This window comes from Rhinopithecus bieti, unplaced genomic scaffold, assembly GCF_001698545.2.
Source record: "Rhinopithecus bieti isolate Rb0 unplaced genomic scaffold, ASM169854v2 scaffold_35859, whole genome shotgun sequence".
NCBI classification, from domain to species: Eukaryota; Metazoa; Chordata; class Mammalia; order Primates; family Cercopithecidae; genus Rhinopithecus; species Rhinopithecus bieti.
This window is the reverse complement of record NW_016814962.1, coordinates 681,977-737,656: the sequence shown is the minus strand read 5'-3', so window position 1 is coordinate 737,656 and position 55,680 is coordinate 681,977. Positions and strand designations below refer to the sequence as shown.

At 53.3% G+C, this 55,680-nt stretch overlaps 1 protein-coding gene, 1 long non-coding RNA gene and 2 pseudogenes across 3 annotated transcripts; 2 read left to right on the top strand and 2 right to left on the bottom strand.

Annotated features, from left to right (window-relative positions):
* Nucleotides 1-17,060: 17,060 nt before the first annotated feature.
* On the bottom strand, nt 17,061-22,303 carry LOC108515706 (uncharacterized). Its single transcript, XR_001881596.1, has 4 exons — nt 21,770-22,303; nt 19,855-20,082; nt 18,117-18,282; nt 17,061-17,318 (listed from the first exon to the last, which is right to left on the bottom strand). It is a non-coding gene; the product is annotated as an uncharacterized LOC108515706 (long non-coding RNA).
* Nucleotides 22,304-23,018: 715 nt separating this feature from the next.
* LOC108515705 (ETS domain-containing protein Elk-1 pseudogene) lies at nt 23,019-25,378 on the top strand (annotated as a pseudogene).
* Nucleotides 25,379-36,479: 11,101 nt separating this feature from the next.
* On the top strand, nt 36,480-36,888 carry LOC108515711 (ATP synthase F(0) complex subunit C1, mitochondrial pseudogene; annotated as a pseudogene).
* A 6,956-nt stretch (nt 36,889-43,844) lies between these two features.
* On the bottom strand, nt 43,845-46,982 carry TMEM121 (transmembrane protein 121). 2 transcript variants are annotated; one of them, XM_017852810.1, is made up of 2 exons: nt 46,930-46,982; nt 43,845-45,310 (listed from the first exon to the last, which is right to left on the bottom strand). In XM_017852810.1, the coding sequence occupies exon 2, from the start codon at nt 45,195-45,197 to the stop codon at nt 44,241-44,243; it is 957 nt and encodes a 318-aa protein (XP_017708299.1). In that variant the 5' UTR covers nt 45,198-45,310; nt 46,930-46,982; the 3' UTR covers nt 43,845-44,240. The 2 variants fall into 2 exon arrangements, with proteins under 2 accessions (XP_017708299.1, XP_017708298.1); XM_017852809.1 differs by lacking the exon at nt 46,930-46,982 and adding an exon at nt 46,564-46,892.
* Nucleotides 46,983-55,680: the final 8,698 nt, after the last annotated feature.

The following is a 55,680-nucleotide window of genomic DNA, read 5'->3' as shown; positions in this document are numbered from 1 at the left end:
CGCATGCCTTGGCCTCTCTGGCTGCATACCCGGGTCTGTGGGGCAGAGGTCACAGTTGCTGCCCCATGACACCACATGTGCCGCTGCAGGGCCTGGGAAAGGCTCCCCGCAGAGCCTGCGCTCAGGGCCAGCTCATGTCAGCACCATGTGGACCACGTCCCAAGGACACCTGGGCCAGCCAGTGCTAGGGGCTGCCACGAGTGTGTGCACACGCACACCCATATGTGTTGTGTGTGTTTGCGTGCATGGGAGGGGGTCCCTGGGTGGGCCAGGGTCTGCCTCGAGAGCTGGAGTGGGAGGCCTGGGCCCCTCAGCTTTCCTCCAACCCAGCCTCACTTTCCCGCACCTCTCGGCTCTGCGTGGTCACCAGCCAGTCGTGGGCTTGGCCCTGGCATGAGGCCTGAGGCAGGGTCCTGGGTCACGCTCAGGATGGGCACCTGGGCCTCCTGGGCCTCCTTGCCAAGTACCAGACTCGGCCTCAGGACCGCACACTCACCGGGGGTCATGCCCTGGGGCCCAGCCAGGACCCTCACTACCCCACTCAGGAGGCTGGACACAGCAGCAGGTGCGGGGGGCCGCAGCTCCCCTCCCCTCCCCACCCCGTCCAGTCTGAAAACAAGACCTCGTGGGTACCGGGCCGCAGCTCCCACCCCACCCCACCACACAGGCACAAACACATTCTTGCAAATATTTCTAAAATGCTGAAAATGGGAACCACAGAACAGGTGGGACAGTGGTGTGGAAACCCCCACTCACCCCCGAGACGGCGATTTGCATTGGGGGGATGGGGGGAAGGCTGGCACCCAGGTGGCTGGTTTGGAGGATTCCTGACTATTCACAGTCCCCAGCCACACCCCATGTCCAGGCCAGTGCTGTGGCCAGGCCCAGAGTGACCAGGCCCCAGGGCACTTCCCAGAGGACTGCCTGGTGGAGGGGGCAACAAGTCGGGCCTTGCCCCAGGGGAGCTGGGCCAGGGAGGAGGCCCCTAAGTGGAGACCCCAGGCATGGCCCCCAGGAACTCGACCCCCAGCACCCTTGGAAGAGGACTTTGTGGGTCACCTGGGGACAGAGCCTCCTCAGTGCACCTGCGGAGCCCCTCACAGCCCACCTGTCACCAAACCTTTGTCACCTCTGTGCCCAGGCCTGGCCAACCCAGGCACCTTCAGCCTGTAGACCCTAGGTGAGGTCGCCCAACCCTATCCCAGCCTCAGGACCCTCTGGGGTTGCCCCCACGAAACCGCCCCAGTGCAGACCTGCCCAACCCCAGCCCTGCATCCTCAGTGGGCCACAGAGGGCCCCACAGGACCCCACCCCACACCCAGGGGCTGTCTGGGGCCCATCACACCCACAGCTGAGACCCTGGGAGACGACACCCTGTACCTAGAACAGGGTGGACCGTGTGGGAGGACATTCTGACCCATGTCCCAGCTAGGCAGGCCAGCCCCACCCCAGCCTCCTAGAGAAGGGGTCTGTGCCCGCGCCCACCTCCCCAGTGGAACCTAAGCCCTCCAGGGAGGACTCAAGTTTGAGGGAGGCATCCCTGGGAAGACCCCCAGGGTGCAGCCTGGGTGACAGGGCTCAGGGGCCCGTCCTGCACATACAACCTCCCACAAATATAGTCATGCACACCCCACAGAGACACACAGAACACACAAACACACAGAGACACACAGACACACAAACACACAGAGCACACAGACACGTAGACACACAGAGACAGAAATACACACAATACACACAGACACAGTAACACACACACAGACACATAGACACACATACAGAGACAGACACACACAAACACACAGACACACAAGCACAGACACACTACCACACACGAGACACACAGATACACATAGACACACACAGAGAGAGAGACAACACAGACACAGAGACACACAAGCACAGATACACTACCACACACACACACAGATCCACACAGACACATAGACACACATATAGAGACACAGACACACAGAGACACACAGAGACACACAACACAGATATACTTCACACACACACACACACGGACACACATACAAAGACAGAGACACACACAAACAGACACACTACCACAGACACATAGACAAACATACAGAGACAGAAACACACACAGACACACAGAAACACAAGAACAGACACACTACCACACACACACACAGGCACACACAGAGTCAGAAACACAGAGTCAGAGACACACAGACACACCGAAACATAAGCACACACACTACACTGCCACACACACACAGACATGCAGAGGCACACACACAGAGACAGAGACACATACAGACATAGATACACAAGCACAGACACGCTACCACACACACACAGACACACAGAGATACAGACACACATAAAGTCAGAGACGCACACAGACACATAGACACACAGAGATACACAGCACAGATGCGCACACTCAGAGGCTCACACTCAGCCACAGCCGTGTGCACACAGCTCACACGGCCACACTCAGGCCCACACGGGCTCACAGCCTCACAGAAGCCCCAGCCCCACAGCCAGACAAGCACAGGCCATGCTCACGCTCATGCACTAACGCACACATTCTCCCACCTGTTGCCAAGTTCACGCTCACACGTGCACACGTGGCGTTGCTGGGGCAAGCTTTGGCACATGGGGTCACGGAAGGCTCAGAGAGTGAGCATCACAGACACGGGGTGGGACTGGTGTGCCAGGGGGTCCATGAGGAGCTGAGGGGCAGCCCTGCCACACCCACAGGCCCCAGGTCCATTCTCAGGCACCCGCCTGGGGCTGGGGGCTTCCTGCTGGGAACACAAGGACCTCCATTCTGCATGGAGACACACGTCCAGAAAGGGACACCCCAGGGCCACACCCAGACACACTCAGCCCGACTCAGTCACCCAGCACACGCCAGGCATGCAACAAACACAAGAGCTGGCACACACCTGGCCCCAGGCCGGGACAGCAGCAGGCAACTCGGCCAATGCTCACAGCTGCTCACACACATACCCCCACACATACCACACATCCCCACAAGCCCTCACACCCTCACATCCCCACACATCCTCACATACCCTCACACCCTCACACATCCTCACACACCCTCACACCCCCACACATCCTCACACACCCTTACACTCTCGCACATCCACACTCCCTCACACACCCTCACACTCCCACACATCCACACACATCCTCACACACCCTCATACACTCTCACACCTTCACACATCCACACATCCCCACACACCCTCCCACCCTCACACATCCTCACACCCTCACATATCCTCACACCCTCACACCCTCACACACCGTCACACACAGTCACACCCCCACACCACACACATCCTCACACACTCTCACAAACTCTCACATCCTCACACATCCACATGCACCCTCACACACACCACACATCCCCACACACCCTCACACCCTCACACACCCTCACATACCCTCACACCTCACACATCCACACACCCTCACACCCCCACACACCCTCACACCTTCACACAGCCTTACACACCCTTACACACTCTTACACCCTCACAGCCTCACACACCCTCACACCTTCACACACCCTCACACACTCTCACACCCTCACACATCCACACACACCCTCACACCCTCACACACCCTCACACATCCTCACACACCCTCACACCCTCACACACCCTCACCCTCACACATCCACACACACCCTCACACCCTCACACACCCTCACACATCCACACACACCCTCACACCCTCACACACCCTCACACCCTCACACATCCACACACACCCTCACACCCTCACACCCTCACACATCCACACACACCCTCACACCCTCACACACCCTCACACATCCACACACACCCTCACACCCCCATACATCCACACACTCTCACACACTCTCACACACACACTCACACCCTCATACACACATTCTCACACTCACACACCCACACACATCCACAGACACCCACACCCACACATATCATACACACCCACATATTCTCACACACCTACACACTCTCACACTCTCACACACCCACACATTCTCTCACACACACTCACACACACATCCCCACAACCTCATACATCCCACACTCACACCCTCCCACACAATCTCACCCTCACACACCCTCACACTCACACATCCCCACACTCCCACGTATCCCCACATTCTCATACCTTCACAAACCTTTACAAGTCCTCACACCCTCACATTCTCTCATGCACCCCAACACTCTTACATCCTCACACACACCCTCACACATCCCCACACCCTTACACTCTCACACATTCAAACACTCATTCTCACACCCCCCCACACCCCTCACACCCTCACACACCCTCATACCATTAGACACCCTCACACATACCTCACACACCCTCACACACCCTCACACACGTACCTCACACATCCTCACATACCCTCACATACACCCTCACACCCTCACATGCCCTCTCACACACACCCTCACACACCCACACATCCTCACACACCATCACACACACCCTCACTCACTCCACACACATTCTCACACTCTCACACTCACACACACACCTGCACACCCTCTCACACACCCTCCCACCTCAAATACCCTCACACCCTCACACACCCACACACCCTCACAGTCACACACACCTCACACACTTCACACACATTCTCACACTCTCACACACCCTCACACACTCACACACACACCCTCTCACACACCCTCACATACCCTCACACCCTGACAGACCCACACACCCTCACACACTCTCACACACATCCACACACTCTCACACACACACCCTCTCACACACCCTCATACCCTCACATACCCTCACTCACACCCTTACAGACCCACACACCCTCACACACTCTCGCACACACCCACACACTCTCACACACCCTCACACACACACACCCTTGGTAGCTTGCCTGCAGTGCCTCAGAGGGCCACCCTGCCCTGCGGATCAGGCGCCCAGGATCCACCGTCCAGCAGCTCTGGGCCTTTCCCCTCTCAGCTCATGACCTTTGTCCCTGATAGCTGCTCATGGTTCAGGGGTAGCCCTGTGCTCCCCAGTTGCCAATCCCTGCATCTCCTTGGGCCCCTGCTGACTTCTCGAGCAGCCTTGGGGTGAAGTCCTGGCCAGGCCCTGTCCCTCTGCAGCCACCTCTGCCCACTGCCCCACCACCTGCCCAGGGCTCCCCCAGGCTCCCACAGCAGTCCTGGGGGTCTCTCAGGCAGGCTGGCCACGTGGCACCATGCCCCCTCCACAAGGGCAGCAGGTCAGGCTTGAGCATTGTCATTCCTCATCCCCTCCTGCTGAGCCCCCACAGGAGCCTGGCAGCCTGATCCTGTCACCATAGTGAGGGCAGCTCCTGGCCCACCAGGCCCAGTCCACACCAGCCAGCCGCAGGCAGCGTGTCTGGGAGACACCTCAGGCCGCCCACTGCCCAGCAGGGGACAAACCAGACCCCAGACCCGTGCCCTGCACAGGGCGATGGGGCTCAGACCCAGGCTGCCCTTGACAGCAGCAGCTGTGGTGGGCCCACGGTGGAGACGACTGGGGTCAGGCCTGGGGGCACACAGTGCTCCTGAGGGTCCTCAGGCTGCATGCTGGGTTGGGGCACTGTTCTGTGAGTAGGTGACATGTCACCTTGAAAAGGGCTTTTATTTCACTAAGAGAAAAGGTGGAGGCTTTCCTGGGGGAGGGCGGTGTGGGACAGAGAGGGACCACCAGCCCGGACAAAGGAGAGGAAAGGGCAGGGGTGGGGGCTGCAGCTGCAGAGGCTTGGGGAGGCACTGGAACCACAGGGCGCAGGCCTGGGGGGACCACACACCACCTCGAGGAACTGCACCTGGGGACCACAGACACAGGCCCACTCAGGCTCTGGAGGGCCCTCCTGGGGCTGCCTGGCCACGGCCTCTCTCTCCTCGTCCCAGATCCCCTCCATGGCCCCTCCCCACCTGTCCATCTGGAGGTTGTCCAGGGCTGGTCAGAAGAGGTCACATGACACCCCCAGGACTGGCTGGAGGTAGAGGGATGGTGGTCCCGCGGTTCAGCTCCCACCTGGCACTCCCCTCTCAACATGACTTAGGATAGTTATATTGTTTTGGTTTTTTGGGGTTGTTGTTTTTTTTTTCTGTATTAAAAACATTAACTTACAATACTGCTTTTATAAAACACACATGCACTGTGGTGAGGACGTTTTGTTAAAATTAAAGGGGACAAGCCATGACTGGACAGGGAAGCCCCCTGGTGGGGGGACACGGGAGGGGCACTCTGCACTCACAGGAAAGCTCCTCCATTCTTTGCACGTTTCAAATGTTGTATTTTCAAATATAACTAAGCATGGTGGGAGGAAGGGCACCGCGTGCTAGGCAGGAGCAGCCCCCTCCTGGGAGGGAGATGGCAGAGAGGGGATGGGGTGGGGGGCAGTGATCAAATGAGGAAAGTTGGGGGGGCAGGGATTGGGGGTGCAAATGGGGAGGTGGTGGGAGACGAGGCCCCTCCAAACCTGACCCTCCGCTGCTTCCTGAGCCTGGGGTTCAGGGTTTCCTGTTTTCCTGTGTAATGATGAGCTCCCGCTCTTGCTCCTGCCCTCACCCCATGTGCGAGTCTCCCCTGGAAGGATGTGCGAGCTTTTCACAAGCACCGGAGACTCTTACAACCCAGGACCACCTCCGACCCCAGGTGGTCAGTACCAGGGCCACTCCACACAGCGGGCACCAGTGCTTCTGACCTGTGCTGAAGAAGAGCCTGTGGTCAGGCAGGGGCTCCCACTGGCCCCTGTCCTGGGCAGGCCCTTCCCTAGGAGCAGCATCCAGGAGCCCAAGTCGCGTGGGGGCTGCCCACCCACCTGGGGTGGATCTTTGCAAGGCACTTTATTTCTCACTAAACAGCTTGCCTGTAGAAGGGGGAATTCGAAGGGATTGAAGTCTAGTATTTTTACTGGTTTTGCCTGGGGGGTAGCCAGGGTGTCTGCCCCCACCTGCTCGTGGAAACAAAGTTCCCACTCTGGCCTTTTCCGTTAGGGTTTTGTTTTATGGAGGTTGCATATGACCATCTCCCGGCAAGGTGATGGTGGGGCCAGGGACTGGGGAGGGGGCAAGCCCGGGAAGGGTGGGCCTGCCTGTGAGGTGGGGATGGGCCTGCAGAGGGACGTCCGGGAATACACGGAAACTGACAGGATAACACGGAGGCTTCTAGCACCAACACCGGGGTTAACTGTGATGGGAGGGGCTAGAGACAATCTGAGTGGGCTGGAATGGGGGTTGTCGCACACCCCTCGGGAGTGGATGTGGGTGCCCAGCAAGAGAAGCAGACGCGGCCCCGCAGGGGCCTGCAGATGGAAGCTCCAGAGGCAGCTCCGGGACTGCCACAAACCCCGCCCCTCCACGTGCGTCCCTGTCCTGAGAGCCGCCCCTCTGCCCCCCCAGGCCCTTCCCCGGACGCCCCAGCTGCTCCACCGCCCGGGCTTCTCCCCTCCTGCCCCCATGGAACCCCCACCCTGGGCTGTCTGGGCCTGCCTAGCTGCCGTACGGGGTCCCCTGGGCCCGTGTCCCAAGCGCCCATCTCAGTGTCCAGGGCCCCGCGCACTCAGACGTTTCACCCGCGGGCCTCTAGGGAGGACCCCCGGGCACCGCCAGCCCAACCCCGGCGGCCGGGAACCGGGCCCCGCTGCTGCCGCCGCTGACGCTCTGCTGCCCCCGTGTGGCCGATAGCGGCATCGCACGCCGCCGACCAGGGGGGCGCTTCCCGACCCGGCTCCTGGCAGGGGGTGGGGCAGGGCCAGGGCCAGGGCCAGGGGGCAGGGCCAGGCGTGCCCTTAGGCCGGATCTCGGCTCTGCCTTGAGCTCAGGGTTGGGGCCCGGTCCGTGTCCAGCGCTGCGATCCCCTCCGGGCCCGCCCCCTGCAGCCGAAATGACTGTGGGGTCCGTGAACAGCCTGGAAGGAGCGCGGCTGCGTTCCCGGGGTGGACAGGCCACAGCCCTGGACCTGGTCTCGCAGGGACGCCGGAGGGCGGCCCTACGCCTCCCGGAGGAGTGGGTGGGGCCAGGGGTCCCTCACTTGCTGCGGGGGCTCGTGCTCCCTACCTCCTTGCTCAGGGCGGGCGGCAGGTGCTGCGTTGACACTCGCAGCGCAACAAGGACACCCCCAAACTCGTGCGCCCCACGCGGCAGCCCCCGGGGTCCATTCGCGACCACGCTGAAAACCCGCAGGCCTCAGGCCCAAGCCTATTCCTGGGCAGGCCGCGTTCCGGGGCTTCCAAGGGAACACTGGGCCACGCCAGGAGGAAGTGGGTTCTAACCAGGGTCAGCGAGCACCGGGTGCCGCCGGCAGAACTGCGGGGACAAGGGGCCCCCCGAGGAGCCCAGGCCAGCGTTCCAGCCGCCCCCGCCTGCAGCCCTGACCTCCAGAACTTTCTGGGGGTGTTGAGCGCCTCTGCCAGTCGGGATCTGGGCAAAGACAGGGGCAGGCTGAGCCTTTGGGACCAGTCAGACCTCGGTCGGGGTCGGGATCCTGTGCCCCACTGGCAGGTCAGCCTACGAGGCCACAGCCCCATCCCCAGCAGTCCAGTCCCCGCAGGGACCCAGAGTCAGGCTCGGGAGCCCCCTCGTGTCTGTCCGGCGACACTGCAGTCTCAGCCGGCCCAGGTCCTAGAGACTTGGCCCCGCCCCAGCCAGGTGGGGTTCTCAGGTAAAGCGAAATATAAAAACAGACACAGATTGAGTGTGCACGTATGCCTGTGCATGTATAGCGATGTGTGCATGTTTACGTGCATACATTTCCAGCTCTACCCACTCAGAGGCCCTAGTGGCGATTTGCGACATGAATGTCAGCACTGAGAGCAGGTCAGGGAGTCAGGGGTTGAAATGCCCTTACAAACTTACTATTAGCAAAGATGCTTTGCTGGACCAAATCCCAGCTAGGCTCCTGAGGCTCCTCCAGGGGCCATCTGTGCACTTCCTTGCGAAATCAAATTTCAGGAAGAACCCTGCTGAGACAGTGTAGCAGGAAGCCCCCACCCTCGACACCCACCACCCTCGATAAGGGTCGCCCTCACCATCTGACTGGCTTCCTCATCCTCCACCATCCCCAGGTGAAGCTGGCCCGCCTTCAGCAAGGACCCTGGCAGGGCACTTCAGCCAGAACCCCCTCCCGTGAGGCGGCTCCGGGACTGCCACAAACCCCGCCCCTCCACGTGCGTCCCTGTCCCGGGAGCCGCCCCTCTGCCCCCCCAGGCCCTTCCCCGGACGCCCCAGCTGCTCCACCGCCCAGGCTTCTCCCCTCCTGCCCCCATGGGACCCCCACCCTGGGCTGTCTGGGCCTGCCTCTCTGGCCGTGTGGGGTCCCATAGGCCCGTGTCCCAAGCACCCATCTCAGTGCCCAAGGCCCAGCCCACCCAGAGGTTTCACACGCGGGCCTCTGGGGAGGACCCCGAGGCACCGCCAGCCCAACCCCGACCGCCTGGAATTGGGCCCCGCGGCTGCCTCCTCTGAGACTCTAGCGCCCCCGTGTGGCCGACAGCAGCATCGCACGCCACCGACCACTGGGCGCTTCCGGGACCCAGCTCCTGGCAGGGGGTGGGGCAAGGGCAGGGGGCAGGGCCAGGCGTGCCCTTGGGCCGGACCCCGGCTCTGCCTTGGGCTTGGGGCTGGGGCCCAGTCCGTGTCCAGCACTGTGATCCCCTCCTCTCCCCACCCCCTGCAGCGGAGGTGGCTGTGGCACCGCGAACACGTGTCAGCTTGTGCGGGCTCTGAGGTCTGGGATCCCAACCTCTGCCAAAGTCCTGCGTTCCATGGGTGCGGGGACGCTGTGGCCTGGCCTCGCAGGGCTGCAGCTGGGGCGGCTGGGGAAGCTGGCCTGGGTTCCTCGGTGGGGCCCCGCACCCCCCACTTCTACCGGCAGCATCCAATGCTCCCTGACCCTGGTTAGGACCCTTCCTCCTGGCGTGGCCCAGTGTTCCCGCGGAAGCCCCAGAACGCGGCCTGCCCAGGAGCCGGCTCGGGCCCGGGGCCTGCGGGTCTTCGCTATGGTCACGAATGGACCCAGGGGCTACTGCGCGGGGCGCACGAGCTTGAGGCACCAGCCTCCGGCCACTGTCCCTGGAGGACAAGGGACGCGGCTGCAGAGCAGAGGGTCCTCCCCTGGGGATGCCCTCCCGGCGGCTGTGCGTGGGGCTGGGGGCTGTGCCTGGAAGTCGGCGGGTGGGAGAAGCCTTCTGAGCACAGAGGACAACAGCCAGGCCCAGGTCCAGGTCCTGCAGGCCCCCAGGGGCTCCAGAACCCCAGAGAGGAGGAAGGCCTCTGTGTGCTCAGAATCAGCTCACACCCCGGGGAGGAACCTCAGAGGGCCGGGACAAGAAAAGGAAGGTCCCTGCCCAACATCGGGGTCTGGGTGCTGGTGGGACAGGGCAGGCTCAGCCTGTTGGGGTTGGGGTCCCCCTGCCAGGTCCGCATCTGCGGCCACAGCCCCTCAACCCCAGCAGGGACCCCAGAGCTGGGCTCGGGACCCCCCGGTGGCCGTCTTGTGCCACTGCAGTCCTGCTGCTGAGGGGTTCCCGGGGTCCCCGGCCCCGCAGCCTCGTGGGCTCCCGGGCAGGCGCTCTGCCATCCACTCATGCAGGGCCGGCTTGGGGCCTGTGGACCTCAGAGGCAAGCCTCAAAGACGCACCCAGATGAGGATCCCAGGAACCCGGCTCACACACAAATCAGAAAAGTCCTAAAGAAGCAGAAACAAAAATCAGTGAAACAAGAAACTATAGAGTAAGAACCCAAAGAAAAGTGAAATGTCTGCGTTATCAGACAGAATATGCAATGTGTGCTTAAGAGGTTTTGTTTTGTTTTGTTTTGTTTTGAGATGGAGTCTCGCTCTGTCGCCCAGGCTGAAGTACAGTGGTGTGATCTCAACTCACTGCAAGCTCCACCTCCCGGGTTCAAGCGATTCTCCTGCCTCAGCCTTCCGAGTAGCTGGGACTACAGGTGCCTGCCACCACGCCCGGCTAAATTTTTTGGATTTTTAGTAGACACGGGGTTTCACCGTGTTAGCCAGGATGGTCTCGATCTCCTGAGCTCGTGATCCTCCTGCCTCGGTCTCCCAAAGTGCTAGGATTAAGCGTGGCCACCACGCTGAGCCAAGAGGTTTTTTAAACTTACGGAAGCTATTCAAATATTACTGCAAAATGAGAAATTACTGCACGTTGCATTTTGAAATGACCTGAGAGTTTTATGAAGAACTTCTAGAATTGAAAACTGTAATTGGTGAGGCTAAAATAAGAATGGATGGGACAGGCAGCGCAGAGGACACGCGGGAGCAGGAGCTGGTAACACGGAAGAAAGAGCGGGAGACACCACCCAGCCCCAGTGCAGCCCCACGGAGGCTGGACGGAGGCTCCCGCAAGGGCTTCTTCTGTCCAAAGGAGAAACAGAGTCGGGGGAGGCCGTGGCTGGGAATTTTCCAAAATCGCTGAATAATAGGACGCGTCAGGATCAAGAAGGCCAAGTCCCAAGCGGGATAAATAAAAACAAACTCCACGTCCACACCTTGACGCTTGCGGATGGAGCTGCCAACACCAGAGACTTTAGAAGGATCCAGAAGGAGGCCGGGAGTGGGCTCACATCTGTAATCCCAGCACTTTTCGAGGCATAGGTGGGTGGGTCACCTGAGGTCAGGAGTTCAAGAGACCAGCCAGGCCAATACGGTGAAACCCCATCTCTACTAAAATTATAAAAATTAGCTGGACATGGGGACGGGCATCTGTAGTCCCAGCTACTCGGGAGGCTGAGACAGGAGAATCGCTTGAGCCCGGGAGGCGGAGGCTACAGTGAGCCGCCATCGCGCCACTACACTCCACCCTGGGCCAAAGAGTGAGACTCTATATAAAATAAATGAATAAATATGTGTGTGTGTGTGTGTGTGTGCGCGTGTGTCAGGGCCGGGCCGACCCGGGCAGGTGCACTCGCGTGGCCGCAGAGACTCTAGAGCCGGACTCGGGAGCCCCGCGGCGGCCGTCCCGTGCCACTGCACGTTCTCACAGACAGGAGAGTCTCAAGAACCCAGGAGCAGACAAGACGCCTGGGGCAGCCTCCGAGCATCTACTCCCATCTGCCGGCCGTTTTCACCCGAAAGCCACCCCTCAAGACCAGGACAACCGGTGACACTTTCATCCAAAGGGCAGAGGGACTTAACTCCCGCACGCTGGTTGCTGGCGCCTCCTAAGAGTGTGTTTAGAAATGTTAAAAGAAAAAAGTATTCCATGGTAGTTGTTCAGCGCGGAGAGGCAGGCGTGACTCAGGACCACCGCGGCAGGAGCAGGGACCACCGCGGCAGGAGCAGGGACCACCACGGCCATGGGGGAGAGAGATGGGGCTCAGTTCTTAACACAGCATGGGCTGGCGGGGATTGACAGCCAGGGAGCTGGGTAAACTCAGAGGACGGACATTCCCAAGAGGAAATATTGGAGGGAAGGAGGGTTCCGGCTAAACTAGCCCAGGAAGATTTTTGCTGAAGACAGACCAGGGTGATCAGACTGGGAGATGGTGGAAGAGGAGAAACAGGATCAAGGGTGATCAGATGTCAAGAGTGGGTCTTTAAAGTGACTTAGCCAGGTTTTTTTGTTTGTTTGTTTTTTGTTTTCTTGAGACAGAGTCTCGCTCTGTCACCAGGCTGGAGTGCAGTGGCGTGATCTTGGCTCACTGTAACCTCTGCCTCCCGGGTTCAAGCCATTCTCCTGCCTCAGCCTCCCGAGTAGCTGGAATTACAGGCACATGCCACCACATCCAGCTAATTTTTGTATTTTTAGTGGAGACAGGGTTTCACCATGTTGGCCAGGCCAATCTTGAACTCCTGACCTCAGGTGATCCGCCCCCCTCGGCCTCAGAGTGCTGGGATCACAGGCGTGAGCCACCGCCCCGGGCCCCACCAGGTACTTTTTTAAGCCTTTTTCTTACGAGGAAGTGCAAGCAGGCCTAGGACAAGGTTCCAGAGCCCAACTGCAGTTTAGCCAAGCAGAGAATCTCTGTCAGTCCACCCTGTTTAAGGAAAGAGGAGACATTCTCATTTCCCTCGAACAATATAAGTCCATTTTCTTGTTGGATGGCCTTTTGTTCATTAAGAACCAGCTGGATTTTCTATTGGGACTGGGTAGAAGAGGACATTTTGCTGCATGGTGCTAGCAGTTGGACATTTAAAGAGGAGAGATTCTGTGAAAATCAATGAAAACCAAAGTTAACAGAAATGCAGTTTCTGAGTCCATGGGCACCAGGCCAGATTTCTAGACGCCGGGCCTGAAGCATCTTCAGCTGCAGCCAGGTAGGCAGCTGAGGGCCTTCCTGATTTGCAGGTCAGGTGTTTTGCAGAAGCTGCCTGCACAGGATCTGCGGTGAATACTTCTCTAAAGTTTACATCAACTTGTCCCATTTCAGCTCACAGAGCTTCAGTTTAAAATTTTAGTGATTCCAAGTCAGACGGTGAAGGAAAAATTGGAGAAATTAGTTTGCAGAATTGTGGCCTGATATTAGAGAAAACTAGAAGAAATCTGAAGGGAGCCAGTCCTTCCACACCTGTGGGTATTTCTCATCAGGTGGGACGAGAGATTGAGAAAAGAAGTAAGACACAGAGACAAAGTCTAGAGAAAGAACAGTGGGCCCGGGGGACCAGCGCTCAGCATACGGGGGACTTGTACTGACACCGGTCTCTGAGTTCCCTCAGGGTTTGTTGATTACTATTTTCACTATCTCAGCAAGAGGAATGCGAGCAGGGAAGGAGAGCAGGGTGATAGTGGGGAGAAGGTCAGCAAGAAAACACGTGAGCAAAGGAATCTGGGTCACAAATAAGTTCAAGGGGAGGTACTATGCCTGGATGTGCACGTAGGCCAGATTTATGCTTCTCTCCACCCAAACATCTCAGTGAAGAATAACAAAGCAGCATCGCTGCCACCATGTCTCGCCTTCCGCCACAGGGCGGTATTGCTCCTATTTCAGAATTGAACAAATGTGCAATCGGGTTTTAAACTGAGACATTCAGTTCCCAGGGGCAGGCAGGAGGCAGAGGCCTTCCTCTTATCTCAACTGCAAGAGGCCTTCCTCTTTTACCAATTCCCCTCAGCACAGGCCATTCATGGGTGTCGAGTTGGGGGACAGTCAGGTCTTTCCCATTCCACGAGGCCATATTTCAGGCTATCACATGGGGAGAAACCTGGGACAATACCCAGCTTCCCAGGACAGAGGTCCCTGTGGCCTTCCGCAGTGCACTGTGCCCCTGGTTTATCGAGAATGGAGAATGGCAATGACTTTTACCAAGCATACTGCCTGTAAACATTTTGTTAACAAGGCACATCCTCCACAGCCCTAGATCCCTTAAACCTTGATTCCATACAACACATGTTTTTGTGAGCTCAAGGCTGGGGCAAAGTTACAGATTAACAGCATCTCAGGGCAAAGCAATTGTTCAGGGTACAGGTGAAAATGGAGTTTCTTGGCCCGGCGCGGTGGCTCAAGCCTGTAATCCCAGCACTTTGGGAGGCCGAGACGGGCGGATCACGAGGTCAGGAGATCGAGACCATCCTGGCTAACCCGGTGAAACCCCATCTCTACTAAAAAATATAAAAAACTAGCCGGGCGAGGTGGCGGGCGCCTGTAGTCCCAGCTACTCGGGAGGCTGAGGCAGGAGAATGGCGTAAACCCGGGAGGCGGAGCTTGCAGTGAGCTGAGATCCGGCCACTGCACTCCAGCCCGGGCGACAGAGCGAGACTCCGTCTCAAAAAAAAAAAAAGAAAGAAAATGGAGTTTCTTATGTCTTCCCTTTCTACATAGACACAGTCACAGTCTGATCTCTCTTTCTTTTCCCTACATATCCCCCTTTCCTTTTGACAAAACCACCGTCATTATGGCCCATTCTCGCTGGTCGCCGTCTCTTCGGAGCTGCGGGATACACCTGTTTTTTACAGGCTCTTCTTAGCTAACTGTGTCAGTTCCTTTGTTTGGTCCCAGGTCGGCGGCTTCGCTTCCTGGGTGGATGGCCACGTCTTCTGTAAGTTGTAGGTACCTAAATGGAAGCTGTTTTTTCCTGGCGAACCACAAGCAAAACCTCCCCCACGTTACACCTTCCCTGTTTCCCACGACTTATTTGTGCTGTCTTTCCACCAAATCCGTTTTCCCTCATGTGGGCTGTTCTTTTTACCAGTAAAACGTTGTTCTGCAGAAGTAGTGGTCTGATTTCTATAAATGTTTAAAAAATCTAAAAGATAGAGTGCTAGATAAAGTTGCATCTGGGGAGTGTTATACTCCTTACTCTCTTTTTCCTTTTTTTGTTTCACGAATTGAGCTTTGAGTGTTCTATTAGTTCTTTCAATGATGGCCTGTCCTTGGGAATTATAGGGGAATCCTGGTGTATGTGTAATTTTCCACTGATTTAAGAATTTTTGAAATGTTTTGCTACAGTATCCTGGCCCATTATCAGTTTTAATTTTTTCTATAACTCCCATGACAGCAAAACAAGATAATAAATGTCTTTTAACATGGAAAGTACTTTCTCCTGTCTGGCAGGTTGCCCATACAAAATGTGAATAAGTATCAACTGTCACATGGACAAATGACAATTTTCCAAATGAAGGTACATGTATGACATTCATTTGCCATAATGCATTAGGACATAGACCTCTGGGATTAACTCCTGCCTCCTGAGTGGACAGGTGTAGGACTTGACACTGCGTGCAATGTTGTACAATATTTTTTGCCTGTATCCATGTGATATCAAATTTATTTTTCAGTCCTGTTGCATTTACATGAGTCAAGGCATAAAGTTCTTGTGTTTCTATGAATGCAGACAACACTAGCAAGTTAGCTTGTTCATTTGCTTTAGTTAAAGGCCCTGGTAAATTAGTATGTGCTCGAATATGACTAATATAAAATGGGAAATTTCTTTTTCTTACAGGTTTTTGTAACAAATTAAACAGCTGGTTTAACTGATCATCCATACTATATTTGATTAGGGCTGTCTCCACATCCTTTGTAGCTTGTACTACATATGCAGAATATGAAACAATGTTAATAGGCTGATTAAAATCTTGTAACACTGAAATGACAGCAACCAACTCTGCTGTATGAGTTGAGTGATCTTGAGTTTCAATGACTCGTTCTTTTGGCCCAGTGTAAGCCAGTTTTCCATTGCTGGAACCATCAGTAAACACCGTCAGAGCATTTTCTAAATGTCTGGTAATTTTAGGTAAAATCCAAATAGTCAATTTTAAAATTGGAAGATTTTTGTTTTTGGGTAATGATTGTCAATAATTCCCACAAAATCGGCAAGACCAATCTGCCATGCAGCAGAATTGATAAAGGTTTGTCTAAGCTGTTCCTTGTTTAGAGGAACAATGATTTTATCTGGGTCACTTCCACACAATTTTATTATTCATAATCTTGCCTAATTAATGTAGCCATTTGATCCAAGACAATGTAAAAGTCTTAATCGTACCATGAGGAAGGAAGGACCACTCCACAAGATCTGTGTTTTGAACAATAATGCCTGTTGGAGAATGTGCAGTAGCAAAAGTCAAAAGTTGGAGTGGGGCTAAGTGATCTATTTACTTGTGCTGACCGAAATTTTTCTTCAACTAATTCAATTGCTTTAGTTGCCTCTGGAGTTAATGTTCTTTTACTATTCAATTCTGGATCCCCCCTCAAGCTAGAGAACAAATTTGACATGGCATAAGTAGGGGTGCCTAGAGTTGGCCGAATCCAATTAACATCTCCTAGCAATTTTTGAAAGTCATTTAATGTTTTTAATGTGTCTTTTCTTATTTCTATTTTTTGTGGTTTAATTTTCCTTTCCTCTACCTGCATTCCCAAGTAATGGAAAGGAGCGGAGGTTTGAATCTTATCAGATGCTATTGTCAGTCTCGTGTTTGCAACCTCTGTCTGCAGAAATGTGTAACAGTCAATTAATCTGTCTCTCGTTTTTGCAGCACACAAAATATCATCAACATAATGAATGATGTAACAGTCTGAAAATTTGTCTCTAACTGGCTGCAGAACTTGAGCTACAAAAGTCTGACAAATAATTGGACTATTAAGCATTCCCTGAGGCGAGACTTTCCACTGAAACCTGGTGGCTGGTTCTTTATTATTTATGGCTGATATAGTAAAAGCAAATGTTTCAAAATCCTGTTTTGCCAGAGGAATGGTAAAAAAGAGATCCTTCAGAGCAATTCTAATTAAAGGCCAATCTTCGGGAATCATGGCGGGAGAGGGCAGCCGCGTTGGAGAGGCCCCCATGGGTTGAATTACCCCATTAATGGCTCCTAAGTCAGTCAGCATGCGCCATCTGCCGGATTTTTTCTGAATTACAAACACTGGAGAATTCTAAGGAGAGAAAGTGGGTGAAACATGTCCTTTTTTAAATAGTTTTTGAACTATTTTATGTAGCACCCCCAACTTTTCCTTAGGGAGCAGCCACTGTTTGACCCAGACAGGATGCTGCAGGGCGAGTCTGAATTGCTCCTTCACCGTAGTGAACTGCATGTGGGCAATAATGGGCCCTGGGAGCCGAGTCGCAGAGAGCCTGGTTTCGGGCTCCCTCCCCCAGCACTCACTCTGCTGAGGAGGAGGTGGCCATCCTGGTTTTAGCCCTGATGACTTTGGGCCTTTTTTTTCTAATTTTAATGTTTCAGGATATATTATCTCCTGTCATTGATTGTAGTCAACATTTTGCGTTGACCGAGCCATGACAGACTCTGTTACACATTTACAATGTGAACTTTTCATTCCTTTCCGGAATTCTGCCCCTGCCTCTTCTTCACAATCTATTACACAGCTTTCAGGGGCATCAGAAACTGAAACACTATCTTCTCCTGTTTGAAACGGTTCTAAAGTTGCTTTAATAATGGCCCAATCATTCCATACCGTAAGTGGAATGATTTTACCTTCCCTACTTGCATGTTTTAACTCTTTGTCAATTTTTTCCCAATCTTTTAGATCTAAAGTTCCCTGTTCTGGAAACCATGGACAGAACTGTTCTATTGTTTGAGATAGTGTAATTAGATTTTGTGTAGAAGCTCTAACTCCCCCTCAAGAGAATTTTAATGAAACTGAGACAAGAGGCATATTTACTTTCAGTTTGTCCCATTGTTACCCTGGATTCCTCCAAGCGCACAAGCTTACCGCAAGGCTGACTGTGGACATACTCGGGAATCTCTCGTCGACTGTCCTCAACGCTCACGTTCTTAGCGTACCTTCACCCTGGAGAAAGGCACCCACGTTGGGCGGCAGATGAAGGGGACCAGCCCCTCCACACCTGTGGGTATTTCTCTTCAGGCGGGATGAGAGACTGAGAGAAGAAATAAGACACAGAGACAAAGTCTAGAGAAAGAACAGTGGGCCCAGGAGACCGGCGCTCAGCATACGGGGGACTTGTACTGACACCGGTCTCTCAGTTCCCTCAGTGTTTGTTGATTACTATGTTCACTGTCTCAGCAAGTGGAATGCGGTAGGAAAGCAGGGTGATAGTGGGGAGAAGGTCAGCAAGAAAACATGTGAGCAAAGGAATCTGTGTCACAAGTAAGTTCAAGGGAAGGTACCCTGGATGTGCACGTAGGCCAGATTTATGCTTTTCTCCACCCAAACATCTCAGTGGAGTAAAGGATAACAAAGGAGCATTGCTGCCAACATGTCTCGCCTCCCGCCACAGGGCGGTATTGCTCCTATCTCAGAAGTGAACAAACGTACAATTGGGTTTTATACTGAGACATTCAGTTCCCAGGGGCAGGCAGGAGGCAGAGGCCTTCCTCTTTTACTAATTCTCCTCAGCACAGACCCTTCACAGGTTTCCGTCTGGGGGACAGTCAGGTCTTTCCCATCCCACGAGGCCATATTTCAGGCTATCACATGGGGAGAAACCTTGGACAATACCCAGCTTTCCAGGGCAGATGTCCCTGTGGCTCTCCACAGTGCATTGTGCCCCTGGTTTATCGAGAATGGAGAATGGCGATGACTTTTACCAAGCATACTGCCTGTAAACATTTTGTTAACAAGGCACATCCTCCACAGCCCTAGATCTCTTAAACCTTGATTCCATACAACACATGTTTTTGTGAGCTCAAGGTTGGGGCAAAATTACAGATTAACAGCATCTCGGGACAAAGCAATTGTTCAGGGTACAGGACAAAATGGAGTTTCTTATGTCTTCCTTTTCTACATAGACACAGTAACAGTCTGATCTCTCTTTTCCCTACAAATTCAAGATCCAGTCCAGTGTGCAGATAAATAACAAAACCTCGTAAACAATGAACAGGGCTGAAATCTCATCATGGTGCCCTGCAGTTTTCCATTGAGTCATTTTTTTCTCCACAGTCACTCCCATGTTTCTATAAATGTTGATCCAAATAGGAGTGATATGTTTGCAAAATAAGTCTAGTTTCACTAAATTTGGCCTGATTGTTTATATAAGTGCAACAAGAAGCAATTGACCACACTGGCTCTCTTTAAATTTGCTTTGCTGGAGACAGGACGCGGTGGCTCACGCCTGTAATCCCAGTACTTTGGGAGGCCGAGGAGGAAGAATCATGAGGTCAGGCGTTCGAGACCAGTCTGCCCAACATAGTGAAACCCTGTCTCTACTAAAAATTAAAAAAAATTAGTTGGGTGTGGTGGTGTGCACTTCTAATCCCAGCCACTCGGGAGGCCAAGGCAGGAGAATCATGTGAACCCAGCAGGCGGAGGTTGCACCAAGCCGAGATCACGCCATTGCACTCCAGCCTGGGTGCCAGAATGAGACTCTGCTCAAAAAAAACAAAAATTGCTTTGCTGGAGCTTTTCATAAAGAATCTCAGATTAAACTGTAAAGCCTCCTGAGGCTGGGAAGTCGCACCAAGAACTTGCCATCTGACTTGGCACTCGGTACCTGTAGATCTGGATGAATTCCTTTCTTCTCACAGTCCCCAAAATGCCCTGAGGTTGCTGGGCTGCTTTACTCAACCTGCAAGACCGGGAACCCTCAAGCCAGTTTTCCAAGTGGGGTTTATCAGCTCCATAAAGTCAACCCTCGTTCCTTAAAGCTGTGTGGCCATATCTGAAGATATGACGTTCCAGTCAAAGCCTTGGTAATATCATCAGTGTCTGTGATTGTGCCCTGTTACAAGGAGAACAGATTCTTATTGAACTTTTATAAATAATTCTATCGTCATAAAAACAAGTGTAGGGAAAAGAAAAAGAGATCAGACTGTTACTGTGTCTATGTAGAAAAGGGAGACATAAGAAACTCCATTTTGATCTGTACTAAGAAAAATTGTTTTCCCTTGAGATGCTGTTAATCTGTAACTTTAGCCCCAGCCCTGTGCTCACAGAAACACGTGCTGTATGGAATCAAGGTTTAAGGGATGAGGGCTGTGCAGGCTGTGCCTTGTTAACAATATGTTTACAGGCAGTGTGCTGGGTAAAAGTCATCGCCAGTCTCCATTCTCGATTAACCAGGGGCACAATGCACTGCGGAAGGCCGCAGGGACCTCTGCCCGAGAAAGCCTGGGTACTGTCCAAGGTTTCCCCCACTGAGACAGCCTGAGATATGGCCTCGAGGGAGGGGAAAGACCTGACTGTCCCCCAGCCCGACACCCATAAAGGGTCTGTGCTGAGGAGGGTTAGTGAAAGAGGAAGGGCTCTTGCTGTTGAGATAAGAGGAAGGCCACTGTCTCCTGCACGTCCCTGGGAATGGAATGTCTCGGTGTAAAACCTGATCGTACATTCGTTCTATTCTGAGATAGGAGAACACTACCCTGTGGCTGGAGATGAGATATGCTGGCAGCAATGCTACTCTGTTACTCTTTACTACAGCGAGATGTTTGGGTGGAGAGAAGCATAAATCTGGCCTACATGCACATCTGGGCATAGTACCTTCCCTTGAACTTATTTGTGACACAGATTCCTTTGCTCACATGTTTTCCTGCTGACCTACTCCCCACTATCACCTTGTTCTCCTGCCACATTCCCCTTGCCAAGATAGTGAAAATAGCAGTCAATAAATACTGAGGGAACTCAGACACTGAGGCCAGTGCGGGTCCTCTGTATGCTGAGCGCCGGTCCCCTGGGCCCACTCTTCTTTTTCTACACTTTGTGTCTTCTTTCTTTTCTCAATCTCTCGTCCCACCTGACGAGAAATACCCACAGGTGTGGAGGGGCTGGCTGCCCTCAATAAGAACACTCACTATTCGTTTTGGGGTTCTGGAGGGATTAGGAAGGGAGAAAATACTTGTTTCATCTCTGTTCGCAAAGGTGTAACTTACCAAATTGCTGTAAACTATTGACAGCTTAAGGGAAAAAAAGTTTTCTAAAATCTGGAAAACAAAACATTAAAGAACCAGCAATATTTCCAACAAAAGTCATTTAAAATTATCCTCAGCTGGGTGCAGTGGCTCACACCTGTAATCCCAGCACTTTGGGAGGCCAAGGCCGGCAGATCATGAGGTCAGGAGTTTGAGACCAGCCTGAACAACATGGTGAAACCCTGTCTCTACTAAAAATACAAAAAAATTAGCTGGGCACGGTGGTGCATGCCTGTAATCCCAGCTGCTCAGGAGGCTGAGGCAGGGGAATCACTTGAACCCGGGAGGTGGAGGTTGCAGTGAGCCAAGATCACGCCATTGTACTCCACCGAGATTGCGCCATTGCACTCCAGCATGGGCAACAGAGTGAAACTCCATCTCAAAAACAAAAATTATCCTGATTGGTTCATTCAGTCCCATGTAATTAAATCTTGTTCTGTTTGTGCTGGATTAGTAGTTTCATGACATTAGTTTTCTCATTCCATTTCTGAAAATTCTTACACAGTCCAATGGTAGAATCTTAAAGCCATCAGCAGCAGTCTGTATTTCGGAGTAACTGTCAGAGTCTTTTTCATGAATCTCCTTGAAGAAGAAGCCACTTTTGTCTGTAGCTAATTGCAAATGACTTTAGAAAAGAATCAAAGGAAAACAGTAACTGAATGGCAAAGGCTTAAAATGGCCATTTTTAAAGATGTGATGAGAGTTCATTATAATAATGATACAACTGACAAGGAAATCTGGTTATTTCTGTAACATACAACACTTTAACACAATATCTGAAATTATGGCTGATAAAATTACACCAGGACCTATCAGATTTCTGGGATTTCCACATAATTTCTGAGGCACTCATTAATAACATTTCCAAAAATATAATTTAAAGATGTAGCATCAAATACTATTTGCTTTCCTTATAACTTTATAATGTTTTCCTTATAACTTTACTTATCAAATAAGCCCAGTTAGACCAGGCGCAGGGGCTCATGCCTGTAATCCCAGCACTTTGGGAGGCTGGGGTGAGCAGGTCACCTGAGGTCATGAGTTTGAGACCAGCCTGGCCAACATGGCAAAACCCCATCTCTACTAAAAATACAAAATTTAGCTGGGCGTGATGGCACACACCTGTAGTTCCAGCTACTTGGGAGGCTGAGGCACAAGAATCACTTGAACCCGTGAGGCAGAGGTTGCAGTGAGCCGAGATCTCACCATTGCACTCCAGCCTGGGAGACAGAGCAAGAGTCTGTCTCAAAAAAAAAAAAAGCCTAATTAGTTTAAAATCTCTTTTTTTTTTTGAGACAGGCTCTTGCTCTGTCACACAGGCTGGAATACAGTGGTGCAACCATGGCTAACTGCAGCCTCCACCTTTCAAGCTCATGCTATCCTCCCATCTCAGCCTCCGGAGTGGTGGGGATTACAGGCATGTGCCATGTCACCTGGCTAATTTTTTTATTTTTTTTATAGTGACAGGGTCTCATTAAGTCGCCAGGACTGGTCTTGAACTCCTGGTCTCAAACGATCCTCCCACCTTGAACTCCCAAATTGCTGGGATTATGGACAGGAGCCACCATGCCCGGCCTAAACTCCAGGGGTAAGGCCATTCCAAAGCGTCCAAGTCGACTCTACTGAAATGCCCCCAATAGGCCACCTCAAGTATTTACTAGTGATAGTAAACCACCTTACCCACTGGGCAGAAGCTCTCCCCTTCCCACATGCAACAGCCAGTAATGTCGTCAAAGCCCTGTTAGAACGTACAATACCCAGGTTTGGACTAATAGACACCATTGATTCAGACAATGGGGCCCACTTTACCAGGCTCATTATTAAAGGGCTAACCCAAGCACTAGAAATAAAGGGAGAATACCACACTCCCTGGCATCCACCCTCACCAGGAAGAGTAGAAAGAATGAAGCAGACTCTAAAAACCCGCCCACCTAAATTAATTCTAGAAACCCGGTTACCGTGGGCTGTCTTCCCATTGCCCTGTTAAGGGTCCGAACTGCTCCCTGAAAAGACACCGGCCTATCCCCTCATGAAATGCTTTATAGGTTGCCTTATTTAAGTTCCACTACTGACCTCCCAACATTTGAGACAAAAGATCAGTTTCTTAAAATCTGTGTATTCAGTCTGTCTTCTACCCTCTCCTCCCTTGAATTCCCAGCTCACCAACACCAGCCCCGAAATCACGTTCTCATCAGAAGCTGGAAAGGGGAAAAGCGTGAACCCACCTGGGAAGGGCCTTATCTGGTGCTCCTAACGACCGAGATGGCAGTCGGACCGCTGAGAAGGGGTGGGCCCACCATACCCGAGGCAAAAAGGCCTTGCCCTCTCCAAAGTCATGGACCTTCATCCCAGGACCAGTCCCCACCAGAGTAACGTTAAAGAAAAAAGCCTAATCGGCCTGTCCGTTTTTCCTCTTCTCTTTCCCTTAGCTACCCCACATCTCATTATTAATGTAATCAGGGCAAAGTCGCCCCAAATCATTACTTTTGATGCTAGTCTTGTTATATGTTGTGGAGACTTGCAAAGTCAAAGGCAGCTCTCTACTTCAGAAAAGTATCTGCGGAAAAAAAATAGCTCTTTTTCATTAATCAGACATAATGGAAGACAACGTGAAGCACAAGACATTATCTTGATGAAACACAAAAATCTTAGTCTCCTAGGCCAATTGCTCAAAAGGTAAAGAAAATCCTTCAGACCGCCACCGCCGCCTCAGAACCCAGGCCTGGGGGGCGGTGGGGCAGTGTATGGAGCCCCCGCCCCCCGGAGCTGCCAACATTGCCAGCGCCACCGCCACGCTACACACAGGTACCCCCGGATGGCGTGAGCGCTCCCCCAGCGATGGACGCATCTGTGACGCTGTGGCCGTCTCTGCTGCAGCTGCCAAGAGAGCAAGGCAATGGCCACCTCGCCTGGACTTCACGGGATGGTGGTGAATTCAAGCTGGTGGATGCAGAGGAGGCGGCCCGGCTGTGGGGGCTACGCAAGAACAAGACCACCATGAATTACGACAAGCTCAGCCGGGCCTTGCCGTACTACTAAGACAGGAACATCATCCGCAAGGAGGGCGGCCAGAAGCTCGTCTACAAGTCAGTGTCCTATCCTGAGGTCGCAGGGTGCTCCGCTGAGGACTGCCCGCCCCAACCCGCGGTGTCTGTTAGCTCCGCCATGGCGAATGTGGCCCCTGCTGCTGTACCTGCCGCCCCGGGGAACACGGTGTCAGGAAAGCCAGGCACGCCCGAGGCTGCAGGAACGGCCGGCCCTGGCGGTTTGGCGCGCAGCAGCCGGAACAAGTCCCTGCGCTCGGGTACTTCACCTGCACCATCCAGTCTCTGCAGCCACAGCCGCCCCTCAGCCTCGGCCTGCTGTGCTGCTCCCCAACGCCGCTCCCGCAGGAGCAGCAGCGCCCCCGGGGAGCAGGAGCACCCGTCCAAGCCGCCTGCAGGCCCGCCTGGAGGCCGAGGAAGCCGGCTTGCCTCCGCAGGCCCTCCTGACCCGGCCCGAGGCCCCAACCCTGAAATCGGAAGAGCTGAATGTGGAGCCGGGTTTGGGCCGGCCTCTGCCCCCAGGCGTGAGAGTGGAAGGGCCCGAGGAAGAGTCGGAAGTTGCGGGAGCGAGAGGGTTTGTGCCGGAAACCGCCAAGGCCGAGCCCGAAGTCCCTCCACGGGAGGGCGTGCCAGCCCGGAGGCCCCGGTCGTTACGGACACCGCAGGGCAGCCGGCGGCCACGCGGCTTCCAGCCCTGAGAGCTTCCAGCCGCAGAAGGGCCGGAAGCCCCGGGACCTAGAGCTTCCACTCAGCCCGAGCCTGCTAGGCGGGCCGGGACCCGAACGGACCCCAGGATCGGATACTGGCTCCGGCCTCCCGGCGCCGAGGCCGGCGCCCACCCCGTCCCTGCTTCCTACGCATACATTGACCCCGGTGCTGCTGACACCCAGCTCGCTGCCTCCCAGCTTTCACTCTGGAGCACCCCGAGTCCCACTGCGCCCCGTAGCCCGGCCAAGCTCTCCTGCCAGCTTCCGTGCAGTGGCAGCGCCCAGGTGCACACCCCTTCCATCAGCGTGGGTGGCCTCTCGACCCGGTGGTGCTCTCCCCAGGGCCCCAGAAGCCATGACTGCCACCATCACCACCATCATCCCTTCTGGGGTCACTCCATCCATGCTCTCTCAAGGAGAAACAGTTCAACTGAAAGACTCATGCTCTGATTGTGGTGGGGTGGGGATCCTTGGGAAGAATTACTCCCAGGAGTAACTAACTCTCATTAACTCCTCCACAGAAAACACACAGCTGCCACAGCTTCTCTCTTTTCTGTCCGTCCCCCAGTGGCTGCCCTTACACGTTTCCTACTTCAGTGGTAGGGGCGGTTTGTTTATTTATTTTTTGAAGGCCACTGGGAGGCGACTGACCTAACCTTTTAGGATGGTGAGGACATCTCCCCCACCTCCCCACTTTTTTCCCCAAGACAAGACAATCAGGGTCTGGCTTAGACCTTTCTTTATTCCTCAGCCTGCGCTTGGGGAGATGAGGGAGCCCTGTCTGCATTTTCGGATGTGAGTAGAAGAGTTAGTTTATTTCGTTCTATTATTCCTGGCCATACTCAGGGGTCCAGGAAGAATTTGTACCATTTAATGGGTTGGGAGTCTTGGCCAAGGAAGAATCGCCCCCTTGAAATAGAAGTTTCCACCTCCCCAGCCTTTCTCTCAGACAGCTTATCCTTTTTCAACCAACTTTTGGCCAGGAAGGAATGTCCCTTTGTTCTTCCCCTGAGAAGCCATTCCTTTGTCTGCCAAACTCCCTGGGGTCCTGCCTGTTTTCCCCCAGTGGAGGGGATTTTTGGGGGTGGTCCCCATCTGGGGGGCCCCTCCAGCCAGTACTCTAGGTCTCCCTGTCTCTCCTCTGCTGCCATTTTGACAGTATAATCTATTTTTAAATGGGGATTTTCAATAGGGGAGAGGGAGTCATCTCTTCCTATATTTGGTGGGGTGGGTGGGAAGGAAGGGATCTGGGGGGGTATCTTCCTGCCGCCTCTCCCCACAAGTGTTTATTTATGATACCAAATGTGTATTTTCAGATCCCTCTCTCCCAGCTCCCCAGTTTCCTGCAGGTGGGTACGAAGGACCCTTTCAATGTCCCTGGAGTTGGGAGGGAGGAATGGGGGACATAAAGCCTGTCCTGTCTCTATTCTAGGTAGGAGAGAGTAGGTTCAAAAGACTGCTGGACTCACCTGTCAGCCCTGGCCCAGCCCAGGCCTCAGGACCTGGGGATTGGTGATTTGGGGGACGGTGCTACACTCGTCTCCACTGTTTGTTTTACTTCCCCAAAATTGACCTTTTTTTTTCTAAAGAGTCCCAGAAAATGGGGAATTGTTCCTGTAAATATGTATTTTTCAAGGTGAAAAAAAAAGAAAGAAAAACTTTCCATAATCAAGAGCAGACCAATATTCCAGGAAACTGTCACTTTAACAGAGAAGACCAAATTCTACTTTTGCATCACTGAACTGTTAATACTAAAGCTAATTTTAATTAAACCTTATAAATAAATCCATCCAGGCTGAGCAAGGTGACTCACACCTGTAGTCCCAGCACTCCAGGAGGCCAAGGAGGGTGGATCACTTAAGCCCAGGAGTTTGAGACTAGCCTGGACAGCATGGGGAAGCCCTGTCTCTACAAAACATACAAAAAAAAAAAAAATTAGCCAGGCATGGTGGCGTGTGCCCATAGTCCCAGCTACTTGGGAGGCTGAGGTGGGAGGATTGCTTGAGCCTGGCCTCCAGGCCTCAGTGCTGAGTGTCACTGCACTCCTGCCTAGGCAACACAGTGGGACCCTGTCTCATAAATAAATAAATAAATAAATAAATAAATAAATAAATAAATCCAGCCAGGTGCAATGGCTCACACCTGTAATCCCAGCACTTTGGGAGGCCAAAGCAGGTGGATCATGAGGTCAGGAGTTCAAGACCAGCCTGGCCAACATGGTGAAACCCCGTCTCTACTAAAAATACAAAAATTAGCTGGGCATGGTGGTGGGTGCCTGTAATCCCAGCTACTGGGAAGGCTGAGGCAGGAGAATCGTTTGAACCCAGGAGGCGGAGGTTGCAGTGAACCGAGATCACACCACTGCACTCCAACTTGGGCAACAAGAGTGAAACTCTGTCTCAAAAAAATAAATAAATCCCATCACAGCCAACTTTGACCACATAAGATCCCTTTTCCACAATCCTTTTACAACTTTTTTTTTTTTTTGAGACAGAGTCTTGCTTTCGCCCAGATCAGAGTGCAGTGGTGCAATCTTGGCTCACTCCACCTCCCGGGTTAAAGTGATTCTCGTGCCTCAGCCTCCCCAGTAGCTGCAATTATAAGCATGTACCACCACGCCCGGCTAGTTTTTGTATTTTTTGTAGAGATGGAGTTATGCCATGTTGGCCAGGCTGGTCTCTAGTTCCTGGCCTCATGTGATCCACCTGCCTCAGCCTCCCAAAGTGCTGGGATTACAGGCGTGAGCCACCATGCCTGGCCTCCTTTCACAATCTTTTTCTTTTAATGTATCAGCTGTTTTTCTTTTTGTTGTTGTTGTTGTTGTTCTGTTTGTTTTTCGAGACAGAGTTTCCCTCTTGTTGCCCAAGCTGGAGTGCAATGGCGCGATCTCAGCTCACTGCAACCTCTGCCTCCTGAGTTCAAGCAATTCTCCTGCCTCAGCCTCCCAAGTAGCTGTGATTACAGGCATGCACCACCACACCTGGTTAATTTTTGTTTGTTTGTTTGTTTGTTTTTAGTAGAAATGGGATTTCACCATGTTACCCAGGCTGGTCTCGAACTCCTGACCTCAGGTGATCCACCTGCCTCAGCCTCCCAAAGTGCTGGGATTACAGACGCCCCTGGCCTCAGCTGTTTTTTCTTACATTTTTGTCTCTCTTATTCTGAAACAGCCAGTCATTATCTTTCAGTACATAATTGATTAATATTACTCCTCTTCCTTTAACAGAAAACACAACCTCATGTCTTATAACTTTTCTTACTAAAATTACTCCCTATATATTTTGCATACAAAGTTTCTTTATTATTCTAATTGTTTTAATTACATATATTTTCAGAATTTTAATCCTTAGAAATTGTGAATTGTCTGTCACCAGCATTCTGTAGATTAACATTTCATACTTTTTAAAAACATGTGCTTCCTCATAGTGCAGCTTCTCATGTGATTAACAGACCCAAATATGTTTAGCTTTTCAATACCACATAAAAACGAGATGCCGGGCCAGGCACAGTGGCTCGTACCTATGATCCCAGCACTTTGGGAGGCCAAGGCAGGAGGCTCACTTGAGCCTAGAAGGTTGAGACCAGCCTGGGCAACACAGCAAGATCCTGTCTCTACAAACAAATTAAAAGTTAGCTAGGTGTTGTGGCCCATGCCTGTAGTCTTAGCTACTGGGAGGCTAAGGCTAGAGAATCGTTTGAACCCAAGAGGTTGAGTTTGCAGTGAGCTATGAGCACACCACTGCACCCGGCCTGGGTGACAAGTGAAACCTTGTCTCTAAAAAATAAAATTTAAAAATTGTTTCACAAAGAATAGAAACAGAATGTATAACTTCTAAATCAGAAGAAGAAAGATTAAGTGAGGAAAATAACTCCTAAAGAAATAAGGAAACAATTTAAAAGATACTGAGGAAAAGCAAGATAAATAGAAACACAAAATAAGGAGGTAGAAATAAATATGACTAATGAAAATAAAAAGATATGGACTACATTCTCCAGTTAAAAGATGGATGTTCTTAATCCCGCTATGTGGTTTTTCAAAAGACACACACAAAACGAAATGACACAGAAGAGCTGGGGGGAAAAGATAAACCAGGCATACAGTAGTGTATGCATACATACATTTTTGTGAGTTTTGTGGCATTTTACTCTCAGGCAAAATTGATGTTTTGGGGAAAAGCATTACTAGAGATGTTTTAAAGGGCATGAAATACTGATTATTATAGTATCTCCACATGAAGTACCTACAATGACCTGGGGGCAGTTCTCAACCCCTTAGTTAAATTAACCCCCATTTTATAGGTGAGGAAAGGCAAGCACAGAACAGTCAGGAAGTATTTTCTGAATTTTCATGGAAGCTATCTTTTCAATTATTTGCCTTATGATTTGTGCTTCCAAATTTTTATTTTAAAACTTTTTCCCTGCTCCAACATCAATAAGTGATCCTCCTTTCTTTAGCATTAACTTTATAGTTAATTTATAACAATTCACAGATCTATAATCTGGCTCAAGTCCACGCTCATATGGAACAAGTGGTGGAGGCCCAGTTTTTATTTTTCTCTGTATAGTGAGTCCATTTTGCCAATACCATTTATAAATAATCTTGTCCCATTGATTTGTGATGTTTTCTTTTTATCTTATATTAAGAGTGTGTGTGTGTGGTAGCAGTAAATATTGCTCATATTCAGTGGTTCTCTACTTCTAGGAGCACAGAGTTACTCCTCCCTCACCCCTTGGCATTGTCATTCGTTCTGGCCAATGATATTTGAGAAGTGATGTATGGAACTTCCAGGTCTAAGCATTCAATGGCCAGAATCCCTCTCCATTCCTAGCTTCCCTGCTATAACTGTGATGACAACCTTCTTAGTTCATAGTTTTCTATCCTTCTATTTTTCAACTTGTGTCTTCTTTTGTTTTAATTATAAAGTTGCTCTTGGAGGGCTCGTTTCTTTGTTTGTTCATTTGTTTGTTTCAGAGACAGGGTCTTGCTGTGTTGCCCAGGCTGGACTCAAATTCCTGGACTCAAGCAATCCTCTATCCCAGCCTCCTGAGCCTGAGTAGCAGGGGCTATAGGCAAGTGTCTGCCACTATGCTTAGCTTTGTCTCATCCCAATTTTTTTTTAATCTCAATACAAGAATCTCTATTTTTTAACTGATCACTTTAAGCCATTAATATTTATTGTGATTACAACTGTATTACAATTTAGTTATATCATCAAAGCTATTTTTTATTTGTTTCTTCCATATTTCCTGTTTTCCACTGAATAGATTACATTTTTTTCCACTGGTTTAAAAAATAGTACTTATAATTTTTATAGTGATTGTTCTTAAGATTAATTTGTAATTAGCTTACTCATTTACTGAATATATTAATTCATAAATATAATTCATATTCTCCCAACAAGATATATGCTTTAGCATAATCTTAGTTCCTTGATTAATTCCACATCCAGCATCATATTGATATTTTCTGGAATTTTGGTTATGGGTAATTGTGGACATATTATCAATTTTTCATTTTCAAAATATTAGCTGTTATCCACAGTATATTATATAGGTATATATCATGATACTAACAATAACCTGTACTCGTTACTTCCTGTATCTCTTGCAACAGCTCCTGGGATTTTCCCTTCCTTCGTGAGAACTTTTTCCTACAGTGTTTTCAATGTGGGTCTCTGTACAGCAAGTAGTCTGAGGCCTCTTTTGCCTAAAAATGTTTTTATTATACCCTCACATTTGAATTTAAAAATTTGCTGGATATAAGATTATAGGTGTAGGCTGGCCATGGTGGCTCATGCCTGTAACCTCAGCATTTTGGGAGGCTGGGGCAGGATGATTGCTTGAAGCTAGGAGTTCAAAACCAGACTGAGAAACACAAGGAAACCCCATCTCTACAAAAAATTAAAAGATGAGCCAGGTGTGGTAGCACGTACCTGTGCTCCTAGGTACTCAGGAGGCTGAGGTGGGAGGATTTGCTTCAGCACAGGAGTTCAACACTGCAGTGAACTGTGATTGAGCCACTGCACTGCAGCCTGGGTGACAGTGCAAGACCCTGTCTCAGAAAAAAAAAAAAAAAAAAAAAAAAAATGGGGGGGTTAAAAGGGGGGTTTTTTTTTTGATACCTTAAAATAATGTGTAGTCTTTTGCATTGTTGAATCATGTTGAAAGGTCTGAAGTCGGTGTGATTCTTACCCTTTATCCACGACCTGCTCTCTCATTAAAACTCTTTCCTTCTTTTCAAATTTTTTTAAATTTTCCCTTTTTTTCTAATATTCTTAAATTTTAATATAATTGTGACTAGGTACCGATTTTCCTCATATCACCTTTTGGAATTCTGTGGCGTCTTTCCTCCCTAACGTTTGAAAATCCCTCTCACCTTTTTCTTCTGCTCTGTCCTCCCACCCACTTCTCTCCTCACAGTCCCTGTCCTTCTTCCTGTGCCCCGGCTGCTTTGCCAGGATTCCTTCCCCTCGTTTGTCACTTTGCAGATTGTTTTCCTCCGCTGCGCCTGTCCCACTGTATTTCAGTTACCACATTTTTCTCAATCATTTTTTGATACCTGAAATTCCTACTTAGTTCTTTGTGCTCCCTGTTATCGCTTTCTGCTGCTAGTATCTTTCCTTAATACGTCAAGGATGTTACCGCATTTATCCTCAACTCTTTGCCCAGAGCTTCTGACCCTCCTGCTGCACACAAGTCATGCTGTGGAGGGCGCTGTTTTTCTCTCGGGCGCTGTTCTCGCCAGGCGTCTTGTTACTTTGGCCTGGGAGGGTTTGTCCCCCAGAGCGGCTCAGTTCCTCTGACTTCCGGTGTGGCCTGGGGAAGTGCTGAAGGCCACAGCCCGGTCTGGGTGGGTCCTGGCAAGCTTTGGAGAGAGGAAGAGGGAGCAGAGAGGCCTCGCCACCCTGGCTCAGCCGGTGAGCCTTCCTATTTCTTGCCGCACCACCGGGCTGCCCTCTAGCCAGGCTTCACCTTCCCGTCTCCAGGATGGAGAAGGCTGGAGGGGGTGGTCTCCACAGTTGCAGCCCAGCCCGGGAGACGTGGACGGAGTAGGCAGGCAAGGGAATGGAAACGCGGCGGGTGTGCTCCAATTGGGATTTTCCATGGAAGGTCTATCTCCAAAGGAACTAGAGGTTAGAGTGGGATGAGTGGGATGCGGAAACCGCGAGGGTCAGTGCAGGAACCTGAGGCTGCCAGCATCCAAGCTTTGCAGCCCAAAACCCAGCGAGGCGAGGGTCCAGCACAAAGGGAAGCTGTGTGGACCCAGCCGCCTCTGGAAGGACAACGGTCTTGGGAAAGTTGTCAGAAGCAAAATGGAATCAAAATGAGAAAAAAAAAAAAAATCTGACAAACAGAGCAGAAAGGAGAAGGGCAGAGGGGGTCGGGAAGGGAGAACCAAAGGTGCCCTGCAGCCTGACAAAGCTCCCGGAGCTGCGTTGGCCACAGGTTCCCCAACTCCTCCCCACAGCGTTGCCACCACCAGGAAGCACCCAAAGGATGCCAGCGGCAGAGGCCCGGGTGCCCCCACCAAGTTTCGCCAAGAAAGGGTCAGTCGTGAGAGCAGAAGGCAGGGAGATGGTTCCTGAGGGTTCCCTCCACCTCCCCGGGGCCTTCACCCAGTCTGCAGCCCTCACCCCACATGGGGCCAAGACAGTATCCAGCCTGCCCGGGGCTCTGCAGCCCTAAGCGTTTGCCACTGGAGTCAATATGTCTTCCTATGCATGCAGCTTCTCCAGGGTGATTTGTTTCATTTTTTTGAGACAGTGTCTTGCTCTGTCATCCAGACTGGAACGCAGTGGTGTGATCATAGCTCATTCCGGCCTCCACCTCCTGGGCTCAAGAGATCCTCCCACCTCAGCCTCCCAAGGACCTGGGCTACAGGTGCACACCACTATGCCCTGCTAATTTTTTAAATTTTTTGTGGTGACAGGGTGTTGCCATGCTGCCCAGGCTGGTCTGGAACTACTTGGCTCAAGGGATCCTCCCTCCACAGCCTCCCAAAGTGCTGGAATTCTAGGCGTGAGCCACCGCACTTGGCCCGGGGTTGATTTTGTTTTGTTTTGTTTTGTTTTGTTTTTGAGACAGAGTCTCACTCTTGTCTCCCAGGCTGGAGTGCAGTGGCACAATCTCGACTCACTGCAACCTCCACCTCCCAGGTTCAAGTGATTCTCCTGCCTCAGCCTCCCAAGTAGCTGGGACTATAGACATGGCCACCACACCCGGCTAATTTTTGTATTTTTAGTAGAGATGGAGTTTCACCATGTTGGAGTTTCACCATGTTGGCCAGGTTGGTCTCGAACCCCTGACCTCAAGTGATCCACCTGCCTCGGCCTTCCAAAGTGCTGGGATTACAGGTGTCAGCCACCACCCCCGGCCCAGAGTTGATTTTTTATTAACTTTCTTTGCCCTGGGCAGGACCAAAGGCCCTCATATTCTGTTTCTCAAAGGGGGCTGTATGTGCATAAATATATGGACATCATTTTACATAGATTCTATATTATGTATCATCATAAAATTTTAATGGAAAAAAGTATTATCAAATCACCTAAAAGTGCCGGGCATGGTGGCTCACGCCTGTAATCCCAGCACTTTAGGAGGCCGAGGCGGGTGGATCACCTGAGCTCAGGAGTTCGAGACCATCCTGGCTAACACAGTGAAACCCCGTCTCTACTAAAAATACAAAAAATTAGCAGGGCGTGGTGGCATGCAGCTGTATTCCCAGGTACTCAGAAGGCTGGGGCAAGGAGAATCGCTTGAACCCGGGAGGCGGAGCTTGCAGAGAGCTGAGATGCCATCACTGCACTCCAGCCTGGCGAGACAGCAAGACTCCGTCTCAAAAATAATAATAATAAATAAATAAGTATAAAATAAATCACCTAAAAGCTGGGGAACAAGAAGGATACCTTAACTTACATGAAAATTGATCATCTGGGCCAGTTCTGAAGCTTGTCACAATTCAGATTTGTCAGAAACTGGATCCAGTGAGCACCATTGCCTGCCCCAGACCCAATCAGCCAAGCATGGGGAGAGCAAAGAATTTCGAAGTTTAAAGTGTGCCTGTGAAGAACTGCTTTGTGTTGGATGAATAAGTTTAAATTCTTTGAAATCTGGGTTTTTTCTTTCTTTCTTTGGGTTTTTTGTGGGTTTTTTTGAGACAGGGTCTTGCTCTATTGCCCAGGCTGGAGTGGCCTGCAGTGGCACCGTCTCTACTTGCTGCAGCCTTGACCTCTTGGGCTCAGGTGATCCTCCTGCCTCAGCCTCCCGAGTAGCTGGGACCACAGGCACACACCACCATGCCTGGCTAATTTTTTAAATTTTTTGTAGAGACAAAGTCTCACTACGTTGCCCAGGCTGGTCTCAAACTCCTGGGCTCAAGCAATCCTCCAGCCTCAGCCTCCCAAAGTGCTGGGATTGCAGGGGTGAGCCACAGCACCCAGCCCTTGGAAACCTTTTGTAATGCCCAGTGATGTTTGTAATGTGTTGATAGCAGAGACCAAGTCAGGGTCCCTCATTCCTGAACACAAGTGGGACAGAGTCCCAGCCTTCTTGCGGCAGATATCACCATAAGGCTGGGCCCTGGACAACAGTGTGAGTGAGATAAGCTGGGGAGCTTCCACCGGGCCAGGCTGTCGGAGTCTTGGCCTGAGTGTGACCCAGGGCAAGCCAGGGTCAGTCTGCGATGAGTGTCAAGGTTCAGTGTGGACCTGCGCTCAGGGCCTGGGACTGTGAGAGATGTGTCAGTCAGGGGGACGAGGCTCTGCTGCAAAAACAAAGGCCCCAGGAGCTCAGTGGCTTCAGCAGCAAAGGGTGGTCTCCTGCTCGGGTTTTGGTGGGGAGGTGGGATCCGCTCCAGGAGTCACTCAGGGCCCATGTCGAGGCACCACCTTCCTTAGCCCACCCCTGGAACTGCAGCCTCTCCGGGCACTGCAACAGGGGAGATGCTGCTGGGCCACGGTCAGCCAGGAGGTGACACAAAGGTGGCACAGGAGGTGATGCGGGAGGTGACATGGAGGTGACATGCGAGATGATGCAGGTGATGTGGGAGGTGACACAGAGCTGATGCAGGGGTGACGTGGAGGTGACACACGGATGACACGGGAGGTGACAGCAACCCACTGGCCCGGCCCTCGCTGCCGGGGCAGGCAGAGGCAAGGGAGCGGATGAGTGTTCAGTGAGCAGAATCGGGCTCGGGTTCTGGTCAGGAACATCAGCCCAGCCTGGGGCTGGGGCAGGTTTAGCCTTTGGCCGGGCAGGGTCCTGTGGGGGTCGGGGTCGGGGCCCCACTGGGAGGTTCGGTCTCACAGCCGGGTCCCGGCGCCTCCCTCCTCACAGGGACCGAGCGCCGGGCTCGGGAGCCCCCTTGTGGCCATCCGGCGACACTGCAGGCTCCGCTGGCGCCAAGGTCCGGAGACTCCCGCCTGCCCCAGCCAGATGGGGATCTCAGGCAGGTGAGCTTCGAGGGCAGCCCTACCCGCCAGGAATATGTTTGCCCCCCACCTACAGGCCAGCCGTGGCCACGGTCCAGTCCCTCCGTAACGTCACGTGGTGAGGCCTACCCTAGCCCAAGGCCTGCCTGAGTGGGGTCTCTCTGTGTGGCCCTGCACCAACCTCCCTGCATCACACTCCACCGCACGCACCTGTGTGATACCTGTCTCCATCCAGGCATGGAGCCTCTCTTCCTAGGAGGCGTTCCAGAGACGCCCCGGGGGGCGGGGGTCACTCAGGTGCACCCCACGGGTGCAGGTTTCAGATGGGAGACCAGCCCGCACCTGCTGTGTGGCTCCTGCGGTGAGAACTGCCTCCTGGTGTTGTGGATTTGGCATCCGGTGCACAGGCCCACCCCGCCTCACCATCCCCTCCAGGACCAACAGCCGTTTGTGTGCAACTTCCCACAGCAGCCTTGAAAGTGTTCACGGCCGGGCGCGGTGGCTCAAGCCTGTAATCCCAGCACTTTGGGAGGCCGAGACGGGCGGATCATGAGGTCAGGAAATCGAGACTATCCTGGCTAACACGGTGAAACCCCGTCTTTACTAAAAAATACAAAAAACTAGCCGGGCGTGGTGGCGGGCGCCTGTAGTCCCAGCTACTCGGGAGGCTGAGGCAGGAGAATGGCCTGAACCCGGGAGGCGGAGCTTGCAGTGAGCTGAGATCCGGCCACTGCACTCCAGCCTGGGCGACAGAGCAAGACTCCATCTCAAAAAAAAGAAAGTGTTCACTGAGGGAACGCCACACGGACCAGCTCTCAGGGAAATCACTCCCTGGGGCGGATACTCATGAGGGCGGGAGAAAGGTTTCCTCAAGGCGCATGCACTTTGCCACACGTGTTTCCAATGAGCTCCACATTCAGCTTATTTCACAAGCAATGAGTACAAGTGAGTCGGTCACCTTAGGTCACCTTCAGCTGGGCAAGTGCTATGGGCCAGCAGGGGCTGCACGGCAGTGGGAGTGCAGACTGAGAAAATGCAGATCCCCGGGGCATTACTCATCTCTCCAGTTCTGGTCCGCTGTCGTACCAGGAGTCTGATCAGGCCTGTGTCTTTCTCCTTCTTGAACAGCCCAGAGAATTCATCTAAACAGCTTTCCCACAGCCACTCCCCACGCCAGGTGGCCCGATGGGAGTTCCGGACCAGAGCTGTCTCAAGGGACATTCATTCACACAGCCTCAGTTTATTGATGTTGGAGCAGCCCCAGTGGGTGTGGCTGGCTTAGGGGCTGGCATTGGAACAGTGTTTGGAAGCTTGATCGCTGGCTATGCCAGGAGCCTGTCTCTCAAGCAGAGCTCGTCTCCGATGCCATTCTGGGCTTTGCTCTGTGTGAGGCCATGGGACTCTTCTGTTTGATGATCATCTTCCTCGTCCTCTTCATGTGAGGCTCCGCGGGCATCACCTGCCTGTCCCTGCTGCCTGTCCCTACTCCACACCATTCCTGGTGCTGGGGTGTGCTAAGTTTTACCATTAAACACATGTTTATCTCAAAGGAAAAAAAAATTCTCCCCCACATAAATGTTACTGCGAAGACCTGAACCATGGGCCGGTGCTCATCCATATCAAATTTCGCCAGTTGATGGCTTCCATCATCGTTGAGTTTTTCTCCTCGGCCATTATGACCATCAAGGGTGACTCTGTTTTGTAAAATGTTTCAGCATTACACTTTGTCCAGAGGATTTGCCAGCGGCAGGTGTGAGTGAGGAGGTGGCCCCTGGGGCTCTCACACTGCTGGGCAGGATGCAGGTTCGGGTGATGCTTGGGAAGAAAACACTGAAAAATCCAGTGAAGTTACCAAGGTGCAGCAACACAGGATGGCTCCCCTTCTTCACAGTACGACAGCCTCGCCTGGGCATGCGGCACCCAAAGGCAGGTCCCTCTTCCTGGCTCCCTGGCAGCTCAGGGCACTGGCATGTCTAAGTTCTGGGCAGCAGCATGTAGGCAGGTGCCTTGTGCCAGCTCCTGAGACCCATCCCAAAGAGACCCCAGAAGCATCCCCTGTCACTCCTCCACCCTGGCTGTGCTGCAGCTGAGACCTGATGGCGCACCCTGACCTGTGAGAGCAAGAATTACACCCAGGACCCAGGGACCAGGAGTAGGAGGGACCTGTGTCCTGGCAGCCTGGACCACCTGCCCAAACTCGCCTGGGAGGGAAATGAATGTGTATGTTGACAAGCACCACCATCATCCTAGCCTGGGGTAGGGCTTGAGTGTCCCCTCCAACATTCATGTGGAAATTTAATTGCCACTGTGGCAATATTAAGAGGTGGGGGGCTGGGTGCGGTGGCTCACGCCTGTAATCCCAGCACTTTGGGAGGCCAAGACAGGCAGATCACTTGAGGTCAGGAGCTCGAGACCAGCCTGGTCAACATGGCAAAACCCTGTCTCTACTAAAAATACAAAAAATTAGCCGGGTGGTGGCAGGCGCCTGTAATCCCAGCTACTTGGGAGGCTGAGGCAGGAGAATTGCTTGAACCCCAGAGGCGGAGACTGCAGTGAAACAAGATCGCACCACTGCACTCCAGCCTGGCGACAGAGCAAGACTCCGTCTCAGGCCGGGCGCTCGGCTCGGGCCTGTAATCCCAGCACTTCGGGAGGCTGAGGCGGGCGGATCACGAAGTCATGAGATCAAGACCATCCTGGCTAACACGGTGAAACCCCATCTCTACTAAAAATACAAAATGTATATATATATCGCCAGGCATGGTGGCGGGTGCCTGTAGTCCCAGCTACTCGGGAGGCTGAGGCAGGAGAATGGCATGAACCTGGGAGGTGGAGCTTGCAGTGAGCCGAGATCACACCACTGCACTCCAGCCTGGGCGACAGAGCGAGACTCAGTCTCAATAAAAAATAAAAAATAAAAAAATAAAAAAAAAAAAAAGAGGTGAAGAGATGGGGCTGTTAAGAGGTGATGAGGCCAGGTGGGCTCCACCCTCACGGAGGGGTTAATGTCGTTATCTCGCAGTGTGTTTACTATCTGCACCATGGGTGGTTACGACAGCAAGCTGGGCCTTCTCTATCTCTCACCCTCTCCTGCCCCTGCACCTTCTGCCATGAGCTGGCACAGCACGAAGACCCTCGCCAGAGCTGGCACCTCGATCTTGGACTTCCCAGCCTCCAGAACTGTAAGAAATAAATGTCTTTTCTTTGTAAACTAATTCCCCAGCCTGTGGTATTATTATAGCCACACAAAATGGACAGCCTGTTGCATTGGGGATTATGTTTCAACATAAGTTTTGGAGGGGACGCAAATGTTCAAAGCCCAGCGGCCACCATGGGTTTTCTCTCTCGGGGGCAGTGTGATGTTAACGCCCCTTCCTTGGCAGCTGCCCCAGCCCCGAGAGGACGGAGTCCACTCCATATCAGCCACGGAGTGAGGAGAGGCGGTACTGTCCCAGGGAAATCTGGGGCCTCGTGCCAGTGCAGGGTGGTGGGGATGGGTATGGGCCAGGGGCTGCCATGTGTCTGGCAACACTGCTGCTCACCTTCCCACTCTGTCTTGACCTCCCTCTGGCACCCAGGCCCCTTCCTCCTCCTGCCCCCTTCTGCCTCCCTCTGGTGTTCCCCCAACCTGCCCACTGCCTTTTCTACCCTCTCCTCACCCACCTCTTGACTCTCTGCACCCTTTGTCCTCACGCCCAGTGCAGCCCTAGTCACACTCCCGGGGCCTGCCTGCAGGCCCAGCCCCAAAGACAGCGGGTCTCCCTGACATCCTCTGATTGGGGGGTGGCTTTTCCCTTCATCTGTCTCTGGTTAAATGGCGTTACCTTGTTTTTACAACAAATGAAGCCACCTATGCTTCAGCCAGGGTGGGAATGTGGCTTTGCCGCCTCCGCCACCGTTCTGCACTGGCAGTGACTCTGATGGCTTTCCCTCTGGGGTTGCCACTTAGTGCATCTCCATTATTTTACTGCATAAAATGAATCCAATAATGTTTGCTTTTTTATTGCTTAAGATAAGTGAGTTCAATTTCGCTCAATTGGGTTTTTATTATTATGAGGCTGTTTTCCTATAGAAAATGTGAGTGTGCTCTGAAAGGAAGATGAAGGGTCGGAAGTTCAAGCATATTTTATCTTTTTGGATGACTGATCTTGTTGCGTCTGTGATTAGACTCCGACATCTCTTCCCACAAGCAGGTGGAGGCGGGTCTGACCCAGCTCCCAGCCCTACCGTTCTAGGGAAATGAAGGGGGACATGGTCCCACTCTCTGCAGTAAAGGAGAGTGGCTGGGGCTTTGGCCAGGGCGGCCCTGGGTAAGCCGGGCTGCAGAACTTCCCAAGGACTCAGGAGCTCCCAGACTGTGCTGCTGGAATCTCCTGGGAAGAGAATTGTTGACATGTGCTGGGTGAAGCAGAGCTGGAGGCTGGGGTGCTGCCGTGCAGGTTAAGCTGGATGTTGCTCCATGTGAGGGGTTAAATATGTGCTGGAGTTATGTAGAAAGAACTTGATCACCATGATGGCTCTTATATGATCAAAGGCAATTTGCAAGCTCACGGCTTCTGCAGAATGTGAGCCTGGGCCAAGTTGCAGAGTATTTTTGATGTCACGCTGGGGCCTCCTGGGCAATGGCAGAGGGAGGGTGGGCTCCTGCCAGCTGTGTGTGCTGGATCACCAGGCACTCCCATCGCCCCTACAGGATTGTGGGCAAGAGGAGCCACAGCTGAAGCTCGTGCTGAGAAACAAAGCCCTTTGTCTCAGACCCAGGAGTCTCGTGTCTTCTGGGGCATCCATGATACCACAGGCTCACCTGTGGGCAGGTGGCCAGTCATGACACCCATGTCCCCTGCCAGTGGAAGTGTACAGATTGTCCTGGAACAAGCTCTGGACCACAGGACCTGATCGGACACTTCTGAGAAGCATTTTCCTCCTAAGGAGAGGGAGGCACCCAAGGAGGCGCCGTCCCTCCTTCCCTCACACGGATGATATTTTGAGACAATGTGATGCTCGCTGCTGTTGTGGCTCCATCACCAACCCACCCAGATGGTGAAGAAAGATGGGCTGAGCCTGGGTCCTCCATGGCCAGGTGACCCTGGAAGGGGTCACCTCAGACTTCCACAGAGTGACCCGACAATGTCTTCACAGCTACAATCTGTCATGTACTTCACAATTAGAAAAGAGCTCGCTCTCACTCATCTAGAGGAGCCGACTGGGCTGGAGCTTTCTCGGTGCAGCTTCAGCAGCACCCGAATTCCTGGTGGCGGTGGAGCTATGGTGGGGCATGCATACTGCGTGGCCAGGCCAGGCCTCCGGGCCTCAAATGTGTCAGGGCGAGGGACACACACGGGGGTTTTGGCGAGCATCTCAGACAAGGCAGAGCCCTGTCATCTGGAAGTGGGGTGTCTCTTGCCACACCCGCTCATGCTAGGAGAACAGCACACCCCACTCCGGGGCGGTGACATAAGCCACTGTGTATCCAGAGACAGTGTTTATCTTCTCTGCCCCTTGATTGACTCTCTTGCCCTCAGAGGGCTGCAGGGAGAACGAGGGACAGCATCTGGCCGTACTGGGAGGCAGGGGTTGCAGGGCAGGGAGGTATCTGCTGGTGTAGAGGCGGACTAGGCCACGAGAGGGAGCAGATCGCCTGCAGACAGCCTCTCTCTTGGGACAGGACCTCCACTGCCCAATTTCTGTCCCCCACATGCACACCTCCCTTCCCAGCCGAACCACACGGGTGCACCCAGCTGCATCTCCGTCCACACTCTGCTCAGCATCCCAGCCCCGCCTCTTCCCTCTGAGCTGCCCACTTCTCCCTGGCGCCCTTTCGGCTCCCTTTGCTGGTGAGCTGCCCACCACGGTCCTCTCAGGCGCTGACACACCCAGCTGTCTGCCTCCAGGCTGCTGCACCTGCGGGACTCCCCGGGGCCAGCTCCCAAGCCCACCTGAGGAGGCCTCCCTGCTCCTCCCAGGCCCTAACTCCCCAAAGTGTGGCTGTCCCCTGGCGTCTCTGTGTGGGTTGGGCACCGGGGCCCAGCACGGGGCCAGTGGGTAGTGGACACGCATCAGGACTCAGGTAGTGACCAGGAATCAGTGAGGGGACAAGGGAACCGGCTGGCGTCTCCATTGAATCTGGCCATCGCAGGACACCTCAGAAAACTCGGGAAGGGCAGGCTGGAGTGCGACCAGGTCCCCATCCTGTTTCCAGGGGAGATCCCAGAGGCCAAAAACCTCAGGCCAGGAGCCTGACAAAGGCCCCCTGCTTCCCAGCCCTGCTGCAGTCGGAGCCACAGCTGAGCCTCGTCGTGGAAACCGGGTGCCACTGGGCAGGGTGGGGCTTGGTGTCTGCCCCAATGCCCTCAGAGTCAGTTGCAGGGGCGATGGGCCATTGAACCAAGTTGGAGCGGGTAGAGCCAGGGTCCCTGGCCCCATTGGTGAGTGGGGGACAGCTGGGACTTGGACCTCCACTGCCAGGGATGTGGTGGCAGAGGTAGAGGGCACTGGCCTGTTTCAAGGAGCATGGAGAGCAGGGGCCACTCCTGAAAAGGCCGGGAGGAGTGAGGTGTGGGCAGGACAGGGTTGCCTGGGGTGTCCTGGAGCCCCAGAGCCCTCACTGCCCTGAGAGTAGCTCAACTAGGGGAGTAGCTAAACCAGCAGCGGCCAAACCACCTCTGACTAGGGGATGTGGGCTTTCACAGGCCAAGCTGGGCCCACCGCCTCCCTGACTGCAGCCAGCAGGGAAGAGACCACGGGCTTTCAGGAAGGGTTAGAACAGGATGTCAGGAGCCCAGAGCCCCTCAGCCCCATTCACCTATAGCCATGCTGCCCGTCTGTTCCCATGGGATTTGCTGCGGATGCCAGAGCCAAGAGGGTTGTGGGCTCGTGTTCACCCAGGAGACCCTTAAGGCAGGATGGGGCCGGCACTGGCTTCAGCCCAGGGTGGAAACAGGCACCAGCTCCAGGATGAAGCTCGCCCCTCACCCACTGCGACCCACTCCAGACCAACCCTCACGAGAAGGCCCAGGTCCTTCCTCTGGCCCACCACAAGTCCCTCGGCCCCTCTTCTCTCTCCATGCCAGGCCTGGGGCCTTTCCACGGCTGCTCATCACCACCCCTCCCTGGCCCCCCAGCCCCCCCTGACCCCGCAGACCTTCCACTTCCCAATACGATCGTTAGTGGTCCCGGCACAGCCTAGAGCAAGATGACTCAGACCTCCTACCCAGGCCAGTTCCCCGTGCCCAAGCAATGGCGCTGGGAGGGGATGCTGGGGACATGGTCGGAGGTGGGGTCAAGGCTGGGGTTTAGAGGTGGGTGGAGCGCCAGCCAGTCTGATCTGAGCAGGGAGGTAATCCCCGTGACCATGACCCTGACAACAGTGGTCCCAAGGCCAGTTGCCTAGAAGGCAGGTGACTTTCCAAGGCCAGACCCCAGGTGGCCTGGAGCTGGGGGATGAGGACTGTGTGGGGTTGGGGTGCGGCTGAGGTGGCCACCAGCCACGCCCTTAACTGCTGCAGTTGTCCGGAAGGGCACTTGGGGAGGACCCCGCTTGGGGAGGACCCCGCTTATGCAGCCTGCTCCACTCCCATCAATGGTTTTAGCCCCAGATGGCGAAACCTTGCTGCCTTTGGGCCGTGGAAATGCGGGAAGTGGAGGTCCAAGCAGTGAACTGTGACACGTGAGATGTGTGTGACCATCACCCACTCATGGAACAGGCAACTTCAAACAGTCCTTTTAGGGGCCTCATAAAGGGCCCCTCCCCAGATGCTATGGACCTTCCCGGGCCAGATGGATACCGAGGGCCACATCGCAGGTGCAGGGGCCCAGGTGGAAGGCAGGTGAGAGACACATTGCAGATGGGCCTCAGGGCGGGTGCTGCCTGGGCTGGGGCTGCCAGCTTCTGTGCTGGGGCAAGGCCAGGATGGTAAGTTGGGGCAAGGCTCCGTGCTGCTTTTGGGGCTGTGACCTGGGGCTGCCACATCAACTTGGGAACACCTGATTCCATCTGGCTGTGGCTGTCCTAGGCTGGACGAGCCCACGGGGAAGGTGGGTTCCACAGGAGGGGAGGAGGGAACCAGGTATGTGGGGGACACACTGTCATGCCTGAGGTTGAGGGGAGCAGGGGCCAGGACACCTACGGGGCTGGGGGAAGATGGGGTCAAAGTATCCCAGGAAGAGAAGTGGCAACAACAAAGCTGGAGTGGAGGAGCTGTCCCTGGGACAGAGCAGCAGTGGCCCCCAGGAGCTCCTGAGATCCCCCGGGGAAGTGGAGCTGCCCAGCCCCACCAGCATCTGGCACTTGGACACCACCATCTCCCCCGCGCTCCACACACCCCTCCTGGCTCCCGGCCTCCCAGCCTGGCTGGTAAAGACAGGGACACAGGAACAGGCAAAGCAGTGCGGCCTTGGATACAAAACTGTAAACACGAGTCTTTAAAATGACAGAGGCCTCCTTGGCCCCAAAATCTGAGCCAGAGGCCCCCACCGAGGGAGCAGATCTCCGCCCACACTGCCCTCCCTTCCAACCCGGGCGGTCCAGCAGGCAGGGGCTGGACCGCCTCTGCTCTGCTCCGGCCCAGGCCTCCCAAACGGACCCACGCCTGGGGCGGGCTGGTGGAGCTGGGGCTGAGGATCCGCGGTCCGAGGGATTCCTGAGATGAAGAAGCGGCCGCGGGACCCCAGGCACCGGCACTCGAGGCACCTGCCCCTAGGGGAGCCCGCCCCCACCCCATCCCATGCAAACCGCGCCCCAGCCAGCCCGGTATCTCTGCCCCCGAGGGGCGTCCCGGGGGCCGCGCGGGCCCTGTCACGTGTCCAGGGGGTCACGCGTGGGCGAGGAACCGTGGGGTCGCCCGGGTGGGCCGTGCAGCGGCGGTGGCGGCGGCACCGAGTTGCGCTGCGGGGGTGGCGGCTGCAGCTCCAGCGCTAGCGCAGGCGGCGGGAAGTCGCGCACCTGGCGGCGGTACTCCAGGAAGGTGCAGGCCTTGGTGGCGAGCGCCACCACGTTTTTGCCGACGAAGATGGCCGAGACGCGGCTGTCTCGGAACAGCGCCATGTTGGCAGCGCGCGCCAGCACGGCCACCACGTTGACGGTGGCGAGGCTGAGCACCGGGTAGAGCATCATCTTCTGCGGCGCGATGTGCTCGCCCTGCATGCTGACCTCGCTGAGCGCCACGCACGGCAGCACCAGCAGCAGCATGTAGCAGTAGAAGAAGGTGAGGCCCTCAGCCCACAGCGGCAGCCCGGAGCGCGGCGGCTCCCACAGGCTGGCCTGCATGTCCAGCAGGTCCAGCAGGTCCAGCGCCACCCAAAACAGGCGGCCGCGCAGGTCCTCGCGCTTGCGGAAGGTGCGCACGTACTCCATGCGGTCCAGCGCCACAAGCAGCAGGAACAGGCCGGGCACACACACGGACAGCAGCAGCGTCAGCGCCTTGCGCGCCACAGGGTCAGCCGCGCCGCGCCGCGCCGCCTTGTAGTTCTGGAAGATGAAGTAGAGCTTTATCTCCAGCACGAAGATGTAGAGGAACCACAGGATCATGGCGTAGCCGCGCTTGGCCGTGCGCACCTCGGCGCCCACCCACACGGCCACGTAGCGCAGCACCAGCAGGAAGCACACGTCGCCCACCAGCACGATGATGCACACGCCGATCTTGCGCGGGCCCTGGTTCTGCTCCACCAGGTACGCGTCCATGACCGCCATGCTGCCCATGATCACCAGCGTGGTCAGGCACACGTGGCGCCGGTCCGGGGGCGGCAGCACCATGGTCGGCCGCCGGACCCCGGCCTGGGCGCGCGCGGCCCCCACGCCTGGCGGGACAAGGCCCTGCAGCGCTCAGCCGGCGGGCATGGCGCGACGCGGCCTGGCGAGCTCGGAACCTGGGGAGACCGGAGGAGACAAGATCAGAGTGCGGGCTGGGGCGGTCTCCGCCAACACCCCCCAGCCCCGCGTGCTTCCCAGCGCGCCGGGCCCCGAGGCATCGCATACGCCTGCGCCCATGCGCGAACCCGCGGCCGCGAACCGCAGCGAGGCCTCCAGGGGGCGCTGCTGCCTCGCCAGAGCACCCGGGCCTCGTTCCCGCCGCCAGGAAGGAAACGGAACGGACGCGTTTTCTGCCCGCCGCGCGCGTTCCCGGAGCCCGGGGGGGTTTGTCACTGCTGGGCCCGCGCCGCCGTCCCTCCTGGCTCCGGCGGCCCGGACCCCACGCCCGCGCTGCTAGCCCCAGGCCGTTTCCGCGGAGTTCCGGGCGTACCCTCTGCCTGACGCCGCACTGGGCAGGGAGGCGGGCCTGCCCCTTGGCTCTTGGAGTGCCCAAGGAGGCCCCGGCCATCCCAGGCTTTCTGATCCCAGACCGAGAGTCACCCAGGTCCCGATGCATCCGTCCCACAAGCCTCTCCGAGCCTCCCCGCCCCTGCCTGGCAGCCCCCACGCCCCTCCTCCCTGCACTGGCAGGCTCGGTCTCCCCTCCTGTCCACCATCCTGGGCGCGTGGCCACTGCCTGTCCTGCTCCCCATGGCTCCGCATTGCCTTGGCGAGGTGTTGTCCCCCACCATCTGCCCCGGCACAGCCACCCTACTCTGCTCCTGTGCGCCAGGGCGCTGCCTGTGGCTGCCCTCGAATCTCGAGAAGCCCGTCCACCAAGGCCCGTCGACAGGCCCCTGCACCTCTGTCACACACCTGGCACTGGTCGTCATTGCCGTGCTGTCAGAGTCCCCACACCTGGGCCTGCGCACACCTGGGGGACGATGGAGGCCCGCACGCCCGCACCCACCCCAAAGTCACTGGCAGGCTCACTCCCAGCCAGTCCCTCACCCCCTCCACAGCCCCAGGCCTGGGGCTCCGTTTACTGCCCTGTCTAGACAAAGGCATAAAATGTAATGTTCCCGTGACAGTCGGGCGCTCGGACTGCCCTGGTGACACTGCAGCCCCCACTGATCCGGGAAAGCATTGAACTCTGCACTCCCACCCCTGCCGCCACACAGCACCCGCCTCCCAGGATCCCCACAGCCACACACAGGACACCCCCACCCCTCGGAGCACTGACAGGTCGCGCAGAGGGTGCCTTGGGGGTCCTCAGCACATGCCCCTGCCTCCAAGGTTCCCGCACTCCGGGTCCCACCGGGACACTCACCCGGTTTTTACTTCCACTGGATCGACACGTCTGACCCAGAAAGCCCTCTCTGGGAGCACTCCGGGCCCACCTGGGCCTCCCCTAGCTGCAGCCGCAGCCTGAGAATTTCCTCCCTCTCCGCGCCTGGCGGGGCCCAATAGCCGAGGAGCCGCGGCGCCGCTCACCCTTTCCGGCCGTGCCTCCAGCCCCTCCGCCCCACTACGCTGTCGCCCGATCCTCAGCCACTTGGCAGAAGCGGGCCGAGGGCCGCGGGGCTCTGCGCTGGCGAAGGGACGGACTCCAGCCCCCAGCACAGCCCCTACCCGGGGAAGCCAGAGCCCGGCCCGGCCCGGCCACCCCTCCCTAGGGACCTGGCCCCAGGCCCACCTGTCCTGGGTCTCCTGGGCCCCGGCCGAGGCCCCTCCTCGCCCCACGCCCCGCGGCTCAGACCTGGCACAGACTCTGGGGCCTCCAGGCTCTTCACTGCCCGCGCCCCGCAAGGATCCCCGCCCAAAACCAGCCCTCGGAGCCCCCGGGAGGAGGGGCGGGAGGGGGCTGCTGCGCTCCTGCCCCGGGCCGGTGCAGAGCTTGGGCCGCTCCCAGCAGGCTGCGTCTCTGCTTGTCCCCCCGAGGCTTCCCCACGCAGGGCCGGGTCCCCTTCACCCCGCCGGCCCCAGGCCTCGCCCCTGCCGCATTGGCCCCCGCCCCACCCCACAGTCCCCACGGCCGGGAGGTGCAGGGTCGCCCAGGCCCGCTGCCCCCTCCGCGGAAGCAGCCGCGCGCCCAGCCAGTACCCGCCGCCCGCAGATGCTGCGCCGGCCTCCCCCGGGCCCGCCCGCCCCAGCCTCTGCCCGCACCGCCGGGCCTCGCGGCTCTCCCGCCGCGTCCTCGCCCCGCGCGGCACCGCCCCCCGACCCCAGAAGGCCCCGCCCCGCGCCGCCCTCGGCCCGCGAGCCCCGCGCGACCCTGGGGCCTGGGAGCGCAGGGGTCCCGGCGCCCCGCCCCCTCCGCGGCGCCGGTTGTCACGGCGACAGCACTGGGCGGCGGCGCGCAGGACTGGTGGCTCCGGGGAGCGGGGCGCCCTCGTGCACCCCCAGGCCCGGAGTCCGGTCTCCACCCTCCTCTCCCACCGCCCAGAATTGCCGGGTTCCGCCCAGTGCCCCCCGCGCCCTGAAACTCCGCTGCCGCCCCCTAGAGCGACCCCACTCAGCCGGACAGGTGCCCACCGGCCCGGGAGCTGGCAGGGACTTAGGCGCAGGGCTGGCCTGGCCAGCGGGGCCCTCACGCGGAAATTCAGCCTTCCCAGGTTTCTTCTCAGGGCAGAGGAAAGGAATGATGAGCGGGCCCCACCTTCTTCTCCGGCCAGTCCAGGAGCCAAGCTAGGGTTTGGGGACTTCGGCCTCATTTTGTCACTGAGGTGACACTCACTGAGCCCCTCCACCCACATCCTGTCCATCCCGTGTGAGCCAGAGGAGAACCTGAGGGCCCCTTCTGCCTGCCTGCTCTCCTTCCCAGAACTGCTCTCACTTCCCTCTGACATAGGAGGAGACTGAGGGTCAGAGAGGTAAAGGGACGCCAGATTTGGGGGAAAGGCCAAAATTTGAGGCACCACCCAACTGGTAGTGAACTTCCAGATTCTCTTCCTGTATCCCCAGGCCTGGACTCAACATGGCCTGAAAGCCAGAAGTGGACAGAGAGCTCCAGAAGTTCTCTAGTCCTGGCACAAGGGGTAGGAAAGAAAAAGGTCGCCTAATGCTCCCAGGGTGCGGGAGAATGTCCGGGGGGTTTTAGGGTTTGGGAGGACGGGTGTTTTTGGTAGTGGTTGTTTTACTCTTCTCCGTTCTCTGATGCCCCCGCCCCTAAGTAACCCACCAAAGCCATGACCAAGGCATGGGGTTTACAAGCACCTAAAACACTGAGGCAGAAGAGCCTTCCTTTCCAGCCCCAGGAGATGTGGTCCCGTGGTGGGCAGGAGAGATGCTGGGCAGGGAGAAGCAGTAGAAAGCAATCCCATGGGCCGGGCGTGGTGGCTCACACCTGTAATTCCAGCACTTTGAGAGGCTGAGGGGGGTGGATTACCTGAGGTCAGGAGTTCAAGACCAGCCTGGCCAACATGGTGAAGCCCCCATCTCTACTGAAAATATAAAAATTAGCCGGGCGTGGTGGCACACGCCTGTAATCCCAGCTACTCGGGAGGCTGAAGCAGGAGAATTGCTTGAGTCCAGGAGAGGGAGATTACAGCGAACTGAGATCTTGCCACTGCACTCCAGCCTGGGAAACAGAGTGAGACTCCATCTCAGAAAAAAAAAAAAAAACCCCAAGAAGTTGTGGAAGCCGTGCATGATGTACGAGTCTGACTCTCATTCACATCCCAAAGACTGAGAACTGAACAAAAGGACAGTCCACTGTCCATGTCCCACGCTGGCCACTGGGCCATGCACACGAACGACAGATCTGAGTCCCACTGCAAAGGCTTTGAAAACAAAGCCAACATGGAAGGCAGGACCCATAGGAACCTATTTGAACTTGTGGCCTGAAACCAACTAGGTTGATTGCATGATAAAACAAAATACCAACATTCTCAATGGGATTTAAATAAGAGCAGTCTCATAACATAATGTCTAAATGTGCAGGAGACAATCTAAAATTACTCTGCATGTGAAGAACCAGGAAATCCAATCTGCAAGAGAAAAGACAATCAACAGCCACCAACACCAAGATGACACAAAAACCTCAACTAATTATCAGCAAATAGAATCAAGCAGCATTTAAAAACACACACACAAATACCACAACCAAATGAAGGCTATCCCAGATAGGCAAGGCTGGTTCAACATGTGAGAAATCGATGTGATCCACCATATTAGTCTCAAGAAGAAAACCATGTGATCATCTCAATCAGTTCAAAGAAAGTATTTGATGGAATTCAACACTCATCCCTGATGAACACTCTCAGCACACTAGAAAGTGAACATGCCTAATCTCATAAAGGGAATCGACAAAAAAGCAACACCAAAAACAACAGGCCAGGCACGGTGGCTCACCCCTGTAATCTCAACAATCTGGGAGTCCAGGAGTTCAGGACCAGCCTAGGCAACGTAGAAAGATTCCATATCTGTTATTTTTACTTTAAAAAAAAAAAGGCCAGGCACGGTAGCTCACGCCTGTAATCCCAGCACTTCGGGAGGCCGAGGCAGGCGGATCACGAGGTCAGGAGGTCATAGACCATCCAGGCTAATATGGTGAAACCCTGTCTCTAATAAAAATATAAAAAATTTGCTGGGCACGGTGGCCAGTGCCTGTAGTCCCACCTACTCGGGAGGCTGAGGCAGGAGAATGGCATGAACCCAGGAGGTGGAGCTTGCAGTGAGCCGAGATCACATCCCTGCACTCCAGCCTGGGCAACAGAGTAAGACTCCGTCCAAAAAAAAAAAAACCACGCCAGGTGCTGTGGCTCATGCCTCTAATACCAGCATTTTGGGAAGCCAAGGTGGGCAACAGAGTGAGACTCTGTCTCGAAAAGCAAAAGTCACTTGTGACTGGCTTATTTTGCTAAGCAAAATGTGTTTCAGGCGCATTCATGTCGTAGCATGCATCACTACTTCCTTCCTTTTTATTGCCAAATAATATTCCATTCTTTTATTATCTCCTTATCAGTTGATGGACATCTTTTGGCTTTGTTTTCATCTTTTGGCTATTATGGATATGGCTATGAACACTTGAGTACAAAATTTTCTGTGGACCTGTGTTTATTGCTCTTAGGTATCCATCGAGGAGTGTAATGGTCAGGTCATACGGTAACTCCACGTTTAACATTTTGGGGAGGTGCCAACTGTTTTTCAGATCATTTTGCATTTTCAACAGCAATATGTGAGGATTCCAATTTATTCACACCCTTGTCAACACTTGTTATTATCAACATTTTTAATCATAGCCATTGCAGCGGAAATGTTGTGAAATGTTACCTCACTGTGGCTCTGATTTGCATTTCCCTGATGGCTAATGACACTAGGCATTGGATCATGTGTTTATTGGCCATTTACATATCTCCTTTGGAGAAATGTCTGTTCAACTCCTTTGCACGTTTTTCTATTGGGTTATTTATCCTTTTACTGTTCCACTCTAAGAGTTCCTTACATATTCTGGATACAATTCTCTTATCAGATATGTAATTTGCAAATACTTTCTCCCATTTTCTGAATTGTCGTTTCAACTTTTTTTTTTTTTTTTTTTTTTTTTGAGACAGAGTCATGCTGTGTCACCCAGGCTGGAGTGCTGTGGCACGATCTCAGCTCACTACAACGTCTGCCTCCAAGGTTCAAGCAATTCTCATGCCTCAGTCTCCCAAGTAGCTGGTAATACAGGCGCACACCACCACACCCAGTTAATTTTTTGTATTTTTAGTAGAGATGCGGTTTCACCATGTTGCCCAGGCTGGTCTCAAACACCTGAACTCAAGCAATCTGCCCACCTCAGCCTCCCAAAGTGCTAGGATTACAGGCATGAGCCACTGTGCCTGCCCTTTTTTTTTCTTTTTTCTTTTTTTTTTTTTTTTTTTTTTTTGAGACAGAGTCTTGCTCTGTCACCCAGGCTGGAGTGCTGTGGCATAATCTCAGCTCACTACAACCTCTGCCTCCGAGGTTCAGGCAATTCTCGTGCCTCAGCCTCCCAAGTAGCTGGGATTACAGGTGCACACCACCACACCCAGCTAATTTTTTGTATTTTTAGTAGAGACGGGGTTTCACCATGTTGCCGAGGCTGGTCTCGAATGCCTGAGCTCAAGCAATCTGCCCGCCTCAGCCTCCCAAAGTGCTGGGATTACAGGCATGGGCCACTGTGCCTGGCCTTTTTTTTCTTTTTTTCTTTTGAGACAGAGTCTTGCTCCATCACCCAGGCTGGAGTGCAGTGGTGAGATCTTGGCTCACTGAACCTCCACCTCCTGTATTCAAGCGATTCTCCTGCCTCAGCCTCCTGAGTAGCTGGAATTACAGTCGTGTGCCAGCACACCCAGCTAATTTTGTATTTTAGTAGAGACGGAGTTTTACCATGTTGGCCAGGCTGGTCTCAAACTCCTGACCTCAGACGATCCACATGCCTAAGCCCCCCAAGGTGCTGGGATTACAGGTGTGAGCCACCACGCCTGGCCTCAATGTTTTTTTTTGAGACAGGGTCTCTCTCTGCAACCCAGGCTGGAGTGCAGTGGCACGATGACAGCTCACCAGGGCCTTGATCTCCCAGGCTTAAGTGACCCTCCTCCATCAACCTCCTGAGTAGCTGGAACTACAGGTGCGTACCACCACGGCTGGCTAATTTTTTAAATTTTGTAGAGACAGGGTCTTGCAACTCTCATTTCCCAGGCTGGTCTTGAACTCGTGGGCTGAAGTGATCCTCCCACCTTGACCAGTGCTGGTATTACAGGCGTGATCCTTACCCAGCCAACGTTTTTTATGGAGTCTCAAAGCACAGAAATTTTCTCTTTTTTTTTTCTTTTGTTTTTTTAAGACAGAGTCTTGCTTTGTCGCCCAGGCTGGACTGCAGTGGTGTGATCTCAGCTCACTGCAACCTCCACCTCCCAGATTCAAGCAATTCTCCTGCCTCAGTCTCCCGAATAGCTGGGAGTGTGGGTGCATGCCACCACACTCGGCTAATTTTCTATTCTTAGTAGAGACAGGGTTTCACCATGTTGACCAGTCTGGTCTTGAACTCCTGACCTCATGATCTGCCCACCTCAGCCTCCCAAAGTGCTGGGATTACAGGCGTGAGCCACTGCGCCCGGCCAGAAACTTCTAATTTTAATTAAACCCAATTTATCTATCTTTTATTTTGTTGTTTGTGCTTTTCTGTGTCCTAAGAAGTTTTGCATAATCCAGGGTCACAAAGATTTTCTCCTCTGCTTTCTTCTAGAAGTTTAATAGTTTTAGGTTTTACATTTAGGTCTATGATGCATTTTGAGTTAAATTTTATGTCTGTTTTAAGGAAGGGATCTGTTGTGGGCTAAATCACGGCTCCCAAAAGATATGTTTCAGTCCTACCCCTGGTACCTGCAAACGTGACCTTATTTGGAAATAGGATCTTTGTAGGTATAATCTAGTTAAGTTGAGACCACATTGGATTAGAGTGGGCCTACATCCAATGTCTGTGTCCTCATAAGGAGAGAGGGTTTTGAAGACAGACACACACGGAGGAAAGAAGGCTGTGGCAGGACAGAGACAGAGGTTGGAGGGAAGCAGCTGCAAGCTGAGAGTTGCTGGCAATGTTACTGAAACACCAGGGTTTCGTTCCAGGTCCTGCTGCTTGCTGCGAAGAAAGTCAATCACTGAGATGCCAAGTATGGCCAAGGAAGAAGGCTTTAATCAGGTGCTGAGCGGGGAGATGGTAGCTCAGTCTCAAATCCATCTCCTGACTGACTAAAACCAGGGGTTTATATAGCAGGGAAGAAATGTAACAACATGTAAGAAAACAAGAACTAGGGAGGGGCAATGTATTATCTCATTTTCATACTGCTGATAAAGACATACCCCAAACTGGGAACAAAAAAAGGTTTCATTGGACTTACGGTTCCACATGTCTGGGGAAAAAAAGAAGAAAAAAGAAATACAGTGGATTTTTTGCACATCAATCACAAGATTCTGCAACCTTGCTGAATGTCTTTATTAGTGCTAATATTTTAGTTCATTTCTGAGGATTTTCTTGTTTTGTTTTGTTTTGTTTTGTTTTGAGACGGAGTCTCGCTCTGTCACCCGGGCTGGAGTGCAGTGGCGTGATCTCAGCTCACTGCAAGCTCCACCTCCCAGGTTCACACCATTCTCCTGCCTCAGCCTCCCAAGTAACTGGGACTACAGGCACCCGCCACCTCGCCCGGCTAATGTTTTCATATTTTTTGTAGAGACGGGGTTTCACGGTGTTAGCCAGGATGGTCTCAATCTCCTGACCTCGTGATCCGCCCACCTCGGCCTCTCAAAGTGCTGGGATTACAGGCGTGAGCCACTGTGCCCGGCCAGGATTTTCTATATATAATATTATGTCATCCCCAGACAGAAAGTTTTACTTCTTCCTTTCTGATCTGGATGTCTTTTATTTCTTTATCTTGCCGAATTGCCTTGGCTAGAGCCTCCAGTACAATGTTGAATAAAAGTGGTGACAGTAGATATGCTTGTCTTTTTTTTGATCCCAGGGGAGAGCATCCTGCCTTTTACCATTAAGTAGAATGTTAGCTGTGAGGCTTAGCAGATCTCTTTCATCAGATTAAGGAAGTTCCCTTCTATTCCTAGGTTTTGAAAGTGGTAATTAATTTTAACTAAACTGCAAAAGTGATTCGACATTGGAAAGATAGTCTTTTCACCAAATTGGACATGGGTGTGGGGAAAAAAAAAAAGGATACTCAACCTAGACCCTCATTCCTTATGCAAAATTAACTCAAAATGATCACAGGTCTAATGTCAAGTGTAAAGCTACAAAACCTTTAGAAGAAAAAAAATAGAAAAAATTTTCACAACCTGGGCCAAGGCTAAAATATTCTTAGATACAACAACAAAAGCTCAATCCATAAAAGATAAATTGATAAATTAGATTTCATCAAAATTTAAACCATTTTTTCTATGTAAAAGTCACGATTAAGAGAATGAAAAGACAAATTTTATACTGGGAGAAAGTATTTGTGTATTAGTCCATTCTCATGCTGCTATGAAGAAATACCCAAGACTGAGGCCGGGTACAGTGGCTCATGCCTATAATCCCCAGCACTTTGGGAGGTAGAGGTGGCGGATCACCCGAGGTCAGGAGTTCAAGACCAGCCTGGCCAACATGTCGAGACCCTGTCTCTATTAAAATACAAACTTTAGCTGGGTGTGGTGGCGAGCATCTGTAATCCCAGCTACTCAGGAGGCTGAGGCAGAAGAATCACTTGAACCAGGGAGGCGGAGGTTGCAGTGAGCCGAGATCACGCCATTGCACACCAGCCTGGGCAACAAGAGCAAAACTGTCTCAAAAAAAAGAAAGAAAGAAAAGAAATACCCAAGACCAGGTAATTTATAAAGGAAAAGGTTTAATTGACTCACAGTTCCACATGCCTGGGGACGCCTCAGGAGACTTAGAATCATGGCAGAAGGGGAAGCAACGCGTCCTTCTTCACATGGCAGCAGGAGAAAGAATTGCTGAGCAAAGGGGAAAAGCCCTTTATGAAACCATCAGATCTCGTGAGAACTCACTCACTATCAAGAGAAGAGCAGCATAGGGGTAACCACCGCCATGATTCAATTACTTCCCGCTGGGTTCCTCCCACAACATGTGAGGATTATGGGAACGACAATTCAAGATGAGATTTGGGTGGGGACACCGCCAAAGCATATCAACTTGTAAATTATATATCAAAAAAAGACTTGTTTGCAGAATATATATATATACACACATATATAATATGTAAGGTATATTAATATCTAATATACATAGTTATATATTTAACTTTTATTTTATGTTCGGGGTACACGTGCAGGTTTGTTATATAGGTTAACTTGTGTCGTGGAGGTTTGTTGTACAGAGTACTTGATCACCCAGGTACTAAGCCTAGCACTCATTAGTTATTTTGCCTGATCCTCTCCCTCCTCCCATTCTCTACCCTCTGATAGGCCAGTGTCAGCTGTTCCCCTCTATGTGTCCACATGTTCTCATCATTTAGCGCCCACTTCATAAGTGAGAACATGAATTTGGGTTTCTGTTCCTGCATTAGCTTGCTAAGGATAATGGCCTTCAGCTCCAATCATGTTCCTGCAAAGGACATGATCTCATTCTCTTTCTTTTTTATGGCTGCATAGTATTCCACAGTGTATATGTACATTTTTTATCCAGTCCATCATTGATGGGCATTCAGGTTGATTCTATGACTTTGCTATTGTGAATAGTGCTGCATGTGCCTTTACGATAGAACAATTTATATTCCTTTGGGTATATATCTAGTAACGGGATTTCTGGGTAGAATGGTAGTTCTGTTTTTAGGTCTTTGAGGAATCACCACACTGTCTTCCACAATGGTTGAACTAATTTACACTCCCACCAACAGTGTATAAGCATTCCTTTTTCTCCACAACTTCACCAGCACCTGTTATTGTTTTACCTTAGAATTTTTTTTTTTTTTTTTTTTTT

What these genes read in the sequence shown, in the direction of transcription:
- TMEM121 (XM_017852810.1), bottom strand. Translation starts at nt 45,197, where the DNA reads ATGGTGCTGCCGCCCCCGGACCGGCGCCACGTGTGCCTGACCACGCTG.